At 60.3% G+C, this 69210-nt stretch overlaps 1 protein-coding gene across 14 annotated transcripts; it reads right to left on the bottom strand.

Moving 5' to 3' along the window:
• Window positions 1–19727: 19727 nt before the first annotated feature.
• On the bottom strand, window positions 19728–68829 carry KCNQ2 (potassium voltage-gated channel subfamily Q member 2). 14 transcript variants are annotated; one of them, XM_070472423.1, is made up of 18 exons: window positions 68295–68828; window positions 52481–52571; window positions 51583–51709; window positions 51118–51293; window positions 50161–50286; window positions 48357–48467; window positions 47736–47831; window positions 45019–45113; window positions 43938–43967; window positions 40877–40945; window positions 39953–39982; window positions 35842–35895; window positions 32215–32438; window positions 31745–31853; window positions 31216–31347; window positions 29200–29307; window positions 26519–26642; window positions 19728–25766 (listed from the first exon to the last, which is right to left on the bottom strand). In XM_070472423.1, the coding sequence occupies exons 1-18, from the start codon at window positions 68588–68590 to the stop codon at window positions 25035–25037; spliced, it is 2730 nt and encodes a 909-aa protein (XP_070328524.1). In that variant the 5' UTR covers window positions 68591–68828; the 3' UTR covers window positions 19728–25034. The 14 variants fall into 14 exon arrangements, with proteins under 14 accessions (XP_070328524.1, XP_070328525.1, XP_070328527.1 ...); XM_070472424.1 differs by having other exon boundaries at window positions 31745–31850; XM_070472426.1 differs by having other exon boundaries at window positions 32215–32402.
• Window positions 68830–69210: the final 381 nt, after the last annotated feature.

Here is a 69210-nt window from a genome sequence, read left to right as displayed (position 1 = left end):
CATGTCTGAGTAGGGAGCGAGGCCTGGGCCCTCTCAGAAGCCTACAGCCTCTCTCAGCCGGGTCAGCTCTGCGTCTTTTCCCTGCACCTTGGCCAGCTCACACAGTGCACAAAGAGGCTCTCCATGGCCATTCCCATGGGTGAGCACAGCCAGGGAACTCAGCTGCGGCCAGCAGGCCCATCCTTTCCCGTGCTGGAGGCCAGGCTGGGGTGCTGCCCGTTGTTGGGGCCCTGGCAGGCCCAGTGGAGCGCCCACTGTGTGCCCACACTCACACACATCTGTCCAACCTTGTTAGGCTTTCCCCGTGGATTTGCTAATGCAGAGAGATTAATCGGGCCTAACTCATTAATTTGCAGGGCCCTCCCTCCCCACCTGCGCCCAGCTGGAAAGCACTTATTGCAGGAACCTAGTCATCATCCTATCGCTAAATTAGACTCTTACTCCAGGCCTCTAGCCCCTCCCTTCTGCTTCTCCTGAAAGTGCTGTTTCAAGGGAAAGGAAAACCCCCATTCACAAGCGGTAAGACCAGCTTTGGGGAACCGTTCGAGTACTGCAACAGGAATGGTGTTCTCTGAGGTGACCTCAGGCAGGGCCTGAGGGCAGGAACAATGCAGAACAGCCACCCTGAAGACCCCTCCCCACACGCTCCCCCAGCCAGTGCTAGGCCCCTGGTTACAGTCTCTCTCTCTCCCTCCATTGCCCTCTCTGCCCTCCAACCTGTCCCAAGGACATTGCCATGGTAACCAGTTGTTGACATAAACAGAGATTGGAATTAAAGGTGGGGTCTTAGGCTGGGTCGAGGGCTGAGAGAGATAGCAGGGAGGACCTGGGAGTGGACCAGAGGGAGTCCATCAGCCCCAGGCCCCATGTGAGCCCAAGGGCAGTGCTGGGAGCCCAGCAGACCAGGAGGAGGGGTCCTGCCTGTACATCCACCCACTGGGGGATTTCCTCTTCAGCCTTTCAGCCAGGCTCACCCATAGGGGAGGGGATGGTCCACCCTGACCCCAACCCCATCTCCCTTCACCTCCCAGGTCCACCCTGCTCCCTCCCTCTCTCTGGCCTTCTTCTCTCAGCACCACCCCCACACACAACCCAGCCATGGAGGTCCTTTGAGACCCAAATACCCCTGAGAGGGGCCACTTGACAGCACAGAGCTCCCCTTGGATGGATTTCTCACCCCACCTCCACTCTGCTCCTTGACAGCGCTTCCCTCTCTTCCTAGAACCTTCATTCCCCCACATCACATCTATGGGCCCCTCCCTGCTCCCTGCTGACCCCCCCACCAATAATGGAGGCTCTAGGCTTTGCACATACACACACACAGATGGCACTTAGCAGGGCTGTTAAATATGTTGAATGCATGGATGGATGGATGAGTGGGGAGTGGGTGTCTGGCAAGAGGGCATGAGGGAGGCTGGGCCCACAGGGAGCCTCTGTGTGTCTCTTGTCAACCCCACCCTGGCTGAACCCCACATATTCAGGCCGAGAGGATCCAGGTGTTCAGGGTTGGTCCTGGCATCCAGGAAGGTGCTGCCAGGAGGGAGGGATGGTAACCATGTTGGCTGAGGCAAAAGGAAGGATGCTGGGAGTTGGAGAGGGTTCAGAGACCTCCTGTCTCCTCATCCTTTCCCCATCTTTCATCAGAAATGAATCCGGAGTGAGACTAGTGGCCTTGCCTCCCTGGTCCTGGCAAGCCACCCTGCCCTCCCTCAGGTCAGAGGTCATGCCCACTCCTCGCAGCCAGTCCTGAAGTGGGACCTCCCCCTGCCCACACGCACAGGGAACCCTGCCCCATCAGAGCCCCAGGCTGGCCCTTGCACCATCTCTCTGGGCCTGTGAGGAAGATCCTGGCCTGGCCTGGGGATTGAATCCCCCAGCAGGAGCCCTGGTCCAGCACACATGAGAGTGAGTCCCTGAGGGAGGGGTGCAGTGTCCAGCCCACAGGTCACTCTAACTGCCACAGAGAAACTCGCAGCCTCCTGGCCTTGGTGGGGTCCCTGTTGTCAGCGCCACGAAGAGCTCCACTCCTGCTCCAGCCTCCCTTGTGCCTGCTCCGTCCTGTCAGACTCTCTGTGACCCCATGAACTATAGTCCACCAGGCTAGAATACTGGTAGGTATTCCTTTCCTTCTCCAAGGGATCTTCCCAACCCAGGGATCGAACCTGTGTCTCCTGTTTTGGCAGGCAGATTCTTTACCACTGAACCACTTGGGAAGCCCAGCCTCAGTGGAGATCAAATGCCTTCCCTGAGGCTCTTGGGAGATAGCCTATCTCTGAGTCTCTGTCTTTGCCCATTTCTTTCAAAAACATTTGGAAAACCATCAAATGCAGGAGGAATGTGAGAGAATCGGGGCCATTTCTCCAAAGGGGACGTGCCCTCGTCGCTCCCCACCTGAACATATTTCTGATCTCATGGGGGCCTTGGTCTGCAGTGACTTGAAGCAGGGTTTCAGTTCCTGGCCAGAGACTGAAGTCAGGCTGCAGAAGAGAGAGCACTGAATCCTGGCCACTAGACCACCAGGGACAGTGGCCAGGGACAAGGCCCTGGCCTGTCATCTGTATAGAAATGAATTCCCACAGAGAGAGGGAAAGTAGTGAAAAAACAAAGTGTTTATTAGGAGGAAAAAGAGCATGTGTGGATAGACATGCGGGTGGACTCAGAGAGAGTCATGCCCTAGGGTAGTTTGTGGAGCACATCTTTTGGGTTTCCTCTGGCCAATCATCTTGCTGTTTCTGAGTCTGTATAGACCTCTGTTCGATTCCTGGGTTGGGAAGATCTGCTGGAGAAGAGATAGGCTACCTACTCCAGTATTCTTGGGCTTTCCTGGTGGCTCAGTTGGTAGAGAATTCTCCTGCAATGTGGGAGACCTGGGCTCGATCCCGGGTTGGGAAGATCCCCTGGAGAAGGGAACGGGTGCCCACTCCAATATTCTGGCTTGGAGAATACAGTCCATGGGGTTGCAAAAAGTCAGACACGTCTGAATGACTTCCACTTCACTTTCAGTCTCAGGGTCCTCCCACATGTGCATGCATCTCTCAGCCAAGATGGATTCTGGTGCAGAGGCCTATGGGTGGGTTGACGTCACAGACTGTGGAGTGGCACTCCTCTCTTTTTGATCTCTGAGGAGCCTTTATGCTCATGTGTATTTGGGAGGGTCTCCTTGAATTCAAGGAGTAGGGGGCTTTTATCTCTGATCTGGGCAGGGCTCAGCTCTCCTCACTCCTGGTATTTTGGAGTGTCTGCCCACAGGGGATGAACTCCAGCTGCTCAGCTTGAGGCCCATCTAGTTCCTGCCTCACTTCCAACCAGGCCCCTTAGAGAGATTCCCCTGGTGACCAGCCAGAGGCCACAGGGATCTTGGGAAGAGGGGTGGGAGAGAGGGCAGAGGGAGGCTGAAAGTCCTTGAAATCTAAGAAACATGGAATGTTTCCTGTCGGGGGAGGAATAGATGGTAGCACAGAGGAAGCAAAGACTGGCCCTCCTGAGACACTGGCAAGTCCTCCGCTGAGCTCTGGATTTAAGCCGGAACCTGCAGTGTGCAGCCAGGCCCAGTCATGCCGACAGGTGTCCTCCCTTCCAGTGCTCTGCAGGGCCCCCTTCTCCCTGAACCAACCTGGTAGGGGCTCAGCCCCGCTGCCCCACTCTCAGGAATCCCCCTGCCCCCGCCATAACCAGGGTCCCCATGAGCTGGACTTAGCCCTCCAAAACCTTGCAGCATCTTTTCAGACCATATTGATTTTCTGCCTTTAGCTAGCCTCCAGTTTCACAGTTCCACGCCTGCCTGCCTCTCCAATAAGTAGTTAATTATCTACAAACATACTCCAGAGGAGGGTGGAGCACTCTGCAGGGTGAGGAAGCGGCTGGGAAGAAATGAGATTCCTGGGCCTGCATCTGCTCCCAAGTCTTCTGTTGGCCCAATAAGCATGACGGGCAGTTCAACTTCCACTTCCCTCCACGCCCCACAGCTGGCACCTCTCTGAGTCTCCATTTCCCCAGCTGTTAGGTGGGGGTGCTAACCGTCCCCACCCATGAGGCCATCGTAAGGATGAAGGGAGCAGGCCAGCTAGGCACTTGGTACCTGGCCCAGTGTCTGGCAAGCACTGAATTGCCACTGCTGAAAATGACCATTAAACAGGAATCGCCCTGTAGTCACCGTTCTCCAGGGAAGGCCCGTGTATCGACAACTAAGAGCTGGAAGCTGGGTGCAACTTAAGTACCTTCAGAGGCCAGGCAGGGGCCCAAGAGCCAGGCCAGGTGTGGCAGACACCTGTGGGCCATGCCACCTGCCTGAGGGCATCCCAGGGGCACCATGCCTGAGGACCTCTCCCCAGGTTCTGTTCCCTGCAGCCTGACCCATCCCAGGAACAGCAGGTGTCCCTGAGCCAGTGGACACAGCAGACATTAGGAGAGGCAGTGAGTTTGGCTCTTTGTGAAGAATTACATCCTGACAGGCCGCAAGCACAGAAAAGCACTTTGGCCCGGCCAGCTGGCCGCCTGCTAATGGGTCTCAGCCTGAGGGATGGATGCGGCTTCTGCCTGGGGGCAGAGGGTCATAGACTTCCTGGGAGGAGGGGGCAGGGGAGCCCAGAGGGTCATAGCCCCCTTGGGAGGAGGGGACAGGGTGAGTGTGGGGGAGGGCCACCCTGAGTCACTCTGGCAAGGACAGAGGGCAGGTCCAGCAGGGACTTTGGGACTCTCCAAGGGGACCCTGGGTCCTCCTGGAAAGTTCCCCTCTTTCTCCTTGACTCCCAGGTCACCTTGCTCTCTCAGGCCCCAAACCTGGCCCTGCAGTTCCAGAGAGAGCTTGGCCTGGGGTATAAGACCCCCTGGGGGTATAAGGCTCCACTGGGGTCTCCTTCAGCACATGAGGCCTGGACCCCAAACTGCTGCTCCTCTTTGGGTTCCCACAGGCTGAGTGTGGCCCAACATGCGTGTCCCCAGGCCCCCTTGGGACCTCCCCTCTGTGAGGGTGCATTCTCTGAGCCTAGCCCTGACTAGGAGGGGTCCTCCCCATACAGATCTAAACCCCTTGATGCAGATGACTGCCAGCATGTCCCAGGGGAGGCCCTGGGCAGGACATGGGTGAGCCCTGTCCAGGGCAGACTTGGCCGTAGCCCAGGGACCTCCAGGGTGTGGAGGAACTCTCCTGGGGGTGGAACTCAGGACTGGATTCTCAGAAACTGGCCCCACAGCCCCAAGGGAGGGGAGAGCAGCTAAGTTCCTGCCTCCTGCTGACTACCTGGCTTGACCAGCCAGACCAGGCAAGGGGAGCTATTCCCCATGGACTTGGGACAGAGCAAATGTTCCTTCCCCTATTGCCACCTCCACCCTCAGGCATGTGCCCTGGGGCTCCCATGTTCCAGGAGGCACATGTGAGCAGGGTCCAGACCCAGGCCTGCCCTGACCACAGGCCTTGGGCCAGCCCTCAGCCTCCCCACTTGAAAAGCAGGGTGCTGCCCCTCACCTCCCAGGCTGTCCTAACCAAGGGAAGCTCTTTACTATGATGAATGCCTGATTGGGGTGTCAGCCTGTCTGCCCAGGGTGTCCACCCTGACTGAGGCGGCCCCCTACCCCCCCAACTGAGACCACCTTCCCATTGTTACCATCCTGGGCTCCTTGGAGCCCCTTGGGCTGGGCTGGACCCTCCCTGCTAGGCCCTCTGGACCAGCTTCTTGGGGGCCTGAGTTCTCACAAACACAGGCTGGTGAAGGCAGTGTGGGTTCCTCTCCCTGGCCTCCCCCACCTGCAGTGAAAACAGAACCAGCAGCAGAGATGGGCGGAGGGTCCCAGGAAGGCTGCACAGCTCCTGCAGGGCAGGGCCTCTCTGGGGCCCAAGAAGCTGGAGAGGAAGCCTGTGCATCTCCACCCAAGGCTGAGGGGCAGCTGCACATCCAGAGGCCAATCACCCCAGAGGCTGCCCGCTGCTTCCCAACGAGTTTCCACAGGGAGCCTCTGTGAGGGCCACCTGCCACCTTCCCAGACACCCTTCGGTGGCCCTGGGCCTGGCCTGTTCTGCCCACTTCCTCCCCCATCTCTGTGCCCAGTTGGCCTTCCCAGGAGGGGACTCTGAGGGAAAGGAAGATCCCCAAGATGCACAGCCTGCCCGAATCTGGGGACGCCTGTGGTGGGAACTCAAGTCCCAGGCCCAGCAGCTGATTGCAGAGTGTGGAGGCTCCCTTGGCCAGTGACTAGATTTTCAAATCAGCACATTCCCGGGGAGCGAGTGGCTGGCAGGGGGCCTCGTCCTCAGACGTCCTCTGCATCCTCCAACCAGCTTGGGCCCCTGAGATTCTGAGGCTGCTCACGTACCACAGCCCACAGCCAGGAATTGTCAGCAAGCCAGGGGTGGGGGGGTGGCACTGCTCCCCAGCCCCACCATGAGGTTGCTGACCCTACCCTCAATGGGACTCCAAACCAGGTCCTGGGGGACCCACTGGACCACCCCACAGAGCCCAGCTCCGCAGCTCTGTCCAGGTTCATGATGGGGTGGGCGGTAGTTCCAGCTGGACCCTCAGGCTCTCAACTTCAATCCTGTCCTCGGAGGGGCCACTGAACTGTCAGCCTCAGGGAGCCCTTGTAGATGCCGTGTTGGTAGCTGTCCTTGGTCCTGAAGCAGGGAAGAGGTGCGCTTATACTCCTTTGTGTTTCTCAGCCCATCATTTTAGGGAGGGGGGTGGGGAGACTCATTTGCAGGGTGGGGTGCTTTTCTATTTCTGGTGTGTTCCATCATTTGTCACACCAGATGGATGGACACCGCATCTGGGGTGGCATTATTATTCCGTCACTCACATGATGTCAAAGCTGAGGTCATCTGGCCAAGGAGAGGACCCAATCACGGGACCCCAGCATCCATGTCCCTGTTTTCCAGGCCCAACGGACATCCAGTAGGCCAAGCCTCATGTTACCCACACCTGCCATCGTCTGCAGCTTCGCACAGAGCTGTAAGCCCAAGAGGGCCCCATAAACCCAGCTCTGCTTCCTGTTGACAAAGACACATCTGGAAATAGCTCCTCAAGGCTCCCAAATGAGCTGCAAGAGCTGGCACAGCCATGCCAGCAGGGCGCCGGCTACCTGGGCAAGGCTGTGGGCTAATGAATATTCACAGCAGCTTCCCATTTATGGAAAATTAAGCCAACCAAGCTTCCCTTGCAGGCTCCAATCTCCCCAACTTCCTGCTCCCCCTCTCCAGACTTTTATCTCTTCCTTCCAGCTCAGCAGGACAGGGCAGGCAGGTGGGGGCTGCCTTGGACCCCCTCCCAAAGTCCTGGCTGGGCCAGTGTCTGTGCGGGCTGTCACGGTGCCAGCACCCACCCCATTCCAGCTCACTTTCTCTGAAGCGCTTAACACGTCCCTGGCCTGTTCTCAGGAAGGCCCTGGACCTTGTCCCAGTCCCGGGTGGAGATAATTACCCTGACATCCATTTGCAGAGTTTAAATACATCCTCTTGGTGCTGGAAGCACAGATTTGGTTGTGGTGAGTTGGGGGTGGAGGCATTGTCCCTTCCTTGGCTCAGTCTCTCTGGAAGGGCCGTTTCCTCCAATGACAGGCTGGGGTGCCCTCACCAAGCATGCTTGGGACCTTGTTCCCTGGACCTACTGTTGGGGGTTGCCACCACTGTCCCACTACCCCTCCCTGCTGCCAGGCCCACAGGCTCCCTGAGAGGCTGGGAGCTGGACACAGTGGGGGACAGGACGGAAGGGTGGGGGCTAGAGAGCCTGGCCCTGGTGCCCCATCTTTGTGGAGGAGCTGCAGAGCGTTTGCAGGTACCAGAAGCAACAGCTCCCATCTCTGTAAAAACAGTGTCATGGGCCCCTCAGACCCGGCCACTCAGCTCGGGAACAGAACCCTCCAAACAGGCTGCTAATGGACACCAGGAACCGAAGTGGAGTTCAAATGGGATTCACACTGCCCTCCAAATCCCATTCAAGCCAGCAAATACCTCCCAGAAACTGGGCAGCCCCACAGGAAATGGGGACTGGCAGGGCCATCACTCCTGCCCTTGGATAGAGCTTAAGTCCAGGAGGGTCTCCAGGACAGAGGACGGGGTGCCTGGGACAACACTGCCCTCCCTCGTGGGTACATGGGGACCCCGGGGGTCGGCCAGAGTCCTCTCTTGCTGCTATCTGTACAGTACTAGAGATCTGATCTGGACCCCACCCTGCTTGCCCTGCTCCCACGCCACCGGTCTCCCTCCTCTATTCGAGTCCCTCTCAGAAGATGGGGTCCTGTGGTTCTGCCTTGGTCTCTGCCAACCCTCCCCCAGGACAGGGCCTGGCACATGGTTGGGAGAGGACTGGGGAGCAAGGGGCTGATTGCAGTAGGACCCCAGTGTGGCTGCCATGGCTCAGGCCAGGTCGGGGTGGCCTGTGCTGCCCAGTCTTGGAGTCCCACCTCTGTGCAGGCTCTACAGCCCAGGAGGTCGGACAGCAGTTGTCCAACAGGAATCGGGTCTGCCTGCACCTCCTCTGGACCCACCCAGCAGCCCCCACTTCCTCGATGGTCACCTTCATGAAGTGAGTGGTCCAGTAGGTCAGGACTCAGGGTGAGGGGAACCCGGGAGCTCTGATCCCACCAGCCAGGCGGCCTCTCCTCCAGCCACACCAACAGCTCTCAGTTCCTCCCCCTGCTGCCTCACCACCTTCTGTTCCCATCTCTGCACAACCTGCTTGGCCTGAGTGGGATGCATCTGCCTGGAGGCCACAGTGATCACGGCCCTTGTCCCATATCCCAAGAGCTCTGCCTCCCCAGACACAGCCCCAGGTTCCCAGACCCCAGGAACAGCTCCCCCTGTCGCCCGCAGCCCCCTCTGCAACAGACTGTCTCAACTGCTCCCCTGGGGTAAGCTCTCTGTCACCCAAGTCCCACCACCATCCCCTGAGCCTGCCCTCCAAGTCCCACCACTGTCCCCCATGTCCCATCTGTTCCCTGAGTGCTACCACTGTCCCCCATGTCTTGTCTGCCCCCAGAGTCCCACCACCATCCCCTGAGTCTGACGCCTGAGTTCCGCTACCATCCCCCGAGACCTTCTGCTCTCCGCATTGACCTCCTCTGGCTTACTGAAGCCACGCTGCTGACTGCATCTAGAAGGGCCTGTCCCTGCTCCTGCTGGCACCTGAGTCCCACTTCTCCCTAAGATCCTCTGGCCGCTCCCCTCCTTGTGAGCCTGACCTGACAGGTAGACAGTTGAAAAGAGCCCAATTTCGGAATCAGGACTGAGAGCAAGCCAGGGCAACCAGAGACAGGCTGAGGCAGACACCAGCTGAGGGTTGGATAGGCTGGGCAGAGCAGGGGACAGTGCAGGGGGCTCGGCCACAGTGGACCTGGGGTCTGAAGGCCAAGGTCTTTCCTAGGCACTGGGCTCATGGAGAGCAAGGACCAGCCCACACTCCCCACCTTCAGGCCGATCCCATGAGCTTTCAGTGGAGGCATCACTGCAGGTCCATAGCTGGCCATCAGAGAATGGCCCTGGCAGAGGAGAGGCTCTCCATGTTCTAGAAAAACTTGGAACCCCAAGTATTAGGCAAATCCTGAGCCTCACTTGTTAAAGACTTTTGAAAATCTAGGTCCAGAGTGAGGGGTCCTTCAATTGTCCGTTTTCCTGTTCCCTGGAATGAGGGGTCTCCAAGGTCACAGGCTGCGCTCCTGAGGGGAGTGAAGAGCCCCAGAGCCCCTGGGAGGGGATGTTCAGGCTGGAGTGGGGTCTCTGAGCCAGGCTGCTCCCCATCTCTGCCTCTGCGCCCACAGATCATACTTCCGCTTAAGGAAATGCAAACCGGGGTGGGCAAGGCGGGTGCAAGGGGATGCTGGTGATTAGGGCTCCACGTCTCACCTTCCCGGCTAATTAGCTGTGATGCCCCTCTGCCCGCAGCGGGCTCTTCCCTGTCTCCTGGGGAGATGCTGGAGACTGAGCGGCAGTGAGTGTGTACAGGTTCTTTATCTCCAGGTCCGGATTGCAGGTGCCCCTCGCCAGCAAGCCTGATGCCTGATGCTGGGATCCGTGAGAGACTGTTGACTCAGAGAGAAGAGATTCTAACAGAATTTCTCCTCTGGGGGATGTGACTTCTTTAGAGGCAGGCAAGGCTGGGGGAGGACGTGCCCCAGGACAGGCTCAGAGCCAGTGCCTGGCCTCTTATCAGAGCTGAATCCTCACCCACATGTGACAAGGGCATAGAGTCACAGCAGTCCCTTCCCAAGCACACAGCCAGAGGCTGATCAGGGTGCACCCATCACTGGGCCCAGACACACCGGCATCTACTCCCAGCTGCCCACAGCCCGGCCTCGTCTGGCTTCGTTTCTCCCCGCCTCCACACAAGGGGTCTCCCTGTCCTGACTGCAGCCACAGCAGGATGCTGGACACTTTCCAGGGACCACACAGACCAGGACACTTTGGGACACATCCCGGAGCAGGACCCCTCCCCATTGATCATCCAAAATCTGGGACGAGCTGGTGGGGGCCTTGATGGGGGCAAATAAGCAAATTGAGGTGCTCCCAGTGGACCCTGGCTGTGACCTAGGCTGCATAGACCCTCCCCCTGTGGTGGTGGGTGAGGAGCTCGGCCCCTGGACAACCCAGTTCCTCTGTGCTTGCCTGGTTGGCCCCCAGGTGCCCACCCTCTGCAGCCCGTCTGCCTGGGATCCCACGTGCATGGCCATGACTGTCTGTATGCCCAAACCAGGGAGAAGACAGAATGGCCTGAGCCCTACAACCAGCTTTGCTGAGAGATGTTCAAATAAGCAGGTTCCTGGCACTAGGCATGGATCAGGATGAGTAATCCCACGTGTGGGGGTTTCTCCTTCATCTCAGAAGCTTCTCACTTGCCCAGAAGGACACATTTCCCCTCCCACCTCCTCTGAGCCCTGCTGGGCTTGGAAGCTCATTCATCTTCCGACACCCAGACCCTCCAGGCCCATCCCCCAGCCCATAGCTCACAGTGTTTCCATAGCAACATGCAGGTGCCTCTGTTGGTCACAGCTCATTGGACTGTGAGCTCTTTGAAGGTTGGGGACCCTGACCTGGCTTACAAGAGCAAGGAGTTGGGGGGGGCACTGTGACCCTGAATCCCCTCCTATAGGGTCCAGTGAGTGAGCACGGGTGCCAGCACTGCCTGCTGGTGAACTTGTTCATTCCAGAGCTGTCTTGATGGGCAGCTGAGGCCCAGAGAGAGGGACCCTTCCCCTTCACTACAGTAGGGGGTGGCATGCTGACCAGTGACAACCACACTCTCTTCTAGGAAGCCCCACAGGAGACAGAGGTCACCGACGGGAAGGGTCCCACCTGGGCGCATCCCTGGAGGAGGAAGGCCAGGTGCTGGCCCTGTGCATGCGGTGCTGGGTGGGCCCTGGCCTCCTCATCACCCAGAGCCCCCCCTAGACTCAAGGATAGGACATGGCCCATTATCTGCTGCTTCAAGCCAGGGGAGGCTGAGAGTAAGAGGGGGCTGGGGCTGGCCAGGAGAACTTCCAGAGCAGCTGGCTTTCCCCCTCTGATGGGTGTTCCCTGCAGAGCAAGATGCCTTTCTTCCCACCCCACTTGGAAGATGCCCAGGGCCCAGCAGAGGGGCCCAGACGTGGGGAGGCGCACACCTCAGCAGGAGGCCACCGGGTCCTGGGTGGGGCGGGCACAGTGGCAGTCCAGCTGTGGCCACCGTCCTGCTGAGCCGACCAACTTGGCAACTGATAAAACTCCCGGGGGGCCTTTCCTCGGGCTATTTGAATAACGAGGATCATCAAGGATCGAGGATCATTTCAAACACACACAGGTGCTACGTTTCAACTTTTCTTTCAACTCAGTGGGGCTGTTGGAAGGAAAGATGAATAAACCAGAGATTGGGCCCTCTTGGCCTTGTCAAGATGGGGAGGCCGAGGCAGGGCCTTCCCCCGGGACTGGGGCTCCCACCTGGCCGGAGCTCAGGCCCTGTTCACAGCGGGCGATAGACCTTGGTCCTGGATGACAGCCCTGGGTGACACAGGCAGTGGGCGCTGGGAAGGACCAGGAATCCCCCATCTGCCCCCAGGGAAGGCAACTCCCACTGTGAGGGGCTCCAGGACCCAAGAGACCCTGCATTCTGAGTCCTGGCTCCCGAATTGTGCACGGGCAAGTGGGCCCGTGCTCCCTGCCCCATGTCACTGCAGGCGCTGTCACCCGGGTAGCCCCTCCCACTGGAACAGGTGGTCTGCTCTTGTCCTGGCACCTGCCCTTCAAGTGTGGGTCTTGTGGCCCTGGATGCCACATGCCCTGCCCTGGCCCCTGGGAGCAGGTGGGTGACGGGCAGCCCTCAGAGCTGTGACACGCCTGTGGTTTCCGCATCACTGGTCCTGTCAGTGCCTGCAGGGCTGTCTGACAAACAGAGGCCTTTCTCAGCCAAATTTTTTAAAAAGACACATAAAATATTTACCTTCTTGCTGCTGAAGAAAATGATGCATTTTTGTGTTCTCGACAACCATACCCACTTTGGCCCTGGGACACAGACCCAACAAACTGTTTTCTGAGGTGCCTGCCTGACTGGGGGCCCCACCCTTGGTGCTCAGCACCCAAGTGTGGGTTTTCCCTGCAGGGTCGGCCCTGCTCTTGGCACTATGTTTCCTCCGTGGTGAAATAATTAAAGATTTGTTTGGTTTTTTAAAATTACAAATCTAGCCCATGATGCCTGTAACTGCTTCCATAAAGAGCATCACAGAGAGCTGGAATTAGGAAGGCTCTCTCACATCCACTCCACACCACCCTCCTGTTCCCCTGCCCAGCCCTCTGCATGTGTTAAAGACATTGAAAGTGAAAGTGAAAAGGTCACTCAGTCGTGTCCTACTCTTTGCGACCCCATGGACTATACAGCCCATGGAATTCTCTAAACCAGAATACTGGAGTGGGTAGCCTTTCCTTTCTCTGGAGGAATCTTCCCAACCCACGGATCAAACCCAGGTCTCCCGCATTGCAGGCAGATTCTTCACCAGTTGATCTACAAGGGAAGCCCTAAAGACATTGAACTTGAGGTTAAAGTCTTCCAACAAAGAAAACTCCAGGCCCAAGGGTTTCTCTGATAAATTCTAGTAGGTGCATAGTGTTATGCAATCACTTTCAGAAGGAGAGGACATACTCCCACCAGTTCCGCAATGACTCCAAAGCCAGGGCCCTGCAGAGTGAGGGCACCGTCTGTCATCACAGGGATCCAGCCACAGACAGAGAGGGTAATACGTCACCTCCATTCAAGCTCAACACAGGATGCAAGGCTGGCTCAACACTCCGAAAGTATTCAGTGTAATTCGACGTGTTAACAGATGAAAAAAGAAAACCCTGTGATCATCTCAATAAACTTGGAAAAAGCATATGGCAAAATTCAGCATCCACCCCTGATGAGAAGTTCCCGATCACTAAGAAGAGACCTACTGCCCACACCGAGTCCATGCCAAGTCCACGGCATCTCCATGCCATCAGCAGTGTACAAACACCGCACTCCAAGAAGGGAGGCAGCAGGCAGCTCCCTGCTCTCAACCTGTACCCACAGAGGCTACACTCTCTTTGCCACAGAACTTTGTCCTATGTGCACTGTGATCCTGTGTTTGTGTACCTGTTTCCACACAACAAACTACCTCGAAGCCCAGTGGCGTCAAACAGTGACACCCATTTATCACCTCACACAGCCTCAAAGGCCAGGAATCTGGACAGGACGCAGAGGGGTCAAAGGTCTCAGCCAGAGGCTGGTGTTGGCACAGGCTGTAGGCCGAGTACCCCCACGTGGCCCTTGGCAGCCGTAGCTGGATCCTGAAGTGAGGGTTCCTGTGAGAGGAGCACCCTCCCCACTCCAGTATTTTCTATGTGGCGAGAGCACAGGGGTTCCTAGCCTCCGAGGGGCCTGGGAGGAACGTCTGGGGTGAGGGTCCAGGCCAATCCCTGCATGGGCAGGCGGCACCTCCTCCCCTCCAACAGGGACCCCATTCCCGTGGAGGCCACAGTCAGGGGGACTGTCAGCAGCTCACATGGGTTCCCTCCAGTCTGGGGGTGGGTTTCCCCCTCACAAGAGGGGCAGCACGGGCAACCGCCCCACAGGTCCCACTCCCTGGGCTGGTTCTGCAGGACCAAGAGGGGTCCCCGGGGGCCTGAGACCCCTCCCACCCCCAGCTGGCTCCTCCAGCTCCCTCACTCTGCCATCTGCAAGTTCTGAGCCCTGAGGGGTGGCCCAGGTGGCCAAGGGGGAGGCCCGCAGCTCCCGAGGTGGGCACAGGCTGGCGGGGAACCAACTGCTCAGACCACATGGACCCACCTCCTTCTGAAACCAGCCTGTGGCTGCTTCAGGGCGGCTCTCAGAATTCATGGAAGCTGTGTTCAGTGTCAGAGCCCGGCTGCCCACTCTGCTGTCTCCCCATCTTCTTGCACAACTCCCTTCAACCTAGCACCTCTGGCCAGGCCCTTTAGCTCCTCCAAGGCATGTGGTCCTCTCCTAAATCAGGAGGGGGCTCTGAAAGCAGGCCAAGCCGCAAATGGAGGACAGACTCCCAATAGGTGGACTTGTCCTGGGAGAGGAAGGCTGGGCACTGGGCCTTCTTGGGGTGGGAGGCACTCGGCTCTCAACAGGGGCTCTGTCCAGGCCCCTCCCACCTGTAAAGCTTTCATCTAGTCCTGCTCTACCCACTCACTTAGCCTCTCTCCTGAGGAAGCCCCTCCCTCCCACCCCAACCCCCATCACCCCAACCCCCATCAGAAGCCTGGAGAAAGGCGAAGCTGGGGTCACAAGGCCCATCCCCCTGGCCCTTGTCTACAAGACCGGTGAGTGAGCCTTCCCGGCCCGGGATTGGCGGGCACCCATTCTCCGGATGTAGGCACAGCACAGCAGCACCAGGAGCGTGGAGGGATGGTGCGCCCCGTGAGGCTTGGATGCTGCAGGGAGCATGCTCCTGGGCTAGCTGGTGCCAGGGGGTGCCAACGTGTGTGGATGCTGGGATGAGAAGAAGGGAGCCACCCTGACCTGACGCAGATGACATGGGACTTGGGCACTAAAACAGTGAAGGGGCAGGTGTGCTGGGACTTCGCCAGGGAAGATGGCCCCAGGACCAGGGCCCCCGGACACCCTTGTGGGGGAGCTTCCCAGGGGCCAGGTGGGCAGCCATGTCCTGAGGTCAAGGTGGAAGCAGAGGTTGGGTGGAGGACCAGGTCGGTGTCTAGGTGGCCGGGCCCTGAGCCTCCCTGGGAGTGGGCGGGGGCGGGGGGGGGGGGTGGACCGCAGGCAGCGATGCGGCAGATGGGAGGATTCAGTCTCTGCGCCAGCCAGCCGCCAGAGGAAGTTAACAGAATCCAATTCCAATGCAAATGTCAAACCCACCCTGTGATGAAAAATTAGCAGCTCTGAATGTCAAGGAGGGAGTCCCAGCTCCAGCTGTCTGGCTCCGGCGAATGGCGCGGGTGGCGGACAGGGCTGAGCTGTTTTCTCCAGCTCCTGGGCCAGGGGCCGATGGAGGAAGTGGCTGGATTGGGGACACTGTTGGTGCAGACTGACCACTGGATAGTCAGAGCACCATTGTCCTCTCAGACCCCCTCCCAGGAGTCCAGCGGGTCCCTGAGGGCCTCAAGGGCTTAGCCACGCCTTCTCCCCTGCCTCCCCACAATGCAGAGAACAAAGGATTCATTCAGTAGGTGCTCCATAGATACTCTTGGCTGAGTGAGCACAGCTCCTGTGAGCATGAGTCCTGCCCCCAGCCCCCTCCTGGTCCACTGGCCCGTGGACACCCTGGGCAGGTCCCACCCAGGGTCACTGCAGGAAGGAAGGCAGTGTCCCAAGCCACCCCCTGTGTTCTCTGCTCCCAGCAGGCCCGGTGTCAAGGCCATGCTTGAAAACTGACAGGCATTTTCCACCTAAAAATGTCTGAGAAGCACAGGCCACGTGCCAGCATCACCAGCAAGGCCTCCTTCTGCATGTGCAGAAGTAAAACGCCAATTGCTTGAGTTAAGCTGTTTCATCTTAAACTGAAAAAGAAATGACATTCTTGCAACTCGTAAAAGCAGATGCTGGCTGCTATGGGGCAGGGTTTCCTGAGGACCAGCAGTGTCTGGATTTGGGGCCTTTTCTGGTGTCAAATCCCAGCGAGTCTGCAGGAACTCAGGCACCTAGGCTCAAGAAGCTGGCCCTGGAGAGATGGGAGGGCCTCAGAGGAGGAGACCCATGGTGGGAGGACAGAGGGGGCTGTACACCACCCATGGGACACAGGTCTACGCGAGGGAGGGTCCCTGGTGCAAGGCGGCACAGAGGCTATGAGGAGAAGGCAGGAGTGGAGGTGGCCCCAGAAGGACCACAGGATTGGGGAAGAGCCATGGAGGAAGGAAGGTGTCGGTGGTCACCCCCCGCAAAGGTCCAGATGTGGGAGGAAAGTTTGGACATTTCCTTGCTGGCACTGGGGGGCCCTAGAGGGGTTCAGAGCAGGACACTGCCAAGGACAGAGGGGCAGAGTGCAGAAGGAGAGGGCACAGCCAGCCAGGCAGAGAAGAACACAGACTTGGTGAGGTGGGCTCACGTCTGCCCTCACACGGAAGAAACTTCTGGGCCTGCCCTCCACTGGGACAAGCATAAATGTGCAGCTTCTAAGCCGGCAGCCTGGTGGGCTGGTGTGGACAGCTGTGTCCCACAAATCCCCATGCCACCATTTGAGGTGCAGTTTGGGGGCTCTCAAAACACCAGGCAGTGATGATGGCTGGGCCCCTGCTCAGTAACCCCTCTTTCCCACCTGTGAAAACCCTGAACTTCACCCAAGTCTCACCAGATCTTAGAGCCCTGCCCTGCAGCACCAGCCTCGGGGATGTAATAACGTTTGCAGACAAGCCCAGCATCCCTGCCTGCCTCCTGGGTACCCAGCGCAGGGCCTGAGCTGAGCTGTGTGAGGAGAAGGTCAGGGAGATTTGCTCCGTCAGCTTCCGGAAAGGGAGCCGGTGACAACAGAACTTGCTCTGGGCAGCAGCTCTAGTAATGGGAGATAGCTTCCAGGTCTGTGTCCAAGACTCCCTCCCAAGTCTGTGTCTGTGGCTCCCTCCCTGGGATTCAGCTGCTTGGGCGGGGTGGTGGGACAGTCCCAGCACCAGCATCCCACTTGGGACTCCTGGAGGGTCAAGGGTCAATGCTTGCCCAGGGCCTGCTGCATCTATGGTCCATTAGGACCACTGACCCAGGATTGAATTAGGCTCTGCCTTGAGACAAAGGTGCCTGACAAGCCAGCAAGGGCAGCCTGTCATCACCCATGGAGCTGTCTGACCTCTGACCTCACACACACAGTGGTATTTCTGTCCCTACAGTCTGTGCTCCAGTAGCCGTCATGAAAAGTCAGGCTTCATAAGTGGTATCCACAGTCTGGGTTTCAGAGTCCCTGAGCTCAAGGCCGTGTCTGCCTCATTCTTGTTGCTGCTCTAGGGACTGACACAGGCCTGTTCAGTGAATGAATGAATACCTGAATGAATGAATGAGTGAATGAATATGTGAATGAATGAAAGAAAGAATGAGTGCTTGAATGAATGAAGGGCACCACTCCCAGAGAAGCCTTCAGTCTTGTGTGCTAAGTCACTTCAGTCGTGTCCAACTCTTTGCCACCCCATGGACTATAGCTCATCAGGCTCCTCTGTCTGTGGGATTTTCCAGGCAAGAATACTGGAGTAGGTTGCCATTTTCTCCTCCAGGGGATCTTCCAGAGCCAGGGATTGAACTTGAAGCTCTTACATCTCTTGCTTTGGCAGGCGGGTTCTTTACCACTAACACCACCAAGCCAAGTTCAATTCCGAGAACACCACCTCATGGTCTTGGGATCCCAGGGGCTGCAGGTTTGAGGGTCCAGGTGGGACTGTGGCTGCAGCCACCCCATCTTCGAGCCCTGGATTGCAGAGCAGTAGAACAAGCACCAGGCAAGTCAGTAGACACAGGGACCCAGACCAAAGTGGTTGGATGGAGCAGTGCCTCCTACTCTCCTGAAGCCTAAGGGCCTGGCTAGCATCCTAGCCTCCCCCCCTCCAGCTTACCAGCCCCCACCACAAGGAGCAGCCCTTCCCTGAACCCTCAGGCCCTTCCCCGGGTGCCACAGAGTCCAGGGCCAGGCCTGGGAACGTCGGCACAGCGGAAGCCACCAGTCAGCCTTTTCAAGTCGAGGAATGATGGTCCCTGGGAACTGCCGGGGATGGTTCCCCAGATAGGCTCCGTGTCCCAGAGCTCCGGGCAGCTCTCCTCCAGGTGAGTGCTGCCACCTAGTGGCACCAGGATGTAGAGGCCCTGGGGCCCAGGAAGAGCGAGAGGGGGCATCCATCCTGGAGGGGCTTAAGGTTGGGCAAAGGCTGGACACACCTAGAGGCTGGCATTCCCCGCCAGCCTCCCTACAGCCCGTGCCTGCCCATGGCATCTGTCCACCACGTGTCCTATCACGACGTCACCACAGTCTCCTCTGACCCTCCCAGACCAGCACTCACACGCTGGGTCCCCTGCCCACTTCACCTTCGGGCACTCAGAGACGCCCCGCATGCCAGGAACCCTGGCGGAACATGAGTCACAGACAGGGACATGTGATCAAGGGGGCACATGAGCTCGTGGGGGGCTCGTAAGCCATCAGGACGCGCACCACAGGGCGGGGAGGGGGGGACATCATCTTCTTACGCCCAGAGGGCTTGTCCAGGTGGGTGGAAAGGGCAGGACTGCGGGGGAGCAAGATTTCAGGATGAGGGAGGGGCCAACAGACCAGTAGGTGTCCAAGTGGCCCTGTGGAGGGCAGGCAGTGGGTGAGCTGGTGGACAGCAGGTGCCCAAGGCACCCTTGGACTAGCACCCCTAGGAGGGAGAGCAGGGCCCCCAGGGGTCTGGTATGACCCCTCATCTCTGGAGCCCTCTCCTCTGGCTCTTGCAGATGTGCAGGGACACAGCAGGACCTGGGTAGGTGATCTGGGTGGACACATGTGAGAACAGCAGGGGATCCTGCGCCTGCAGGCAGGAGCCCAGCTGCACCTAGAGCACAGTTCTCCACCAAACCCAAGGCTACCCCAGCCAGAACTTTCTGGAAGTCTCACAGCACAAAGGCCTCTGGTGGATGGCCTGGGCCTGCCAGGCCCCTCCCTAAGCCCCTGCTGCAGAGCCAGGTGACCTGGGAACAGGCTACGGAGGCAGCAGTCCAGGCCTGGTTACTTCCTCTCAGGCCATTGAACTGCTGAGCTGCTCTTCCTACTCAGCTGACCCCCAGGAGGGTCCAGCGGAGTGGAAAATTCCAGAGGGCAGTGGGCAGTATAGTTGAAAACACAGGCTCAGCTCGCCCCCACATCTCAGACCCACCTGCAGCCCATTCCTCTCACAGAGAGGAGGTATGGGGTCAGCGACAGAGCAGGTGCCAACTCGGCAGGAGGGCCTGGAGGACTTCAGAGTCCAGGCAGGGAGCCAACGGCGAGTTCTGGGTCTCCACTCATGCACAGAACCCACACCTGAGAAAAGGCCCCTGCTGGCGCCCACCCAGCATTTCCTGAGGGCCCCAGGCTGGAGGGGCCATTCCCAGGACTCTTGCCACTCCCAGTGGCGGAGAGAAGGGCCAGGTGGGGAGCTCGGTGCACTCAGATCCCAGGCCCGGGGTCATGAGCATGTCTGTTGTGTGAGCCACCAGCTTGTCCTCCATCACTATACCAGTGATAGGACGCTGACAGGGCTCGGTGCCCTGACCTTGGAGGGTGCAACCCCACCTAGGCCCTGTCATAGGCCAACAGCCCTGAGCCCCGAGGAAAGAGGCCACACACTGTCCAGGTTGAATCACTGTGTTTTACTAAGTGCACAGGTCCACTGGGCATCTGACTCATCCCCGTGGCGCTACAGCTTTCCAGAACCTCCCACGTGTGTTCCTGTCACCAGATCCTGCACCCGCCGTCCCCAGGCAGCCTGCGCTGGGCCCTCGGGGTGGCACACGTGTCAGCCTGACAGTGAGTGCAGTCAGTGAGTCTCAGCTGGTCTGTAGAAAACTAGATTCTTTCCCTGGGCGTCTGTCCCTGGAAAATGGACGGCACGCAGGTCACCTGTCACAGGGGTGACAGGTCCAGGAGCAGAGGCCCGGCTGTGCTGCAGGGGCGCGGGCGCAACGGTGCTCACCAGCACTGAAGGCATCATGACATATTCTTTGGAGCATGAACATGAACAAAAGTGCAAAGACAGCCAAGACAACAGCGCAGACGGGGCTGGGGCTGGGGCCAGGGCCGCCTTCGGATGGCGTGGGATGGAGGTGGGGTCCCCAGGTGGGTGGGTAGGCAGAGCCCCACAGGAACCATGCCATGAGGTCCCCTACCCCCTGTACTTGCTGCAGACCTGGGCCCGCAGACCCTGGATGGAGGAGGTGGCGGGGTCGCAGGTTGGTGCCTGGCAGAGGCCAAGGGGGCAGGGGGTGACCACGGTGAATTTTTGTCAACGTGCATTAAGGCAACAACTTTATGAAACTCAGTCAGAGCTGGACGTGCAGCGTTCAGCAAAGTCCACACACCTGCCCAGAAACCCCAGGACCAAGGGCTGTCCCCCAGGAAGGTCCCCACCTCTCCCGGTGCCTGATCTGCCTATACTGAGTGGCTCTCCAGACAGGGCCATCCAGCCACACCTCCATCAGGCAAGGGGACCCATGCAAGTATCCAAGGCAAGAGCCACCCAACTCCTCCTCAAGACAGAGGGGTCTCTCCTCCCACAAGCATCTTTTTCAAGCTCCCTACCTCCTTCCTAGGAGGAAGGGGCATTCTCCTCCCTCCAGAATGCCCTCCACATCTGCCCCCATCCTCACAAGTCAACAGAAGCCAGCAAGCTGTGTGCCTCATTTGTGCAGCTTCAGGGGCTACAGTGTTCTGCCCTGGGCAGCCGGCTTTCTAGGCCCCTTGGACAGAGGGTAGGCGTAAGCCCCTGATCCGAGCAGATCACCTCCTCCAGGAAGCTCCCCGATCATCTCTCCCACTTAGTACTTGGTAAAGGCTCAAGTGGAACCGCCCTGGGGGCAGGACACAGGAAGCAGCTGGCCTGGGATAAGTGCACAGGTCCACTGGGCATCCAACTCAGGGAGCCTAGGGCTCCCCTGGGCACTAAAAGCAAATAGCCTGGCCCAGCGGGGCCGAACATCCATCCACACAAGCAGGCAGCCTGGAGTTCTGCTCAGGGGTCACAGAGGGCAAGACTGTCCACATCACTGCCCAGGGCAGCTGAAGACCATGCAGGGCAGTGCACGCGAGGAAGAGTGTATAATTTGGAGCCGTGTGTACTGGGGGTCATGGAGGCACCCTGTGGCTCAGAACTCCCCACCCCACTGCGGGCAGGGTGCCCTGAACCCTCCAGGTGGGGCCTCCCTGCTGGACCGGCCCTCTTCACAGCCATGTATTCTGGAGATTTGGGTGCGGAACCAATGTTGACTGCAGCAGGAAATCCAGGCCGATGCCTCCACCAGCGCCTGGTGTGGTCTTGACGTCGGGGGAGCATGGGAATTAACACCAGCACTCTTATGAAGGCCTGTCTGCAGCCCCCACCCTCTGGGGCTTCAGAAGCATCAACAATGTCCCAGGGCCATGTTCTGTCCACAAACGGCAGGTACATGGCATAGCAGAGAAGAGGACACCTCCCCCCGTCCCGTGTTGACATCTTAGGCCCATGACCACCAGGGTGCCCCAGCCTAGGGAAGGGAGAAGTTAAAACCACGTGTGAAAGCTGTGCAGAGCTGCTGTCTGGTGACCGCTCCGGCTGACAATGTTAATTAGAGGGCAGTGACTGGCTCTCCTCATGGGGCGGACTCCCTGGCAAATCCCCCCAAAGGAGGGGTGCCATGGTCTCCCAGAGGGAGGGGCCCGGCAGGGAGGCACCGGAGGGAGTCCCTTGCCCCCTGGCTGGGTTCCTTCATCCTCCACGGTGGCCATGGCTCATGCTGTCACAGAACAGGGGGGTGTAGGGCAGAAAACGGAGAGGGTCCTGAGGCTGGGCCACATGGCTCAGGAGGGCGGAGGGAGCCACCAGAGCCCCCACATTGCAGCTGGATGCCCACAGACACCAAGATCTCCCTGGCCCAGCCTAGGCCATCTTGGCATCTGGACAGCCTCCGGGGCAGTTGAGGAGAAGGAAGAGGGTAGGTGGGAACCTGCCTGGGCTCTGGGGATCCCCCTGAGGTGCTGCCCAGGGGCCAGAAGAGCGGGAACCCCACCCAGGGTCAATGTCCCAGGACTGTCTGCAACTCCCGAACTTGCTGATTCCTACGGATTGAAGCAGACAAGGCGTCTGTGCATGCGTGGGTAAGCGTGTGTGCACATGGATGTGTGAGTATGTGAGCATGGGTGTGTGTACATGGTGTGTATGATTGTGCATTACATGGGTAAGTGTGTGCACTCTGGTGTGTCTGGGTGAGAATGCATGTGACTCCGTGTGCAGGTGCTGTGCGTGTACCTGTGGGTGTGTATGCATGAGTGTGTATGTGCTGTATGTCTGCAGGCAGGAGTGTGAGCACAGGCATGTGCAGGGCTGGGGGAGCCACGTGATCGGGTAACTGAGATGCTTCTCTTGGGAAGCGCCTACCACATGTGCGGTGGGGCAGGGTGGGCCCGCAGCCACGGGTCACCCAGGAAGTGCGCCGACGTCCCCGGAGTGCCAAGCACTCTCCTGCCATAGCTCCTGAAGGTGGGGGCCCTGGGGCAGCAGATGGACACAAAGGAACACATGTTGCTCGGACCCCTAAGAAGAGCCTCTACCCCATCATCTCCTAAAACCTCACCGCGAAACGGTCCCCCAAGCAGAGACCGGGGGAGGGGGCAGGATTTCATGGAGGAGGCGTCACAGACTCCTTGCTGAGCACAGCACGTGGAGAGTTGGGCCTCAACCCCTCCTTCTGCAACCTTGGAGGCCCTCCCAGCAGTGGCCTTGGTGCCAGCATCTGGCTCAGCAGCTCTGTGGACCAAGCCAGCCCCTCTTGTCACCAGGGACCCACAACCGGGCATGCAAGTGACAGGACACACACCTCTCTCCAGGGGCCAAAGGCCTCTCCTAGCAGGCCAGGGGCCCATGCAGGCCAAGATCTGACAGGGGTGGGTCCCTGCTGCTGGCAACCTGAATCGAACCTTCCCAGAGCCAGACAGCAACAACTGGGGCTGGAGCAGCTGTGGATACACTTGGTCCAGGGGCTGGCCTGCTCGTGCCTTGTTGGGGGCCTCCATCTGGGGCCTCTCTCTCCCAAGATGGGGGGCAAAGGAGGGCTCTGCCCTCACCCAGAGGAGCTGCCACTTGCCAGGGCCTCTTCACACAGCCAACACTAAGGAGGAGCTTTGCTCACCACTGAAGGTCTGAAAGGGAGAACACCAAGGGTGTACAGAGCAGACACGCTGGGTGGAGGGAGCCAAAGAGGCACACCCCCCCCCCCCCCCCCGCCCCAGGCCACATGGAAGATTCCATAGCCAACCCCTCCCTGGAGACTGGGGGCGGGGGGCATCCTTGTGCCTTGGCCCTGAACACAGACCATGGTTCTGACTCCGAGCTCGGGTCCTCCTGCACTGGGCTAGCAGACAGGTACACATGGTGGGGACCTGGGGGTCCTGGTGAAGGGGGGGAATGCACAGAGGCTGTAGTAGACACTGCTCCCCAGGGATCTCAGAGGGCCAGGACCCCAACAGCCAGGGGCATTCGACCCTCGGACGCTGCTTTCAAAGTCCTTCCCAGAGAGCAAGCAGAGTCTCTCACTGACCAGGATGGATGGAAGCGTCCTGAGGAGACAGCTCAGGCTCTCCCTGGACCTGGTATTTCAGGGGAAGTCGCTACGTGGTAGGCTTCGTGGACCCAGCCCTGATGCACAGGAAGGTCACTGCCTCAGAGGACACTAGGTGCCCAGGCTTGCTGTCCTGTCACCCCAAACGCCAGATGCCCCTGCACACTGACAGCTGGGGGCCCAGGATGGGGTCCACTCCGCCTCCTGGGGGTGGACTCCTGGCTCAAAGCGACTGCTCCTCAGGCCCAAGAAGAGAAGGATGGGCACCACTGTTTCCCAGGGCCCAGGGTGGGAACAGGCATCTCTGATCCCAAAACACCCAGCGGTCACAGTCAAGGGCTGGTCAGTGAGGAGAGGGCGGGGGATGGTCAGCCTAGGAGGGACAGGAGAGACCACCTACAAGGCAGCTCCTTCATCTCTGGACATTGCAGGGCAGGACTCTACTGAAGGGTTTTCCCGTCAGCTGCAGCATCGTCCAGCAGGGGTCCTGTTGGGGGGCTGATGCGGGACAGGTGAAGCAGGGTCCCTGGAGGACAGCGAGTAAATCAACTCACCACAACTGGCCCGGTCAGGACCCCAGAGCACGAGCCCAGCCGGGGGGCCCCCTAGCCACTCAGCACACATTCCCACAGGCAGGTCCATGTCACAGTGCTGGCCACAGCGTGGTGACCAGCGCCCAGCCAAGGGAGAGGGAAGAGGACACAGGGGACACCCCTCCAGCTTCCAAGTCTGGAAGGGAGCCCCCAAGGATCTCTTCCAGGAGCCTATGGAGCCGGTCCCTCCCCACAGGAATCAATTTCCGGAGGTCAGAGGCCATTCTGTTCTGGAGGGGGTCCAAAGCCTCGCCCCCACGCCCCCTTCAGGCCAGAGTCCTGAACGTGGGGCTGGCTCCTGTCACAGGATGCTCGGAACCAGGGGGAAGGTGGTGACACTGACCAGCAGCTGCGGGTGGTACCCAGGATGATGGGGCAGGACAGGAATGGGGGCAGAGACAAGCCACACGCCCTGGGCCTCAAAGCTGCTGATCCTCACGAGGCAGATCTGCCCCTCGCTGCCACCCTGCCCCCAACCAAGCCTCCACCTGGCCACGGGGTGCCTGTCCTCAGCCTTGACCCCGGCCTCTGTCATGCCCAGGCCAATGGTCTGCAGAGTCTGCCGAGTGGGCACGGCCAGCCGGGCTGCCCCTTGCTGGAAAAGAATTTCTGCCAGCCTTCAGTGTGAGAGACTGAGGGCCACGCCTGCCTGCTGCCCTGCACGGGCACCCCTGCCTTGCTCTAAGAAAAGGGCCCCAGAGCATCTGCCTCAAGACCAGGAGGCCAGGAGTCAGGGGGAGGCTAGCGGGTGGCCTCACTTCCGGGGCCCGGCCCAGCCCATATCACCGAAAGGGCCCTCGCCCGTCGCGGAGCGTGGTGGGGGCCCGCACGGGGTGCAGAGGTCCGAGTCCGTGTCCGACTCGCCCTCTGCGATGTAGGGCCTGACTTTGGCACACGGAGCGACCGCCGCGTAGCAGCTGTTGAGGGCGTCCAGGTTCTCCTTGGACTGGGAGATGCTGAAGCCACTGAAAGAGCGCTCCAGCTCCTCATGGTCCACGGATGGAATGGAGATGGATGTGTCACTGTCCCTCAGCGCGCCCTCGTGGGGCCTACAGGCCGGGGCATCCTCCGGCCTCAGGAACTCCGTGCTGGCCCGGTGGCCCCCGCTGTAAGCAGATAGGGACCGCTCGTGGGCGGGTGGCGGCGGGATGCGCACGAGCGAGCTGTGGTCCCCCACGGGTGAGGTGCCGTGGCCTGGGCGGGGGTGGCACTGCTGCTGCCATGAGGTGGAGGGTGGGCACTGGGCAGGGGGTGCAGGCGGGGGCGCTGCGAAGTTCTTCTGGCCCATGGAGCTGGTGGAGCGGACAAGCTTGATGATGCAGCCACTCCGGCCACCGTGGTCCCGGCTGTCCTCTGGGCTGTGGTACGGTGGCGCTGGCTCTGGCTCCTTGGCCCCAAAGTAGGCCTCAGTTTCCGTCGGGGGGACACCCATGCGCTGCATGTAGATGTTCACCAGGAAATCCAGCTTCTTCTCCATGGACAGCACCTGCGGGAGGGGCTAGTGGGCCACGCTGGAGGCTTCCCATGCTGGGGAGGGGGGCAGGGGTGGGAAGGATGGTCCCTGGAGGTGGGAAGGGCTGGATGCTTCTCATGGGGGGGGGGGGGTCGGGATGCTCCTTGGAGTTGGGGAGGGCAGCAATGCTCCCTGGACGTGTGGGGACCCTAGACACTCCCCAGAGGTGGGGGGGCCCAGAACGTCACCTACAGAATTGCAGAGGCAATAGAAGGCAGGACACACACACACACACACCCCCACCCCCAGCAGCTCAGCCTCTGACCACCCCCATCAGGGTATGTGGCCTCAGGGCTTCAGAGCATGGACACTCTTACTTGTATGGGCCACTCTGTGGGTTCACCCATAGAGCAAACTCAAGACGGAAGGAACCATCCGTTCCTCTCCTGGGCTCCCAGAATCAGACTCTCAGCAGAGGGTCTTGTGTGTGGTTCCAGAGGACTTGCTCCCAAGAGAGTAGAGGAAAGTCAGACAAGGTCAGCCAAGTGGGGTGGAGAATGACCACGCAGGCCCTGCAGCAGCGCCCCCCAGGCGAGAAGAGAGTGAGCAAGCCAGTGCTTGGCCTGGAGTCTGTAGGCGCTGGCCAGCAGAAGGAAAGTGCCCCAGGCCTGGGAGTGCTCACGGGGTACCCGGGATCCAGACACCACAGCCCTCAGCTCCCCACAAAGCTGGCGCACCCTCCCGCAGCAGCCGCGAGGACACCACAGACCCCCAGCCTCTCCCACCTGCTTCTCCACCTTCCCCAGCCTCCCCATCATGCTGGGGTCCTCGGGCAGCTCCGCCTCCGCCGGGCCCTTGCCTCGGTCTTTGTCCGCCATCGCTGGGCCACGACCCACGATCTGGTCCACTCTGCCGGAAGAGACCCACCCCGGGCGTGAGGTCGGGTGAGAGTGCCGGGGGCCCAAGGCGTCTCCTCCTGGGCCAAGCCGCAACCCCCAGTTTCAGGCTCCAACTGAGCCAGAGCCGACTGAGGGCAGCGAGGAACCAGGACAGACGGACGCCAGGCGCCAGGTCCCCGTCCTGCTCTCTGCCACCCTCGGGGCCTGTCCCTTGACCGTCCCATCCCAGCGGGGTTGGCACATCAGCGAGGAGCAGAGAAGGAAGTCAAGGCCATGCACTCCCAGCTCCCCGCATCTTCCCCACCCTGAGCCCAGCCCCCACTCCGGCTCTGCTCCTGGATAACGTGCCACTGAGGCCCCGCCCACCCGGGGGTCTGGAGGGGGCGGAGCTAAAGGTCTGCAGAGGGAACCACAGAAGCGCGGGTAGGGGGCAGGGGGGCGTGAGGGATACGCTCCATGCTCCAGACGCGGGAGGGGACGCAGACTAACACTGAAAACCGCCAACGCACAACCAGAAGGGACAGACAGAGCCACTGCCAACCAGAAGGGGTCCGTGTGCGCTCGTGCATGTACACGTGTGTGCTTACTGTGCATGCGTGTGCGTGCTTCCATGTATGTGCGCGCACGTGTGTGAACGTGAGTGTGCCCTTGTGTGCACACGAGTGGGGGATGCAGAACACAGCTGAGCCGGCCTCAAACAAGGGCAGCAGTCAGGAAAGCCAACAAGACGGGAGGGAGGCCTCCTTCCTGGAGGGGCTTCTGCTTGACCACCGTGTGAGCAGGAATGGCCCCAGAGGAGCTCAGAAGGGGCCTTGAGAGCAGCAGCGTGGGCGCCTGAGCTGGAGGGGTGCAGCCACATGGACACTTGGCAAACACACTGGGGCCAGGGTGCGGCTGGCAGGACAGTGACCTGGGCACAGGCCACGCGAGCCTCATGGGCGGAGCCTCTTTCCAGGCTCCAGAGTGGGGAGGGCTGCCAGCCCCCCTAGCAGTGCCACTTGAAGCCACTGCCCCTTCCCTGGCTGCCTTCCTCATCCACAGCTGCCCTGATTGCCTGTTGGGACTCAGGGATCTGTCCTGTCTGTCGCAGGAAGCAGGAGGGGTCAGGCTTGCATCAGCCATGGGGCAGCCTCCTCATGCTCCAGTGGGCATCATGCTTGATCATGCGGGGGGGCTGGGGCAGGGGGGACGAAGGGCCCTCAGACTCCAAGCAGACGCCGTGGGGACAGAGCGGGAGGAGGGCTGTCTGGTGTTCAAGTGTCCACACAGTCCAGGCACGGGCGCTCAGCGCCTTCACCCCTGCCACATGACGGGCCATCCACCTGGCTGCTGCCCTGGGAGCCTCAGCCCAGGGTCGGCCTGGAGCTGCTGCTGGTGGGTGCTCCCTGACTCTGCACTACCCCCTCCCCTGGGCCTCAGGTGAGGAGCTGGGCTTAACCCCTCGTGCCCAGTCGGCCCTTCAGCCCCTTCTCTGTGGGAGTCTGCGTGTCCTCTGGCTGCAGTGGTCCGGGAGGCCTGGGGGCTCTGAGGGCTGGCAGGGCCTCCTCAGCCCCTGGGCCCTACAGCGATGCCAGAAGGGCAGGCTGCTGTCTCGAGGCACAGCTTCCTGGGGGCTGTCCTCCTTGTGGGGCACAGGAAGGACAGGGTATGCGAAAAACACTGTCTGGGCTGCCCTGGGTCAGGCCTGCTCCCCCGGAAACTCCTTTCTTATAGGAGAGCTGCCAGGCTGAGGTGCCAAGTACACTGATCCCCAGCCTCACACACAGAAACCCCAGCACATAGGAGTCAGACACCCAACTCGCTCCATTGGTCCAGTGGTCAGCATCCCTGCTGGCCTTCAGGACACCCCTGGTCCCCTCTGCCAGCACAGACAGGGTGCCTCTGCCCTCAGCCCACATCCCTGCCCTGGGTGCTGCTCTCGCAGACCTGCTGGGGGCGTCACAACCATCATTTCACCATCCAGGGGAACAGGAAGGCTCCGATGTCTAAATTCACTACCAATGACCCTGGTTCTGCTGCCTAACACCTAACTGCCCTCAATACCCCACTCCCCTTTGGCCAGGACCACCTCCTGCAGGAACCCTGACTGCGGTGACAACTAGACACAAATTCCAGGGCTCTGGGGAACCCCTGGATGCCCCACTCAGGTTGGAGCCTTTCCTAGTCACTCTTCATCAGGGTCTATAGGCCAGAGGACCTGCTTGGTCCATAAGCAGCCCAGGGTGACCCACCGGCAGTGGTGCTAGGAGCCTACATTGGTGCTCAAGCAGAGACCCCGCAAGGCAGACTCTCACGTCTGAACGCATCTGGTCCCTGGGGGGCTGCCATCTACTTGTGCCCAGGGAGCACCCCCACAGCAGTCACACAGGTGTCACACAGCCTCCCCAGGAACCTGCCAAGAGGAGCAGCTCAAGGGCCCCAGGCCCAGCCTCCCGGGGCTTCAGAGGACGTCACTTTGTCAAGGACAGAAACAGCCCCACGTCCTGTCGAGCAGAGAGGGTGCTGCCGTCATGTGGCTGGAGCGAAGGGGACTGGCATTCCACACAGACGGGGGGGCGTGTCCTGACCTAGGTGAGTACTGGGGTGACTCTCTCGGAGGGGCCGTGGGTCCTTTGCTGGGGTACTTCTTGTGCCGGGGAGTTGAAGGGGGTGGGGGGCCCACAATCATATCTATCCTGGCGAGTAAACAAGAAAAGAGACACCGGGAAAATGCATCGTGAAGCAACATGGGAGGAGGGGGGCAGCAGGAACTTGCATAGACAAAAGGAACGACCTGCTGAAGGCCGCCCCAACCCTGTACAGACGGGCGCAAGGACTCTGAGCTCCAGGACCTCGGCACCCGGCAGGGCCGCAAGCTCGCGGTGCCCGTCTGCCCGGGCCAGTGTCCACATGCGCAGGACACTGGCAGCAGAGTGCCAAGGGTCCCAGGAAGGACTCAAAGGCCCTGCCAGTGAGCGACAGGCATCCAGCTCCTGCGGGGTGGGTCTGTCTCATCTGTTTTCCAGACGGAAAGGGAGGGAGAGGAGACCATCTAGGACAGAAGAGTCTGGTGAACAAAAACAGCTGCTGTGACCGGTGGAGGTGGGCCAGCTGTTGGGACCCGGGGCATCCTCTCACGCACACTTGCACCCATGTGGACACACATACATGCTCACACACTGCACACACCTGCATGTTTGCATGCACTGGCACACGTTCACACACCTGTGTACACATGCACTCTCACACATTTGCACGTGCACAACTGCATGTGCACACACGTTCGCACAAACACACAGGTCTACTCAATGCTCGAGGAGGATACTGAGCAGCTGACCTCCTGGCCCAAGCCTGTGGACAGGAAGGGGTCACCCCCCGGCCCCACCCAAAGGGAGAGCTAGAGGCCTAGATGGACCACTCCCCTGGGATCTCAAGAGGAACCGGGTGGACGCCACCTGCTGTGGGGCCAGAGGCTGGGCTGACCCCCGGTACTGCCACGACCATCCAGACACCCCCACAGCCAGAGTCCAGGCTTCAGGGCCAGAGAACTGGCAGCAGCTTCAGTGGAAGGGCCTGGCCAGCAGAGGGTGAGGCCCACACCAGGACAGACCCACGACAGCCATGGCATCACAGGCACCACAGACACGTGTGCTCGTTTGTGTGGACAGTGCGTGCTTCTGAGCACATGTGTACTCAGTGTGCATGTGTGTGTGCTGGCCTATGGGACATATATGTGGACATGAGACTTAGGAAACAGTTACTTGTGTACATGTGTGCCAACACACACGTGCATGTGGGAGTAGACATAGTTCTGTGTGCATGTGTGTCCCGAGTCCTTACTGTGTCTGTGTACATGCATGTACGACTGACTCCTAGAGTGAACAAGCCAGAGATGGCAGTGCCCGCGTGTGCCCTGCCCCGGCCATGCCAGGCACCTGTCCAGCCCCACCGCCTACTCTGGCCATGGGAATCCCTCTGTGTGAGGTAAGGGAGAACCTGCCCTTCCATTCTGGAGGAAGAGGTGCCACATGGCCTAACTGCTGCCCAACAGGCCCAGGGAAAACTGGCCCTTTACCTCTCAACAGAACTACTCTCCCCAGCTCACGTGGGCACACATACATGCAAGGACACACAACACACACAGATACATGCGTACACCCACACACTTCTGCAAAACATGTGTTGCACTCGTGTGCACACATGCACATGCATGCACTTTACACATACAAGTGTGTGCACATGTGTACCTATGGTCTGCACGTGCGTGAGTACACGTGTGCATTCACATACGTGCATGTGCACACATACACACATACACACTTGCCCATCATAAGCAAGGGCAGAGAGAAGAGAGAAACAACAGAAAGATTCAAAAACAGACCACACGAGAACATGGCAGAAACCCCTCATGGGGCCGGTGTGGGGCCGGAGAGGAAGGGCCCAGATGTGGCAGCAAGCAGGGCCAGCCACTGTGTCTGCAGCTGCATCCGCTGCCATATCTCTGCCAGGAACAGGCAGCCTGCACTGCACCGGACCCCGAACAGCACCCAGGTTTGGCCCAGAGGACCCTGCTCCACACCCCAGGGCAGGGTGGGCGCTCTTGCCTGGACTGCAGGTTTTTGATGCGGGACAGCATGTCTAGGTGGCCGGCTGAGTACTGCTCGATCACATCCATCACGTCGTAGGGCCGCAGGCTCTCCTTGAACTTCCGCTTGGACACCAGGAACCGCATAACACTAGTGGGGGGTCAGACGAGGGGCTGTGAGCCCTGGGCAGAGACCACTGAAGGCAGCCCCACAACAACCACCTAGCTATGGCCCTCCCAGCATCTCTAGCACTATTACCTAGGACACCCACCCCCCATAACCCCTCCACCTTTGGGCCTAGCTGTGCTGAGGACCCTTGTCCACTCAGGAACCCCCGTGCAGCACAGCTCCTGGCCATCCACGGACAGCCCCAGGCACCTGGCACCCGGGCGCAGGTGACAGCCATGACAGCAGGTGTCTTGTGAGCCTCAGGGCCCAGGCTGAAGTGGTGTTGGCCACAAGGCATTACCCTGGAGCCGTGTCCTCACACCCACTCCCCAGGCCCCGCGTGCACAGATGGCTTTGCGAGAGGCAGCCAGGTCCTCACCACACAGCCCGAATGCTGACTTTGAGGCCTGGGGTCAGATCCTCTGTCACAAACTCGCAGTTGCAGCTCTTATTGTCGTCCACGATGTCCTCCCCTGGGAGACTTGCTTCTGGGTGGAAGGACACAGCCCGTGAGAGGCTGGGCAGCCCCTGGCACTGAGGGGCCTGGTGCTCTGGTCCCACAGCGCTCCAGCCCCCCACTCTTGCCTTCTCAGCCTGCTCCCCTCAACTGTGCTCCTTGGGGGGCAGCCACCATGAGAGTATAAGAGGGCATCAATGTGCATGGACAGATGGACAAAACGTGATATGTCCACACACGGGACCTGGGGAATGTCTGTCGTAAGAGCAGGGGCACACCGTCACCAGTGCAGTGGATGAGCACAGAGCTCGTGGTGCAGGACAAGCCCATGTGGCCCCGCCTCCCAGAGCTCCAGGACAGCAGGCCCCTACCCCCAGGGCTGCCCAACCCACCTTCCGAGTTCTGCCGCGAAGCAGCACCCCTGGCCCGGAATGCCTGCCGGGCACGGCCACGTTCCCCGAAGCTCCAGCTCTTGGGCACCTTGCTTGGACTGTCCTCTAGGCTCTGGTCGGCGCTGGGTGACCGGCGGACGGTCTGGGCCTGAGGGGACCCCTTGCCCTTGGCAGCCACGCCGCGGGGGCTGGAGAAGACACGGTCTTTCAAACTGACCTTCTGACTGCTCCCGCGAGAACCGATAGACGGACAGACACACAGAAAGACAGCAAGAGAGGTCACCCTGCAAAGAACACTCCAGCCCACTGGCTGCTGGCGGGTAGATGGGGCGCCAAGGCCATGGGGATGGGGAAGGAGGGTTGCCTGGGTGAGTGGAGACGAGTCAGCCCTACCACAGACTCCCGGGGCCCACTGGGTGCTTGGCCTGGCCAAGGATCGGTCAGTGGACTCTGAAATCACTCTCAGTTGCCACCCAAAGGTGCCTGAGCTCTTGCCACACTGTCCGGCCAGGCCTCCTACTCCAAACGTCCTGGGCACCGCCTGAGAGCACCCAGCCACTTCAGTGGTTACCACACCTGCCCCTCCACCCTCGTAACTGCACCAGGTCAGGAGGGTGAGGTCTGCAGCTGACCCCTGGGCCCATCTGCCCAACCCTGGGGAGCTGCCTGGAGGAAGAGTTACAGGGGAGGGGGAGGGGAAGCAGCACGGAGGGCAAGGGTCTGCCCACCCCTTCTACCCAGGGCAGCACAGGTTCCCCCAAACAGGACCCATCCAGAAATAGAACATTCACGCTCTGGAGAACACTTGGGGTGCCAGCTGAGCCCTGGCCAGAGGCCACAGGGAGGGGGCAACCGTGGCCATCCAGCCACAGCCCCATAATGGGCTCCCTGCCCTCATCTATTGGTAACCACAGAGATGGATCTGACACCCCGAGTTTGTTGGTTCTAACATCCTCCAGGCCTCAGGCAGGAGACAGAAGCAGTCGTGGTAGTCACAGGTCAGGCCCAGGGCCAGGCGGCCACTCACTTCCTCCCACAGACCGCCATCTGCCTGGAGGAGAGCGAAGTCCCTGTGAACTGTGAACCCATTCATGCCACCACACTGAGGGGCCACAGGACCTCCTGGAGTGGCCTCTGCACTGCCCTGGGGCCCAGGGCCTGGCGCCAGCCCTCATGGGCACCTGGCAGGGCCTCTGCTGCCCCTGGGAAGCAACCACCACAGCTGATCCCTCAGACAGTGCCAGTCCCATCACTGATGCCCCGGGTCAGCCACCTCCATTGACCCAAGGGGGACCCACAGCTGACACAGCGTCAGACGGCGCAGAGATGACAGGCCATGGACAAGAGACGGTCCATGGCCTGGTCCACCCAGCCCAGACACTGCAATCCAAGCTGGTGCCCCCACCTTGCCCCCAGCCAGCTGAGACCCTCTGTGCTAGTTCTCAGGCCTGAGGCAGGGAGCCCACTCGGAAGGGAGGTTCCCCCAGAGACTCTGGGTGCCCAGGGTCCCCTTGAGCACAGGAGCCAGGGCATTTGCTTGCTCAGGACACTAACCCCAAGCCTGTAACTGCTGTGCCTGGCATGAGGCCAAGACAGGGGTGGGAGGCTGAGGGACCCCCGGAGCCAGGGCACGGGGGCCAGTGTGCAGATAACCCTTGTCATTCCCAAAGGAGACCACCAGCTGGTCCAGGAGAACCAAGAAGCAAGGGCCCCACCTAGAATTTGATGGGGACCCCCAGCTGGATTTGCTGTCCTGTGCACACCAGGGGTCCCTGGAACTTGGCCCCAAGCAGCTGCCTACGAGGACAGAGCCACAGGAAGGAGTCTTCCCTGGCCTTGCCCTTGCCCTGGCCCCGCCATCCCATCCCTGACTCTCAGACTGCTCAGACCGGAAAGGAGCGCCCTGTTGGGGGACCATGAGTGGTAGTCTGGACTTTCTCAGTTATCACAACTCAGAGTCACAGGCACACAGCCCCCCAGCCACCCTGATCCTTCGTTAACTCCAGGTGCTCGAGTGCTGACAGTCCTGCAGGAGTCAAGAAAGGCCCTCCCTCACCTCACAAGCCAAGGATGAAAGCAAATGCAGGGTGGGGCTCTGGCCGCCTGCCCCCAGGGAAGGAGCAGGAAGCTAGCCCACCCTCCAAGTGAAGGGCATTTACACGGGGCCAGGGAGCAAGCTCAGGAAGGTCTGGGGGAGAAAGCAAGGCCCAGCCTCTTCTCTCCTGCCTGCCACCACCCCCATCCCCCATCCAGGGCAAAATCACCAAAAAGAGAAGCCAGCCATCAACAGGGATAAGCGAGGGGGCGCCCCGGCTGAGCGCCCCTATACCCTAGTCTGCGCGGCCAGGGCCCAGCGTGTGGGGGGGAGAGCCAGCATCCACCGAGAGAACCATCTGGCCCACAGCTGGACCTTGGATGCCCAGGGAAGGTGAGGAAGATGAGGGGAGAGTTGTGAAACACACATATCAGGGCCAAGCATGGCCTGGGCCCCTGGACCGGCTGTGGGCACCTTTGGCCCTTCCGGTTCCCAGGCAGCCTGACCACAGCCCCCGACCTGATAGGCCAGCCTGTGGCCAGAAGCACCCTGGACACAAGCTCTGGGCAAGCAGGACAGCTTCTGCTGGGACCCCAAATCTCCCCTCCGAGGGCTGCAAGAGCCCCCCACCCCCGCAGGCCTACTTCAGAACACACAGGCAGCACGGCAGGTGCGGGGTGGGGGGAGGTCTCCCCTCCGAGCCCCTCTCTGGGGGAGCAGGATTCGGAGCATGCACGGATGCAGGTGTGCAGGCATGCCGCCCTGGAGCCCCGACCTGCTGCCCAGCCCCTCCCCACGCCCACCGCTCAACACCCCTGCTTCCAGGGCCAGCTCGGACCACATGCACACGATGACTGGTGAGTGCAGCTGCCAGCACCTGCGGGCCGCACGGGGCAGGGTGGGGCGGGCAGCAGGGGGCCCAGAGCAAGCAGGAGGACAGACACTTCCACATCCCCGAGAGCAGACAGGGCACAGAGAGAGGAAACGTGCCGGCAGTCAGGGAGCCCACAGGGCAAAGGTCGGCCCTTCCACCGTCCCGTTTCCAGTCTGCCCTAAACCAGGCCTGTACGTGGGAGGGGGGAGCCGCGGACCTCGGGCTTTCCGGTGCGTCTGGTGTGCCAGGACCACAGGGAGCCCGGCACACACAGGACAGAGCCGCCTCCCGCGGGCGGGCAGCAGGTGGAGGGCAGTGCCCTCCCTTGCGTAGTAGAGGTGCTAGATGGCCCAGCCATGCGGAAGTCTCGCAGGAGAGCAATCAGACCCCGGAAGGCGCGCTTTGCGGGTTCAGATCCCCTGGCCGGCCCCTCTCCTACTTGGAGTACAGCATCGTTGGGGCATAGTTTGGCTTGAGGCGAAGGAAGGGTGTTAGCGCCGTGCCCCTGTGGCCCAGGAGGGCGCCTGGGGTCAGAGGCGGGCAGGGGCTCCACGAAGGGGCTGGGAGGTGAGCTTCCAATCAGAATCGGGGCCTGGGGGGCCGGGCGGGCGCCAGCCTTTCCCTGGCGCATCTAGAACCTCTAATAAGCAGAGTGTTTGGAGCGGGAGGGGACAAGAGCCGTGCAGCAATGGTCGTCCGAGAGGCGTGTCCGCGGTACCTAGCGTGTCCTGGGCAGCATCCACACAGGGACTCTGCGCACCGTCTGCCTTTACTGGAAATGAGGAGAGGACAGTTAGTCCTGGGGGCGCTGGCGACCGGAGGGACCCCGGCCAGGCGTGTGGGCGTGGGGTGCACCCGCCACAGAGTTCGCATGGGAGAGAGAAGTGCGAGCGCGGAGGTCGCGCACGAAGTCCTCCGTCAGCCTGGAAAAGAAAATAGTCCCTATTTTTGGAGAGAAAAAGAAATCCTTTTTTTTTTCTCTCCAAAAATACCTTTTCCTTCCAGCATCTATTTGGGGCCATCTCTTTCAAAAGATGTATTATTTTTTGCTATATTCATGCCAACAAAAAAATAATACATGGGCTAAGGCTTTGCTGGTTCTACAGGGACAGGATTTCAGAAAGCTCACGTTTTCAGAGGAAAAACGTGCGAGTTTGGCTTCACAAACCAACCCAGCCAGCGGCCTGATCAGAAGTGGCCCCCATTTACCCAGAAGGCAGTGGCCACCTCTGCCCAGAGGGGAGCCAAGGAGGAGGAGGCTTGGGGCACCTGCACATCAAAGGGCCGGCCAAGGCCGGACCCTGGGTGAAGGCTATCCTGACGTGCAGCTAGCTGTTCAGGAAAGGCAGCTGGTGGTCAGCCTGCCCAAGACCCTCGGCAAAGGCCAGAGCGAGCCTCAGCTGTGCACAATAACCTGCAAGTGTGTTAGTTGATCAGTCATGTCCAACTCTCTGTGACCCCATGGACCACAGCCCGCCAGGCTTCTCTGTTCATGGGATTCTCCAGGCAAAAATACTGGAGTGGATTGCTATTCCCTTCTCCAGGGGATCTTCCCGACCCAGAGACTGAACCCGGGTCTCCTGCTTTGCAGACGAATTCTTTACTGTCTGAGCCACAAAACTTTTAAGCGGAAATGAAAAGAACCAGCGAGAACATCAAGAAACCCTTCGCTTCCCTGGGGTCTTACTCTCTGCCTCCACCTTCGAAGCTGTTGCTTCTGAGACAGTGACTGTCAAACTGCTACGCCTAGAAACCCGGACACAGCCAACAGTGTCGACTCACATTCACTTAAACACCGGTGGCACCTGCCACTGTCCCAGCAAGGATTTCCCCACATTAACACCAGCAAGCTAGGGTCAAGGCTCCTCAAAGAGCTCTCCCTCGGCTTCATCGGCCTCGTCCTCCGTGGAGGACACTATGAGAGTGTGCGTTTCCCTGGTGGGACCTTCCCCAGTTACTTCAGGTTGTAGAAAAAAACTAATTAGAGGGCCACCCCGGGCGGAGTGGCACACCTTCCCAGGACTTGGACCCCCCCCCAGAAGCTCACAGAACTCAAATTTAGGGCAAACGTGCTCTCCCCCGGCACACCCCCGAGGCAGCCACAGTTCTACCAGGGCCTGCTGGACAGATGAAGACCCTAAAGACCAAGATCTACATGGCCAGCTCCTTGCAGGGGTCCCCAGGCCTGCACACAGAGCCCTGCCTTGCCCCGCCTGGGGGCTCCTCCCCCAGGAAATAGCATGAGGTGGGGTGGGGTGTCTGCCTCCGGCTCTTTGGAAGGACCCCAGCCTTGAACAGATGAGCAGCCCCACACTGCCCACCCACCATTTCCTACGTGACACCTCAAGCCTGGCTCCCACGCACGGGAGCTTGGGGAGCAGCTCTCCAACTGCAGCGGTTTCTTTAGTTTTAATGAAAATTTAAACAGCCTCACGTGGCCAGAGGCTCCTGCATGAAACAAGGAAGTCTGAGAGCAGGACAAGAGCAGAGGGAGGGGGACTGGTGGTGGCCCAGCCAACCCCCCTGAACAGTGCTCCTCTGCTTGGGGTGGGCAGTGAGGAGCCCTGACTCCAGCCCATCGCCTCTGGGCTCTAGACTGGCCCTGGGGTTTCCTGCCCACATGCAGCCCGGGGGGGCCTGGGCTCAAGAGGGTGGAAGAGGTGCCCACAAACAGTCACCAACACCAGACTGGACAGACACGCACCCAAACACGGCACACGGCCCCCCACCACGAAGAGGGGGCCACACGGACGGGAGCAAAGCAGCTGGGGCACAGGGGTTTCCCCAGGCACAGGAGAAGGCAGTCAGAAATGGGGTAGATCAAAGGGCAGGTCAGAGCCACACCCGGAGCAGCACAGCCGGAGACCCCCACCTGCCCCCGCCCTCTGCCAGCCCCACGCCTTGGTCTGACGCCCACACAGCCAACAGTGCATGTCCCCACCATGAGCCAGGACCAAAGGGTCTCCCGGCAGTGGAGGAGCCCCGCACCCACCCCATCCACCTGCTTAGGGTCCCCTCGCCGGGCAGCCCAGGAACAGCCCACCCACAGGTGTCCAGGGCGGGACCATTTCCTGCAGACCTACTGTGCACCAGGTGCTGCACAGGGGCTCCTGGCTGCTCCAGTCGGGGCACAGAAATGCCCTGGCTGAAAGGTGTGCTCCCAGGATAGGCAGCCCTCTGTCCCAGGGCCTCAGCCTGGGGCCCCCAGGGGAAGCCGCTGGTCACAGGCAGGGACACACGGACACACGGGAAGGGAGGGAGGAGCAAAAAGCGGGTTCGAGGAAGGGGAGCCACAGAACGTGCCGGAGAGCCAGGGGGCTCCCGTGAATCCTCACCTGGAGTCCTGCTTTCAGGGTCAGCCACCTCATCCCCAAAGACAGAGCGGACGTGAAAGGGGCCCAAGAAGGGCAGTGACATGATTAAAGGCACTTGGGGGGGCAGGCAAGATTTTCCAGATTGGGGGAGGGGAGGGCAGGAGAGGAGAGAGAGAGAGAGAGAGGCTGAGACGAAAATTGTCTGGAGGGGAGAGGCACGCAGGCGGTGAGCACAGGGAGCCGCGATAGGCCGGAGGGGCCGTGCCGAGGGCCAGAGAGCGCCCACTGGGCAGAGCTGAGGGCAGCCGCGCCCACCTGCTCGGCCTCCGGGTCCTGGGGGCTCACAGGAGGGGCTGATGGCAGCACCAACGAGAACCAATAAAGCGGAGCAGCCTTGGGGCGCCCCAGACGTCAGGCTTGCTGCTCCCCCTCCCTGCCCACCTGACCACAGCCCAGTGCCGGGCCCCTTGGTTTGTGCCCATGAGAACAGAGGTCACTGCCCAGGATAAAGCCACTCTGGTCTGGGATCTAAAGGGTCATCTCTGCTGCTCTTTGGGCTGGTTGGAGGCAAAGCACTGCTGATGTTTTCAGGTCAGCTCCAGTGGCCAACCCGCTTTAGAGACTCAGGGGTGGGGTACATGCCCACCTCCGATGGATGCTGAAGCAGGGCTCAGCCCAGTGCCTTCCCAGCTGAGCAGCCTTCAGTCCAGGAGGGCATGAACAAGCCGGCAGCGTCTTTGGCCCATGGCCTGGGGGACGGGACTCCCCATGCAGGTGTACAGGGCACCAAGGAACCCCTGAGCTCAGGGATACACAGCAGTACATGGGCAGGTTGCAGGTCACCAGCCTCAAAAGTAGTGAATTGATCTGGCTTTCTTTTCAAAACTAGGAAAACAGCAGGGTGCTATCACCCTAACCCCAGCTGAGATCACCCCCGGGAGTCCCCATTTGGGGTCCCGGTCTCAAATTCACATAAACCAAATAGAACTGCAGGGGCCTAGACAGACACGAGTAGTGGGGTACGGGTGCCCACCCAGGGGGTGTGAGGCGGGGCAGGAGACCCTGCCCAAAGGGAACCCTCTCCCACTCCTCCATCCTCCAGAAACCTCCACAAACCAAGACCTTCTGGGGTGGTGTGAAGACCTCCCCTCAGAACAGCACCCCCCTCCCCACTGCCTGACCCTGATCTGCAGTGTCTGGGACACCCCGTGGGAGTGTCCACCTGGGTCACCCTCGACTCAGAGAAGCCCAGACCCTGTGCCTGGAGCCAGTGAGACTGCTCCCCTGGAAGCCCCCCAACTCCTGCCCAAAGGGCTGCAGTCACAGGCGGGCAGACAGGAGCTGCCCCTCAGCTTGGGAGCCTGGAAGGGGGCATAGACCCAGGTGCCCACATCACCACCGGGCAGGGGTCCTCGCGCAGTGGCATCAGGGAGCATGCACAGGCCCCGCAGCAGCGCGAGCTCCACGGGACACTCAGAGCACAGCGGAGGCAGCAGAAGGCAGGCGGGCACTGACCTGGGAGATGGCTCCGGCTGAGGCTCCTTCCTGCAAACAGAAGCACAGGATGTCAGAAGCCAGCCCAGCGGCTGGACCCCACACAGGGCAGCTGATGCACAATGCTCCCATGGGCCAGGGCTGCGTGTGAGGGGTGCAGAAACAGCCCACACATCCCTGAGAGTTCCCTGGGGGCTCAAGGAGGCAGCGGAGGGACAGCAAATCTGGAAGTGGTCACGAGAAGTTTTGAGACTGAGGGTGCTATGGCCCCATGTTTATGGACACTTGTTTTAATCAGCATCACCAATATTAACAAACTTTCAAAGAGAACGTGTGAAGAAAGCTCTGGAGCTGCCGATGCTCAGGACAGCTAAGGTCCTTCACTTAACCATACCCACAAGGACTCTTCCAGATAAGGTCATGTTCACAGGTCCCAGGACACAGATGAATCTTTGCAGGGGGGCACTATCCAACCCTCTCCAGATGCCCCACTGCTGAGAGCTCTTCAAATAGCCCTGGGCGCTGGGTCTAGCAGGCATCCTCCCCTCCTCGCCCACTGGCCAGTTCGTGTCCTTGGCAAGCCTGTCTGTGTCAAGTGCTCCAGGAGTCGCAGGCTTTGTGGTCGTGAAGGAAGCAGCAGGTGCTACTCACGTGTCTCCACCCGATGCTCCAGGGTTGGACTCTTCCTCTGACCTGTGGCCAGAGCACCAGCCTCCCAGCCCCATATGGAGTACCACCTCCCCCGTGCCCACCCCCAAACCAGCAGCCCTCAGGATGGGAGCCAAGACTGGTCAGCAACAGGGGAAAACCACCAGCAGCACCAGGGCCTACAGCAATAGAATGTGAACATTCTGAGCCATCGGGGGCCTTAGCTCAGCCTGGGCACCCCTACTGGCTCTCATGGAGCCACAGGGGATCAGAGCCAGCATGGACGCCCCCGCCCACCTGAAGGTAAGTCCAGACTTGCTCTTGAGGTTCCGCAGCAGCTCCAGCTGGTTGAGCGGCGGGATCAGTCTGCAGCAAGAGGACAGGTGAGTGAGCCCACAACCCACCAGAGCCCCAGGGACCCCCATGCCAGCTCTCACCGGTGTCCACATCTCACATGGGGACACAGGCCGTGATGATCTGTCACAGGCAGAAACAGGAGGAATCCATGGCGGCAGCAGACCCCCGGGGAGCCCGTGCCTCCACCTCTGCAGCCCAGGCACTTTCTGCATTCCTCTGGGCTCACTTTCCCTGGGCACCTCGGCCTGGGAGCGGGTGGTGTCCAGGCCATCCCTAGAAGGGACGCCCACATGGAGCAGGTCCCGCAGGGCACCAGAAAATGGGGGGTTGCCCCTCCCCCTTCCCAACTCCTGAACACCCCCTGGATTTGCAGCACAGTTGAAAACGCAGCCCCCAACATCCTAGGACTCCCAGACCCCTCTCTCTCTGAGCCACTCTCTCTGCCAAAGCTGAGCAGGGCGGAGGTCCCAGAAAAGGACTGTGCTGGGCAGAGCCCACTGGGCGGCTCCTGGGTGACTGGTCTGGCCCTACTCTGAGCCCCATTTCCCAGATGGAGTCCCACCCACCAGGACAGCCGCATGCCTGGCCTGCCTGCCAATCCAGCATTCAGGCTGTGGCCACCAGCAAGAAAGCCAGAGGTGAATCAAGTACCTCTGGGATGTCAGGCAGTGGTCTGTACACCTGGGTGGCTCCTGGGGAAGCCCACGCCCCCACCTCCAGCTGCAGGAGCCTCACCTAGAGACTTGGGTCCCCATGCTGTCTGGGGACACTTTTGTCCCTCCTCCCACCCCACTCCCCAGGTCCCTCCCCACCCCATTCCCCACTTCCCACCTGATTCCTGGACACTTTCAACCCTCAGCTTCCATCTCGTCCATCAGTCACCCTGTCAGCTTCCAGGCACCGGTCTCTCCTTCCTGACTCAGCCTCCACCTGCTCTGACACTCCCACCTGTTCTGACACCCCACCTGCTCTGTGACCCCCCACTGTCTGTGAACTCCCACCTGCTCTGTGACACTCCCACTGTCTGTGAACCCCCACCTGCTCTGACACCCCCATCTGCTCTGACACCCCCACTGTCTGTGACATCCCCACTGAGCCCCAGGTCCCCAAACCCTGTCCTGAGCTTCAGGCCTTCTTGACCCTGGGGACCCCTGACTCTCCCAGGCAACTGTGTCCAAGACTCTCCTGGGTGTCCTCACTCTGTCCCGCAGTACCACCATTCCGCACACACCCTGGTTCCAGCCCCTACCCCCTCCTGTCCCTCCCATGTACCCCATGTCCCTGGTCCCCGGATGCCCATCCTCCTCTGACTCGCTCTAGTCCTTCTGCTCGGACTCCCCACTGTCTCCAAAACAGGAAGATCCCTGACCCCCTGTACCCGCAGCCCTGACCTGCCCCTGCCAGTCAGCCTCCAACTTTGCTCTGGTCTCTCCCAACTCCTCCGCTGCCCAGCCATGCCCCTAGCACCCAGAGGAGCATCCCTCCCCCGGCCCTGCCCTGGTCATTGCCATCCCAGGGCCAGCAGGTGTGGCCCCATCCCTCTGTTCCCTCTGCAGTCCCAGCCCCGCCAGGCCTGGATCCTGGGAACGCTCGCCCTCCTTCTCCCCCTCCCCACTCCTCTCCAAGGCTCTCCCCTGTCCTCTTAGGTTCAGACCAAGCAGGAGGCCTGGGCAGTTCAGTCGGCTCAAGCCATGGGCACAGTAGAGCCCCAGGAGTGACACTGGGGCAGAGCTGGTCTCCCCACCACCTTGAGCACCCACCATGGCCTGGAGCAGAGACCCCGGGCAGCTGGACCCACTCAGCCCCCACACACGTGGGTCAAGGGCAGGGACACGCAGTTAGGGCGCCATGCCTTGGACACAGAGCGGCAGGGGGACAGAACACAGACGGGCAAAGGACGTGCAGGCGCCACACACTCGAGGGCCACGCACACACAGTCCAGTCATGGGGGACGAGGGTGCAGCGGGTGATGGGGGTGGGACACACAGGAGCGAGCAGTGTTAGTCTAGGGGTCAGCCGGCTGCGGAGGACACCACCAGTCCCCAGGCCCGGGGCTGGGCAGGGGTGTCTCCCCAGACATCGGGGGATGTGGTGTTGCTGGAGTAGATGAACCAAAGGGCTGCTGGTCTGGGAGGAGCCTGTCAGGGTCTGAAGCAGGGTCCCCCCCACCTGGAGCCCCAGGAGTCCAGGGTCAGCGGCCGGGAAGGACCCTGCTCCCTCTCCACGCCGCCTCTGGGGGCGGGGGGTCAGGCCCTCCTGCCTTCGGAGCCTGGCCCTGCCCGGCCCCCTCTTCCCTTCTGGGAGCAGAGGATTAACTGACAGGTTCCCACACAGGGCACCGAGGGAGGATGAGAGAGCCCTGCTCTGCAGAGCGGAGCACAGTGCCACCACTCTGAGGGGAAAGACAGGGCCTACGAAGGGCACAGGTGACCCCTCCTGGAGCAGCTCGGCACCCGGTCTAGACAGGGGACCCCAGGAAGCGAGCTGTCCGGTGCAGACACGGTCAGTGGGGCCACACGGATGAGCCACAGGACCCTCTGTCCACAGCCTCGAGTCTCACTCTCACTGCAGTGCAAAGACTTGGGGTTGGGGGAGTGGATGCAGAGAGAGAGAGAGACCCCAAGCCCAGAGCAGTTTGCCAGGACTGGGGGCTGCTAACTGGGGGTGCCCCAAACTGGGACGGCCAATACCCTGTCTCCACTACCTCTGCACTGGGCATAAGTGGGGCCCCGGGGGCAGGGTGGAGGCACAGGGGCAGGACCCCAGCCACTGAGACAGGCAGGAAGCAGAACAAGGGACAGAAAACACCTGGACAGACAGATCCAGCACAAGAAAGCAGCTGGGGGTGGGGGCAGTCAGGAAGAGGGGACCAGGGGAGCAAGGAGGGGGCGTGTGGCTCCAGGTAGGGGCCACAGGCCGGGCGGGGCTGGCTCAGGGGGCCCCGGGACAGTCCCCAACAGAACAGAATCACACCACACGCTTTCCGCCCATGCAATCCTACCTGGAGGCCCCGTAGGTTTGAGTTTGCGAGCTTTCAAGTGTTTTTCACACACACACAGAGGGAAAGGAACAGAAGATTGTAAAAGAACGGGAGAAGAAAAAGGAAATGAAAAAAAAAATAGTTGAGGAAAGTGGGGGAAACAACAGAACAAAGAAAATTAGCACGAGGGTCGGTCCTACCTCGAGGGCTGGGAGCACAGGGCCTGGGGTGACAGCGAGTGCCCTTGGGCCCCTGGCACCCCGAGACTGAGTGTCCCCGGAAGTGCTGGTGGGTCAAATGCTGGAGAGGGGAAAGGGCAGCACCGTTTCCCAGGTGACAGATCCTGGGAGAGGCAGGTGGGGACCTGCAGGAGGACTCTGCCCCAGTGAGGGCTCCGTGGGTGGACACCCAGGGGCAGGTAAGGGGACTCTTCTGGCTGAGAGGACCCAGAGTTCAGCACTCACCGGAGGGCACCTGACCTTCATGGACTCCAGCCAGGCCCCCACCCTTCTCACCTCGGACCTCATCCTGAGCCCAGGCCTGGCACCAACACACCCCAGGGGCAGAGCCTGAAAGGGTGCCCACTGTCCATGCGACCCCCAGGGGGGCTCCCCAGGACACTCTCTCCCCTGCAGGGATCCTGGGGGTGTCTGCACCTTGTCCTGTTGGGGCCTCGCTGTGGTCCAGGGTGTCTCTCCTTCCTCGACAGAGACCCTGGCCCTTGTTGGGGGTCAGAGGGTCAAGGTTATCCTTTTGTTTCTAAACACAGGGCCCCCCACCAGTAGGGCTGCACCGGGCTGTGGTCCGTGGAAGCAGCCGCATTTACCTCCGTGAGCTCAGGGGGCCGTGTCCACCAGACTCACACACTACACCCCTGACAGCAAGGACACTAAGCAGGGGGCGGAATGAAGGTGAAAAATAAAAGCCGCAAACTATAAAACAGAGAACAAAGTTAATAAAATAAATCACACACAATTCATTTTTGAAAAGTACATGTTTAAAGAAAAAGAACAAAAAGCAAACAAAATGATGAACAACTGAAAATGGGGATTAAGGACAAATGGGGGGCACACACAGGCAGCGTGGTGGGGGGCAGAGGTACCTGTACATGGGGACGGTCACCGTGCGCTCGTAGTACTGCCACGTGGAGTGCAGGTCTGTGCGAGACAAGTTGGTGGCATAGAACCTCCAGGCGGACTGTGGAGAGGACAGGGGTCAGGCAGGCGCTAGGGGCCCTCCCGCCTCTCCCAGGGCTTCGCCCTCACACATCCCTCTGCACTGGCCTCTGGACAGCAGCCCAGTGTCACTCCCACCCCATGGGCCACAGTCACCTCTGCAGAGTGGAGTTGGGAGGGGGGCCCCGGCAGTGAGTCTGCATGGAATTCCAGTTCTTTCCCTTCCATCTGTCCCACCTAATGCCTGGCAGCCATCACCCGGCATCATGGTCACCTTCCTGCCCTCCCCAGGGGACAGGAGGTGAGGGCCAGAGCCAAGGACATGGGCTGCATCCTCCACTGTAAGGCTGAACCCCTGCAGGGCACAGGCCTGACCTTTACACCAGCCTTGGCCGGGCCTGGCTTCTGTTCCCAACAGCTCTTGTTAATCAGAGTAAAATACACATAATGTAAAATTCACCCTTTTAAAGGGCATAGTTGATTGGTGCTAAGCTCATTCCTGATGCTGTGCAAATGTCCCCTTGACAAACAACACACTTTCACCATTTCAAGACTAAAGGCCCCCAACCCACCAGCATGACTCCCCACTCCCTCTACCCCTGGTCTGCCATCCTTGATCTGCGTCAGTCTCTGTGGTTCCCCAATCTGGACACTTCCTAGCAACAGAATTTCAGTGCCAGGCCTCCTGGGTCTGGCTTCCTCCATTTAGCACGTTCCCAAGGCCTGTCCCTGGTGGAGCCTGTGTCCGAGCCTTGTTCTTTTTAAGGCCAGACATATTCAAGCATGGGGCTTCCCAGGTGGCTCAGTGGTAAAGAATCTGCTGCAATGTAGGAGATGCAGGTGCAATCCCTAGGAAGATCCCCTGGAGAAGATGGCAACCCACTCCAGTATTGTTGCCTGGGAAACCCCAGAACAGAGGAGCCTGATGGGCTACAGTCCATAGGGTTACAAAGAGTCAGACATGACTGAGTGACTAAAAACAACAACAAGATTCAAGCATGTGGACGGACCACATCTTCTGCACCCTTTCACTGGCTGAGGTGGTGTTTCAACCTTTGATTCCTGTGAACAGTGCCACTGCGAACACCTTCGTGAAAGTTTTTGGCTAAACACCTGTTTCCAGTTCTGTTGGGTGTTCACCTAAGAACGGGATTTCTGGGTTGTGTGACAGGTTTAACCTTTAGAGGAGCCACCAAACTGTCTTCTACAGCAGCCACACCATTTCACACCCACTCCCCCAGCAACGTATGAGGTTTCTGACTTCATCTCCTCATCAACTTAATTTTTTTAAATTGTAGCCATCCTGGTGGACATGAAGGACTTTTGATTTGCATTTCCTCCATGAAGAAAGATGTTGAACATCTTTTCACGTTCTTATAGGCCATCTGGTATATCTTCTTTGGAGCGATGTCTACTTAAATCCTTTGCCCATTTTTTAGTTGGGTTGTTTGTCTGTTTGTAGTTGAGCTACGAGTCCTTCATGTATTCTGGATACCAGATCTCTATCAGATATCTGATGTGCAAATATTTTCTCTTATCCTGTGGGTTATCTTTTTACTCTCTAAGGAGACAGTTCGAATAGTGTCCTTGGATGCACAAAAGTTTTTCTTTCATTGCTTGTGCTTTGCTGTCATATTAAGAAACCAAAGTCTCAGAGGCTGACTTCCTACCACATGAAGTCAGGTAAGGTAAGAACTTAGGGTCTTCTCCAGTCACTTCTGAGCCTGCGTTCAGCGCTGGGCATGTGTGGCCTCATGGAGTCCCCAGTGTGTGGGGGTCCTTCCCTAATGCCTCCCCATCTCCCACCCTCCCCCAAAACTTGGAGCTTCTCAGAGAGGAGGGGGCTGCGGGGAAGTGCTATCTGTTCAGGCTGAGTTCCTTCCCTATGCTGCTCAGACCTCGAAACCACTGGGAGTACTATGACTTTGGTGTCAATAGTGGGTGGGACTACTGTCAATAGGGGGGTGGGCATTTTTGTTCTTCTTTACACTCTTTCGCATTTAAAAGAAGCAGTCGTTTGAAGTTCTTAATGGTGAAAGACACAGGTGTACATATACACACAAATGTAGGCAGCAGCGTGGGCAAGACCACATCTTTAAAAAAGAAAGCCAGGTAAGTGGCCGCAAGCCAGTGTCCAGCCAGCAGTAAAGGTCAGTCAATGCCAAAGGTCCACTGGGTCCCCCGGTCCTTGGGAAGGGCTGTGGGAACCTCAGCCCCTTGGGCAGCCTGTGCCTGGCCCACACTTTCAGGATGGTTTAGGAAGCACTGCTGGACGCTGCATGGCCACTGTGACCCCAGTAATGGGGTAGGTGGTGCAAGCTGGGCAGCACAGACATGGCTCCGCCACCTACCTGCATGGGGGTCTCTGAACCCCCATCCCACAAGTACAAGGCAGTGTTGGTGCTATGAGGGGACAGCTCGGGGGCACCGGTGACAGCCTGGCCCAGGGCCCACAGACCACTGGCCTTGATGTTACCTGTGCCACAGGTGCCGGGCCACTGCAAGCATCTAAGTGGCTCTCAGCACAGACTTGAATTCCCCGACAGGAGACAAACACCAGAGGGGCTTCGCTCTAACACCTCGGGCCCAGGCCAGGGGTCCCATGGGTCCGTGTGGGGCTCACATGGGGGCTATCTGGACGCACCTGGATCAGACCCGCTGCAGGGTTCCGCCTCTTCTCAAAGTGCTTCTGACGGTGCTGCTCTTGAACTTTCAATGCAAAGCCAGACCCCAAAATGCCCTGCAAGTCACTGGAGTCAGACAGCGCCCGGGGACCAGAGCCCCCCCACCTTGCCTGCACACTCCTGGCCCCACCTTCTTGCCCCTACCCCCAGTCCCTAGTCACCAGGAGATAGACTGGGGGCTTCAGAGTGGCAGGGCCCACTCTGAACACATCTGGGCACAAAGGTTACAGTCCTTCCCAGTCTGTCTACACTGCAACGAGCGGGGGGTGAGGCCCAGGGTCTGAGAAGAACACTTGGACAGCAGTACCACCAGCTCCCCCATGCCCTGCACAGCTGCAGGGGGAGGGCTGACAGGGCCCCCTCGCCTTCTGCAGGAAACCTGCCAGAGCCATATCAGCCACAGCTCCACTCCTGGCCACAGGGACCCAACTGGTCAATCCCAGGGCTAGGGGCTGCTGATGGGGACCCAGAGATGCAGTAAGAGGGGAGCCCTGCCCTGTCCCACGTGACCCCAAGGAAAGCAGTGGTCACCGAGGAGGCCAGACTCCATCCCCCGCAAAGGCAGGAAAGGCGGGACTCACGGCAGGAAGAGCAAAGAAGGAGACACCGATGAGGGTGAAGGTCGCCGCCAGGAGCCTCCCGTTCCAGGTCTGGGGGTACTTGTCGCCGTAGCCGATGGTTGTCAGGGTGATCTGTGAACAGAGGGCCCATCCTCAGCCAGGCCTGGCAGGAGCCAGGGCCCCCTCCGAGGCCTCAGGGCAGCTGGACAGACACCCGCCCCATGCTGCCCACGCAGGGCCCGTGAGGCCGGGGTCACCACCAGCCACCCTTCCCCACTCAAGAACCAAAATGAACAAGGGGCGGGGGGTGGGGTGTTCGGCCTCCACTCTCAATTACACCTGAGGTGGGCAGGGCAGGTTCACCCAGGAGGGTTGACCTCCAGCCAGACGGGCAGCCAGGAGGCTCCGAAAAAGCCGGAGCCTCAGAGGCAACAGGGCCAAGGGACCCTCTGAGGATGCTCAGGGGTCATGTAGGGGCCTTTGGAGGGGGGCCTTGTAAGCTGAGGCCAGAGAGGGAAGGGTCCAGCTGCCAGGAGGGGCATGGGATTGGGGGCACCTCCACACACAGGATCTCACAAACTTCTCCCTCAGAAGGTCATGTACTCCCAAAACAAGGACAGACTTGGGGGCATGGGGGATTGCTGCGGCCTCGGTCCTTGGGGCCATCATTTGAGGCCAGTGTTCACAGCCAGCATTCGGGAGGCCAGCTTGAGAGCGAGGCAGTGGGAGGACTCCCCCAGTGCCCATGAGGCCCCTCCAAGGACCACCAGCCCCCAGAGCAGAACAAGGGGATCTCAGGTGGAACGGTTCCCAAGAATGATAGGATGGGGAAGGGCCAATCTCATCCCATCAGAGAGCAGAGGGAACCTTTAAAGTCTGCAGTTCACAGAGAAGGGACTTCCCTGGAGGTCTCTTGGTCAGGACTCGGCAATTTCATTGCCAAGGGCCCAGGTTCAGTCTCTGGTCTGGAAACTAAGACCCCCACACATCAAGAAACACGGCCAAAAATGAAACACTAAAATAAAAATAAAGTCCACAGAGGAAACCCCCGGTGTAGGTGGGGAATATGCAGAAGGGGTTCCCCGTCTGAGGAGGAGGCACAACAAAGGAGGAGCACTCGGCCCCCACCTGGGGGCGTCCATGGAAACAGACAAGGAGGAGCTAGACGGAGGTCCTGGCTCGAGCTATTGGGGTCGAGGTCTGCGGGGCCCTTCGGAGGGTGGCCCAGGAAGCCTCTTCTCAGAAGAGGCCGTTGCACCTGGTCACAGGAGAGGGGCCCACAAGGGGCCCAGGAGGTAGATGGCTGTGAGCTTGGGTCAAAAATTCACCAGCTCTGGATGGAGTCTTCCTCGTCAGGAGCAGCCTGGGAGGTTGAGTCAGGGGGTCCAGTTCCCCTTTTTCAAACTCCCCTCCATCAACATGACAGGCAGCACCGCCCCTCCCCCTCCATCACAGAGATCACACAGGTTGGTCAGCGGAGAAGGAAGGTGACCGGCCATGGCTGGGCACAGGCTCCCTGAGGGCCAGGCTTCCTGCCACCCCATATAGACCAGTGCATCCCCCACCACAGCCCACCTGGGATGCCACCTCCACGTGGCATCCTGGTCAGAAGCAGCCAGCAGGTGGCCCCAGAGATATGTCTCCAGCCAGGTCAGGCGGGAGAACTGAAGGTCTGCTGTCCAGGCCTGGGCAGTCAGGGGCATACCGTGGGGAGGGATGGGGGGAGCTCAGACCATGGGCAGGAGGGACCCCAAGGCAGGCCACGTCCGGCGAGCACATCCTTGGTGAAGGCCCTTCTCCTTGGCCCCAGAGGACAGACACTCACCAGGCCCCACCAGAGTGCATCCGCGTAGGTATCAAAGTGATCGTTCTCCCCCTTCTCCGCCAAGTACACCAGAAATGAGGCCAGGATGAGGCAGAGGAAGCCGATGTACCAGGCAGTGACCAATTCCTGCAAGAGATGGCCGCATCACAGCTGCCAGGCTGGCACCCAGCCCAACCCGCCCAGGAGCACAAGGTCCCATCTGGCTGGAGGTTCGCTGAGCTCTGGGTCCCCTGGGCTTCCGGGGCAGGTACCTCTTCCAAGAGCTGGCCACAGAGTCCCTGGGAGCCCCAAGCCTGGGCAGACAGGAGAGGCAGCTGGTTTTCCAGCCCCAGCCCCAGCCGTGGGTGGTCCCACACCTGCGCATCTCACCCCTAGAGGATGGCAGGCAGGGATGGCCCAGAGCCACATCCACCCAGGAAGAGAGTGGTCCTGAATGGCTGTCAGGCGGGCAGGTTGGGGAATGTCTGGCCTGCTGGGGCCCCACCCAAACTTCCCTGAGGCTGAGGGAGACTCCCACTTTGTCTTGTCAACCAAAGCCCAGCCTCGGGTCTTCAGACAGGAAGGACAGTGGGGAGAAGGCTGGGGACCAATATAGTCACCCACCAGCAGGAGGGCCTCTCCGCACAGCCTGGCAGGGTGGGGTCTGGGCTTGTGGAGCTCCTGGGAACACAGGGTGGGGATCGGGAAGGACCTGGGACTGCAGCCATCTCGCGGGTCCCACAGCCAGTGGCCACCACGAGCCTCAGCCTAATTGGCAGGTGACTGGGGGATGGGCACTAATGCAGCACACCCCCCTCACCATGGAGCCAGCTGGTTCTGGGTGGGACCTAAATGGACCGGGCCTGGCAGAAAAGCTGGAGAGACGAGGCCAAGGGTCAAGTCGCGGGAAGATGCCCAGAGGAAATGATGCTGCATCATGCCCGGCCAGCCCTCCGCACCCTGGCCTGGCACTGTCACCTTGCTGTGTGCGTAGACCACGGAGCCCAGCAGCTTCCAGGTGCCGCCCCGCCGGTCCATTCGGATCATGCGCAGGATCTGCAGGAAGCGCAGACTCCGGAGCGCTGATGTGGCGAACACATTGCCCTGGGAACCAGCAGCCAGCACAGCGATGGACGCGATGAGCACCATGATGTCTGTGGGAGATGGCGGAGCTGGGGGGTGGGCCCTCTGCTGCAGAAGGGCGGCCCCCACCAGGGCTCTGGGAGGATGGACAGATGGACACACACAAAGGGCCAGCAGGGCCTGGTTCCACAGCCCCCCCAGCCCAACCCTTCCCTGGGCACGGCTGCCCAGCACCTCACTGCCCTGCACTCAGGCTGCATCAACCACAGGCTCTGATGCCAAGAGGGCAGGTAGAAAGAAACTTCCAGAAAGAGCCAGTCCTGCATTTGTGCCTGCCCACCTACCCCCACCAGGCCTCACCAATCACACAGAAGGGCTTCCGGGCAAACTTGAGCCGCCCTCTCCAGCCGCGGTACCGACAGCAGCAACCCGCCGCCCAGATCCGCACGAAGTACTCCACACCGAACACCACGATGGTCACGATTTCCTGCGGGCGACGCTGCAGCTGAGCCACTACAGTGGGGGGGGCTGTCCTGTGTAGCTGGTGTGGGGCCCCCGTCCTGTGTAGCTGGTGTGGGGCCCCGTTCTGTGTAGCTGGCATGCATGCAAGGCACAGAGGGCAGAGCTGATGGAAGGTCTCAGGTAATTGCCAAGTGGGGGGTGCTCCCAGGCCTGGGGCAGCTCCAGGACACAGGGCAGGGGGGAGGAGGACTCCCCAGAGGTACATCTGGATGCAGGATCAGGCTCCCTGCAGCCCTGCCTCCCATCACCAACAGCAACACAGAAATCACCCTGCAGTTGCCATGGCGCCCACCCCTACCCATCACAGGACTGCTGTGAGCTTCACAACCCCCACCCCACGCCCACATCTGCCGGGAAACACCCCACACTCCAAGGTGGAGGGGGCCACCAGAGCCCTCAGGCTCCAGTGAGAACGGAAGGTGGAAAAGGGCACAGGGACAGTGGGGGCGGGGGCTGTCAGGTGCTGTGATGACACAGAGAGGGGGGCAGGCCGGGAAGAGGGTGCTGGGGTGTTGTGGGGAGGGGCCGGTGGAGGCTGAGGAAGTTGCAATGTCACCAACGTCAGGAGGGGAGACTGGGAGGAACCAAAGGGCTACCAAGAAGAACAGTGGGTGCCAGAGGGTGGGGGTCCCTGCCAGTGGGGGACCTGGAGGGTCAGATCAACGGGATCACGGGCAGGCTGCCACCTGCGGCCTCGAGTGCCATCAGTCTCTCCACGCCATCCTGCGAGACCCACCAGGATGTAGAGTGCGCCCTCAGAGCTCTTCTCGTACTCCTTGATGGTGGAGAACACGGACAGCACGAGACAGGAGAAGACCAGCAGGAACCTGGGGACCGAGCAGAGGGCAGTCAGCCAGGCCGGATGCCCAGTGGCACAGAGAGGGACAGGGCAGAGCAGGGGACACCCGCCCCCCAGGGCTCCATGGCAATGACCAGCCTCATCTGCTCTCTAGGACACCCACCACATGTCCCTTGTCTGTCTGCTCCCAAAGCTCCTAAAACAAACAAGGGGCACAGCCTCCTGGGTCACTGGGCAAATGAGAACTGAGCAAATGCCACTGCCCACCCCCAAACAAGGCACCCCAGGCATGGTCCCCCATCCCTGTCCACAGCTGTCCTTGCCAGGCTCACAGGCAAACACTTCCTGTCCCCTAGTTCACACCAGCTTCACCCATGCCGTCCAGCATCCTTGACCACCAGAACACGCCTGCAGGCAGTGTTGGGAGGAGGCACAGAGAACTGGTCAATTTCCAGAACCAGAAACCACTGGGCAGCAAGCGTCCAGCCAAAGGGGACAGGGTGGGGCTGGGATCCCAGGGAGCAGAGCCCCTGAGGGCTGCTGACAGGGGTCCAGGGCTCCTGAGGTGCCCTCCCACTTTATCACCACCTGGGAAACCCCAGGCACCTAGCTCCACCTTCCCTGGGCGCCGAGACCACTGGCTTCCTTGGTGGCAGAGGTGGACTGGAAATGAGACCCTCAGAGCCAACGCCACATGGTCCAAACTCAGCCTGGCCATGGCGACAGACTGGGCCCGACCTGCCCAGTCTGGCCAGAATCACTGAGGGGGTGCTCAGCGCCAAGGCCTACTGAGCCTCAGCCAGATGCAGGGGCACCTCCAGTGGTCCTGCCCATGTGCCTGGAAGAGGCCTGGCAACAAGGTCCAGGGAGGCACAGGCCACCCCTCTCACAGGGCTGACCCAGCCCCTCCTTGGAGCATGGCCCCCTGAAGATAGCGCCATCATCTTCCCTGGCTCCACCCATGTCCCTGGCTCCATCATCACCTCCGGCTCTATCTGAAGGCTGCTGCCACAGACAAAAGGCACGCGGGGAAACGGTCACATTTCAAAACCGCAATTAATTTCCTTTGCTCATTAGCCAATGTATTCAATTAGCTGAGCCCAGGGACAAAAATGTCCAGATGTCTCACATGCCTTATATTCATAAATCTTTGCCGGCAGTATCCTCCCCTCAACTCTGTTGGTGAGAAGGAGCCCACATGACCAGAGAGGGTCTGCCAGGGTTGGAGGAGATCCCAGGGCAGTGGGTTAGGATGCCCAGGCCTGGGTGGTGAGAGAGACTGAGAGGGTTGCCCACCTCAGAAGGGGTACCGGGACCCAGCTCAGCTCAGTACCGGGACTCGGGAGCTGGGGGGGACATACAACCCGGTGGGCTTCCCTGAGGAGGTGTCCACCACACTGCAGGGTGAAGAGCCGGTGGGGCCAACAGAGAAGGGAAGCTGTTCCTGACAGCGGGAAGAGTAAGTGGGGTGGCCCTGGAGAGGGTAAGGGGTAGACAGTGAGTCCGGGACCCGGCAGAGGGCGAGTCTGACCAGACTGGATATCAGGGTCCCCGGGGTGCCTGATGCCATCCTCATCTGTCGGGCAGGCAGGGCCCAGGGCCGCAACCACGAATGCCAGCTCCTTGTACTGCATAAGAACACTCCTCTAGAGAACAAAGGAAAGGCCAGGACTCTGGGTGACCAGGCCCTCTCAGCCTGGCTTCCTCAAGGTGGCTCTGCCAGCATCTCAGAACATTCCAGAATGTCCCACTCTTCCCAGCAGACAGAGGCCAAGCTGTCAGGAGCTCCATCAGCAGCTCAGGAGGCAAACCTGCAACCCAAGGTGGGGACCTCACAGCCTTCCTCCCCCCGCCCCCAGTAAGTGCCAGCCACACTCCCAGTTTTGTTTCTGATGTTTTGGGACAGATGGCCACAGATGGCACCGCCAGGGGATGCAGGGGAGTCAGTGGGACGAACACTTGGAAAAAGGCTGGCACGCCCACTCAACGAGGAGGAAGCAGAGGAGGGCGGCAGACGCCCCCAGGGAGCGAGCACCCCTTACACCGTGCTGCCAGGTCCAGGTGGGGCCCCCACAGATCTAGATGAACACCTCCAAAGTGCAATGATGCCCCCCGCAGCCCTTGGCCACTCGCAGGCAGTTGGCTGATGGAAGTCACTTACTCCAGAGCAATCCCGTCTGTGGGAACCTCAGTGACTGATGGCCATCCCCACCCAGCATCCAGCCGCAGCCTGGCCCCCAAGACTTCCAACGCCCATGCCCATCTAGAGACAGGGAGGCAGAAGCCCCACAAGCCCAGGAGGGGGCTCTGCCTCTGGCCTCCTGGTTTGAGACACTGCATCCTTGGTGATAAGCGGCACTTCAATGGGGCCTGGCCCTCCACTGGAGCTGGTAGGGGTGGGGGGCTAGCTCAGACATGGGTGCCGCTCTCCCAAGGACAACACGGTGACCACCCCTAGCCCTGTGGCCATCGCAAGGTACCCACTGCAGTTATGCTGGGGCCCTGGGCACTGGGGCATCCTGGAGATGCTGGGGAATCTGAGCCAGGCAGGGTCTCTCTTGCCTTAGTGACCTGGGTTCTGGCCTCCAGCAGACTCCTCAGAGCTGGCAGCTATGTCTCAGAAGAACTCCCTCTGCCCTGCTCCTCCTCAGAAGAGGAGTTGCAGAGGTGCAGGGCAGATACCGCCAACAACGCTGGGGCCCTGGGAGGCCAGCTGTGTGCTGGGTACTGACCCCCCAGGCCCCAGAGGCTGCTTCCTCCCAGACAGACCGGTGAGCAGGTCCACCCCACCCCTCGCACGCTGGGAGACCAGCCTCTCTGCTGCAAGGTTCATCTTAACACCCAGCATCATCCTGCACCTCTCCCTGCCACCTGACCAAGGCCCCAGGCCCTGAGGGAGGGTAGTCCTCATGCCCTCCAGCCCAGGAACTGTCCAGGCTGCAGGGAAAGAAAGGAGCGGTGGCAGGAGGTGTCCACAAAGGCAGTACGTGGTGGCTAATTATGATAATGAATTCAATGTCAGGATGCTTCCCTGGCAGCAGTTGCCATGGAGACAAGCATCTCGAGCACTTGGTCCCCAGCCTCAGACTTCAGGGGCTGTGATGGGGGTCAGGCAGGGGGGCGGGGCAGGCAAGCACAGCGGACCTTGCTCACCTAGGCAGGGGGGAGGTGGGCCACCTGGAGAGTGAGCATCAGCCAGAACCACCACAGCCTAGGTGCGCTGCCGGGCCTGCACCACCCAGAGCACCCAGTTTACCAGCAGCCGCGGCAGGGGGTGGGGGGTGGGGGGTGGGTTGGCCCCAGCCCTGCAGAATCCGAAGCAGCAGGAGAGACCTCAGCCAGATGGCAGGAGGGACTTCCATGGCCTGAGCTCTGGACAGAGATGGACCCCTCTTTCGAAATAGGTCCTGAGTGCAGGGTTCTGATGATGGAGAGGAGGGGCAGGAAGGAGATGACAGGAGGGACTGAGGATGCTGGAGGTTTGGGCATCCATCAGCCATAGGAGCCCCCCAGCCAAGGCTGACAACACCCATTGAGGCAGGAAGCCCACAGCTGTGCCCGCAGGTCCTGGGTGCACGTGTGTGTGTGGTCTGCCTGCCCCTGCGCTCTGGGGAGAGACAGCCCCCACTTCCGGAGGGAGAACCCACTGCCTCCGGCTCTTCCCTCCCGCCTCCTCCCCCCATCTGACTTAAAGGAATATTTCTCTTCTGGAAAAACATGACTAAGCCTCTGCCACCTCATCCCATGTCACTGTTGGGAGGGCACCAGGGTGGGGGCCGCGGTGCAGGCAGGGATGGCCCCCCAAGGTTGTCCCCGCAACCCAGACTCCCCCCTCTCCAAAGACTGAGTCAAAAGGTAGCTGGGATTACTTGCCTCATTCTACATATTTAATGAGATATGCGTACGTGCTCAGTCATGTCTGACCCTGTGTGACCCCATAGACTACAGCTCGCCAGGCTCCTCTGTCCATGGGATCCTCCAGGCAAGAATACCGGAGTGGGTTGCCATGCCCTCCTCCAGGGGATCTGCCTGACCCAGGGATCGAACCCACGTCTCTTATGTCTCCTGCACTGGCAGGCAGATTCTTTACCACAAGAGCCACCTGGGAAGCCCTTAATGAGATAAACCTCTCATAAGCAGGTGGCAGAGCTGGGAGGAAAAATAGTCATGTTGCTATCACCCATTTGCTCGCCCCCAGGTCCCCAGAGCTGGGAGAGGAGAGTGGGCAGGGGTCACTGACATCGAGCCCCACCCCCAGGCTGGAATCCACACCATGTCTGCTACACGCCAGGCATTCAACAACCAACAGACAGGGAAGGTGTGCATCCATTTCACAGATGAGAGCACAGAGGGAGCACAGAGGCTGTGAAGCTGTTCATTGCGGCTGTGGGGGGCAAGCCTGAGCTCCCCTTCCACTGGCGGGGTCCCCAGAATAACGTCCATTCTGATAAGACTGTGCCTCCCTGGGGGCTGGGTGACCCAGGAGCCAAGAGAGGCCGGGGGAGGGGGAGCCAGCGTGTGAGGTCCCCAGGGAACCTCCCGCTGCCTCGTCCTTCAGGACTGCAGCCGGTGCCGCAGCCTGGAATCTAATTTCACTGCCTAATAAACTGCTCTGCCTCCAGGATCCGCTGCCACGTCCAATCTCTGGGAGCGACAGGAAGCCTGGATTCCTGACGGCTGTTCAAGGTGCAAAGTGGATGCAGGGAACCACTCGTCATCCTGCCAGGGTTGGAGGGAGCTGGACGTTTCATGCAGACCTCTTCCCTGGAGCCCGGGCCACCAATGGGGCAGCGTCCGGCCCACTGCAGCCCAGCCAGGCCAACCAAGCCTGCTGCCAGGAGAACAGAAGGTACTCGGAGGCACCACCTGAGCCTAAGGCCATGGGGGTGAAGGAGGTGGGCACTGGGAACCTCGCAAACAGCATGAGATCAATCAGTGCCTTGGATCTGACAGGCCCCGACCCAGGAATCTCAGACCCTGGGAAGGTCCAGCTTCAGACTCAGCATTCAAGGGCTCTACAAATGACCTTGGCTTCCCTTGTCCTAGCCCCCAACCCCTTCCCCTGCTCCCTGCTGGACCAGAGGTCACTCCATATCCACAGCAACCCCCCATCCAGCCCTCTCTCTCCCAACACCCAGGGCAGGAAGGCATGCTCGGGGGACCCCTTATGCTCCCACTGGCCAGTACCCCAGATGGCCCTTGTCCTCCAAAGCCTCAGCCACAGGGTGAATCTGGTGAATGTCTGATCCTACCTTTCCCAAGCATTGTCCCCTGACCACTCACCAGTCAGAAGTCCCAGGTTCCAAGGGACACCCCAGTACCCCCAGAAGAGTAGACATCTGTGGTGAAGCCCCAAGGGCTCCAGGAGCCACATGAAGGGCTGTCCCCTGGGGCCAGGCCAGACAGGAGGACCCCCGGGGCCCTGGAAGGAAACCCACTGGCTCAGCACCCACTGAGGCCACTTCCCAGCCCCTCCCATCTCATCCCCAAGATGGCCACTCCACACGGGACCACTCTCCACTAGTCACCTGTCCGCACCCAGAACCCAGCATTGAACAAAGGCTCACCTGAGTGCACTCCTCCATCCCACATCAAACAGGTTTTGGGGTATTTTTTGTTTGTGTGTTTATTTTAGCCACATGGCATGCAGAATCTTAGTTCCCTGCCCAGGGATTGAACCCATGCCCCTTGCAGTGGAAGCTTGCAATCCTAACCACTGGATGGCCTTGGAATTTCCCCCCCATCCCCCATCAGAGTCCACCCGCCGCCAGCCTGCACACATGGATGGATCCCCTCGTCATCCCCACCTTCCTCAGACACAACAGTCCCCACCAGGCTCACAGCCCCCATCAGGGGTCCTCCCTGCCAAGACCCCATCTCATGCCTGCTCCCCCAGACTCTTCCTCTAATGTGTCCTGACTGCAATCCACCTCTCTGTTCCCCATTCCCGCCACCTGCCACCTCACCAAGACACCTGGAGGAGCACCCATCTCCTCCTGCCAGCTCACCTGCCCCAGGGCCTTTGCACACTCTCCTCCACTACCTGGCACTCTCTGCTGCATGACCAGTGCAAGGCTATCCCCTCCTCATGCCCAGGTGCCGTGCTCAGCGTCACCTTCTGCAAGAGGCCCCCACCTCCCTCCATTTTCTCTCCTGGGGCCCCTGATCATCCTCGTGCTGGCTCCCCTCACCTGCTCTGCTCATCCATCCCCGCAGTGTGCATCCAGAACCTGCACATGGGGTGGGCCCACATCCTGACGAAGGGCAAGGTCAGCTCCAGCCCACAGCCTCCATCACACAAGGCTCCATAGTGCAGACCCACCAGACAGTTTGGGAGCAAGGAGGTAAGAAGCGGCCACAGACAGAGGCCCAAGGGACCCAGAGGCTTCTGAAGGCAGAAGGTGGGGGTCCTGAGACCAGGAGAGTATGGCATACCCCAGGGAGCCTGGCCACATGTGAGTTCACAGGCGGCAAACGCACTCATTAAAAACACAGGAAATATTTGTGTGTGTCCACACAGAGCCATGAACTCAAGTGTTCACAGCAGCTCCAGACACCCCAAACTGAGGGGGACACCCCACAGGTCATCAGCAGATGCACAGTGGGCAACTGGCCCCTCTGCGGTGGAACATACTCGGCCTTTAAGGGGAGCAAAGCACTGACTCAGGTCACAACCTGGATGAACCTTAACACATGATGCTCAGTGAAGGAAGCCAGATGTGAAAGTCACACAGTATGTGATCCGCTCCCATGAAATGTCCAGAACAGGAGCCACGGCCCCAGGGGATGGAGGTGGGGAGACAGACTGGATGGGCTCGGGTGTCTTGGGGGGGACAAACATGTCCCAAGACCAGAGACAGCTGGTGGCTGTCCCTCACTGTGAACCCAAAAAACGCCCCCAATTGGCCACTTTGGAATGACAAATTGTACATTCTGTGAGTTTCACCTCAATTACAGAAGAAAGACGGGCAGGTTGTCAGGCTCTGAAGAAGCAGGTGAAGCCCCATCCACGTGCTTGCGCCCAGGCTAGCCTTCCCACCTGAGCCTCAGCTTCCCTCTGAGAAAGTCTCAGACAGCCCACCCCTCCCCACACACTGCTTCCCGCACCCCTGCCAGCAGGGAACCTGACCCAACCTTAGAGGAAAGACACTGCTCTGAGGCCTCTGGGGGCAAGAAGGGCTCAAGCCTCCCCTAGAGAAGCCTCAGCACCCACTCGCAGGGAGCAGGCAGCCACTAGCTCGTTGATTTCCTCAGTCATGGGAGAGGGTCCCCTCCAGGTGTGTTTTCTTCCATGGTCTTCACTGAGCTCTGTCCTCATAAGGCCCGGACTCCCCCAGCCCTGGCTCACTCTGGGGGCCCCATCTGGAGGTGTGTCCCCCAGGCCTGCCACACACTCTCCCAACACAGGCACCTTTGGGAACTGCCCTGATCAGGCGGTCAGCACAGCTGATTCTGGCCCCATACAGGTCCCATAGCCCTGCCACGTGGAAGCCTGGGCAGGAGTGGGGTGGGGAGGGTTCCCCCAAGGGCACACTGCAGTGGACAGGCTACGGGGCTCAGAATACAGGACAGACACCAGCTTTCGGGAGAGAGGGGCTCCCCCAATGAGGAGGTCAGTTTGGACTACACCCCTGGTATCCAACACCCCCTTTGTGAGCACAGGAGCCACTCGGGGCTCAGGGCATCCCAACCACTGCTCTCCTGACTCAGGATCTCTCACAGAGTCATCCCCCACCCACCGCCCCCAGGTTGACAGGACAGCCAGGCTTGCTCCCCCAGATTCTTTCTGAAGACCCTCCAAGCAGCTCTTGGGCTGGTCCCCCGCCACACTCCCATGGCTCCCAGCTCACTGGTCCTTTACAGATACCCCCGGTGTCCTCTCAGCCTTCACTTCATGCCTCCAGCAATGGAGGGCTCACCCTCACGCAGGACCTCATTTTAACAAGCCCCCTCCTGGGCCAGCCCTGGTTCTGACCCCAGGGCCCCTCCCCAGGCCAGCACCCAGAGCCACCAAGGGCACAGGGTAAGGGATCGGGGACAGGGCCACCTTTTCCCCCACTCTGGAGAGACAGGGAGCCTTGATGACAGAGACAAAGTCCAACATTTGCCCAACCGAGGCTTGTCTGACTCCATGGGTAAATCCCCACTGCGCACGGTCAGCGTGGAGGAGGGTGACAGAGTCTGAATCTGATCTCCTTTGAGAAACACAGATGCTCAGAAACAGATCAGGAATGACAAACGCGCCTCCTTGGGTTTTCTGCATCTTCTCCGTCTCCTACAGCGGACGTGTGCAGTGTTCAGAATCAGAAAGGATAATGCACCATAACCAAGTGTTTCTCTAAAAGGCCGCCAGCCCCCTCTCTCAGACCACGCGGTGCTGTCTGCCCACTGCATGGCCTGAAACACTGGGTTTCCATCCAGACGATATTAATTCAGCTCTCAGCTAATTAAACTGCAGATTGGAGAGAACCATCTTGGAGAATGTTAACCAAGGAGGAAAGAGCCCTCTAAGCACAAACAGCTGAATCTGAAGACAGAAGCAAGTGGTCCAGACAAAGGGCGGCCATGCGTCTGCCCCAGGAGCCCCTTTCCTGCACCAGCCAGTCGTGGACAAAGCTCCCGCTCTCCACAGTCCTGCACGGAGTTCACAGGGAGAACTGGCCAAGGGCTCCTGATCAGGACCACGGCCAGTGCCCTGCCCCGCCCTCCAGTCACACAAGACCCAGGCTCCCATCCTGACCCCAACCACCCAACCCCCACCAGAGGCTGAGCTCTAAACGATCCCACTTCTTGTTCATCTGGTGAAAATCAGAACCCTGCATCAGACCCTGCCCTCCTGCTGGAGGGCCGTCCCAGTACTGCCACTACATCCTACATCTCCCCCGTGGATATGGCCCAGCAGGACTGGCAGCCCCTCAGGGCCCTGCTTGCAGGAACAGAAACAGATCAGCAGGTGCTTGCCCAGACTTCCCCAACTTCCGCACCCCCCATGACCCCACTTCCTCCCCCAAAGCCTGGGATCCCAGGAGAAAATGGCCTTTTTTTTTTTAAACTGGCCTTTTCCTCAGACAAACCCTTCAAGTATTTTTCCAAGCGTTAAATGGAAAAGCAAACTCAAGAGTTCTAAGCTTTCTAGTTGGGTCAAGACTGAGGCTCCAAGGAGGGAAGGGGGGCCAGACAGGACCTAGAGAAGAAGGGGCCTGGGTAGGGGCCACACGCAGCAGACTGCCAGGAACAGCCTGGGAGCTGAGACCTGCCACCACCGCGGATGGCCAAGGGATCGCTGAGGACAGTTTCCAACAACTCCTCATAGGACTTTCTGGAACAAACATGTTCTGCACAGTTACAAAATTATTCCAGATAATCCAAAAAAAATTAAAAACTAATTGTATTCAAGACAGATAGCAGGCAAAGCCAAAGAACACTCAGATCTCAGCACATCCTGAGGGTGAAGGTCAGACTCAGGGATGGAAGCTGGAACACACCCAGCCTCCCGTTTCAACTAAGTGAGGCCACCATGGCCTCTACAAGGAGCTGCCGGGAAAGGCCTGCCTGTCTGGTGTCCCCTTCCTTTGGCCAATCCCAGATGCTGGGCAGTGAGACCAAAACTCTAGGCAGCTGGTGGCCAAGGAGAAGTGAGAGTCCCCTCGCAGGCAGACCTTCCCCAGACCAGGGGTCTCACCACATCCTTGGGGCTGCTAGAGAAGCCAAGGGCCTTGCCCATCACCTGCCTGGCTGATTGCTGGTGGCCCTGCTCACCAGTACGTAACCTTGGATCTGTTCATGAGCCGGGCTCATCTGGGCTCGCACGCCAGTGTCATGACACCTGACAAAAGCCCTGTTCTCCCTCCAGTGGGCACCATCCTGCCTATCCCCAGGGGAACCACTTTCCATGGCAGAATGCACACTTCCCACAGCCAGGCCTTCACAACCGGGAACTCTGGGGCCTGCCTCCCCCACAGGCTCTGACTGGGCTGCGGAAGAAGCCACCCAAACTCAGAGCAAATCAGGGGATGTGGGCTGCGGCTCTGCAACAACCCCTCGGGGGGACCAAGGGTCCCACAGCTGACCCATCCAGGGCCCTGGAGACCCACACATCTCCAGCCCAACTTCCTCCTGGATGAATGGAAAGCTTGGTGCCGCCCAGCTTCAAACAACAGACTTCAGCCTCTAACTCCAGACCATTTGTGTGCAAAACAGCCCCCGGACCACCTGCCTCCAACCCTGGCCAAGCCTGCCCTGATTCACACGAGGAATAGACAACCTTTAGAAATAGTCATCTCTCTGCCCCAGACCCCTCCCGCAGACACCCACGTCACCAAGAGAGGTCTCGGGGTTCACCACCACCCCACCAGCTCTCAGGGAAGTGAGAACAGTCACGGGGCAATGGCTGCCCGCAAAAGTGGAGGGAGGGGGGCAGCTTTGTCAAACCCTCCCCCATGTGGAAGGCAGAGTCCCCCGGGGGACAATGTGGGACTGCAGGCCCCTCTTCTTTCCACCTTAGCTCTCACCAAAGTGGTGCAGCCTTGCTGTCCGGGGGGCCTGCAGCCAGGAGGGCACAGGTGAGGCCTGCTTCCCGGGGCTGCAGAGCTGTCAGAAAGCGCAGCCGGGCACCTGGGGCAGTGCCATCTGGAGGTGGGCTCCTCCTGGTGGCCTGCATGGCGCTAAGTCATCACACAGCAGCTCGTTGGCACATAGCCCACAGGGAAACCTGAAGTCCCCTTTATGGTCTGAGGTCCATGGCTACAACTTGCCTGCCATGGTGCTTTCCAAGCCAAAATCGTGTGGCTTCCTCGCTTGGAGGTACCAGGTGCTAGGACCACTTAGCAATGGAAGGAAGACCTCCCCCAGCACCTGGGCAGCAGCAGAACAATCGAGGTCCTTTAGGGATTGGCCAGTCCCCCTGGACAAACACGCAGCGTCAAACAGGCCCCTGGGTCTAGTCGTGCAGCCACTACTTCACAGCAGCCCTGAACACCTGTCCAGGCCAGCCCCTGGCCAATGGGACCGAGGACATGCCGACTGGGCTAAAGGCTGGGCTGAGGGCGGATGGCCCAGGGTGCTGTCCCAGGCGCGCCCACCTCCATCTGCCTGGAATTCCTCCTGCGGAGCAACTCATGATGCAGACAGGACCCCGTGACCGTCACACATGCCAGGCGTTGTGTTGAGTGATTCACAGGAGACAAGCCCAGAACGGTATCCCCACGTCACAAACATAGACATGCAGGGCCCTGCTGCAGGAGCGGTTTAGGGGGCAGGATCCCCACCAGGCTCGCCTGGAGGCCCCATCCCCACCGCCCTCCCGCCTTCACCCACACATGTCCTCTGAACCACCACTGGTTATAACCTCAAGCTGCGCCTAAGAGGGTATGGGGACGACGAGGTTACATCTGGTACTAATGCATGTGCCCACCCAGGAAAGAGCCTGCGTTTATACTCAAGAATATTTTCAGTGACCCGCCTACCAGCTAACCCAGCAGCACGGTTTGTAGCAACGAGATACCATACATGGACCAATGTCCCTCACATGCTTCACCCCTGAAAGGGCAGCAGCTTCCAGTACCCCCCGGCCGCCCCCTGCCGCCCCCTCCCCATCCTCCTCATGCATCTCAGCACGGAGGCTCAGCCCTCCCCATGATCTCCTGCACCTCCCCAGCCCTCAGCACCTCCCACGAAAGGCCCAGAGTACCCTCAGTCCCCTGGACCCTGTTCCTTCTCCAGTGGGTTCAGGGTAAGGGTAGCTCCCAAGGGTAGGGGCAGCCTGGTGTGGCTCACTAGGCCGGGACTCAGAAGGTCTTGTGAGCAATGGCCAGGAGCAGAGGCGGCCTCTGCTTAGCCGGAGCGCTGGGATTAACAGAGTCTGAGCATTCATTGACTAACTCAAACAAACGGGGGAAGACACCCCCTTAGACACTTCCTCCACCGCTGGACTCAGTCTATGCTCTCAGAAATGACCCGGTCCCTCTACAGACACTCCAGGGTGAAGCGTTTTCAGGTTTGGTGCCCATTCAAGGACCTCCCCCACCGCAAGAATCTCCGCAAAGACAAGTTGTGAAGTTTGACTTGTACTGATTTCTAACAAAACAGAGGTCTTTCTTTGTTCTGATCTGTGAAACTGTCAAAAACAGAGCTTTCAACTGACTGTTACCTTGAAGACACAGACGGTCTGTGGGGCCTCACGGCCCAGTGTAATTAGACACCACGATTAAAACACATTTCATGGTTGTCGGAGGGAAATCCTACAAGGAGGCCTGAGGTCTCCAGACTGGCGGCCAGAGACAATCAGCCAAGCCCTGGTCTCCCTGGAAACCACAATCCTCCTACCTTCTCACCTTTGGGGAAATTTCCATAAGATTCTCCAACTCTCCAATCAATAGTCACTTCCTCCCCAAGACGGTGGGGGGGGGGGGGGGTCTGGGAGCTGGAAGGAGCTGAGGACATGGCCATTCAGGCTCCAGCCTCCTCTCGAAGCAGAGTCTTGGTCACTTGCCCTGGGCCCACACTCACCCCTAAAGGCAGTCAGGGCGAGGACAAGAGTGACCGGCCCATGGGTCCAGCCTTGCCTACGGAGGATGGATGGGTGAGAAAAAGCAGCAGGCAGCCTGCACGTGACCAGATGTGGGGCCAACTGGGTTATCCAAGGCCATGCAGGGGACAAGTACATGCCCCGAGGCTCCAGACCCCCATCCCACTGCCCCCAGCCACAGGCCCAAACCGTCGCAGGCCACCGGAGGTCTAGCTGACGCCATCTGAGGATAGAGGGGGCTCGGTGGACCAGCCCTAGAGAAGGCAACTCACAGCAGTGAGCTGGTCAGACGAGCCCCGGCCTCTAGGGTCAGTTCCTGCCCTGCATCGCCAGCATTTTTCATCTGCCTATTTTAAACACCATTTCATTGGCAACTCCTACTGGCTTTCGGAGGTTCGGAGTTAGCCAATCTGCACCCCAGCTCTGGGCAGAGACCCCTTCTGGTGTGAGTGGGGCAACTCAGGAATTCTACCCCTTGCCTCACCAGTGAAAATGGGGCCACAAATGAGGAAAACCTGAGACTGGCAGACTGCAGGCCCAGAAGATGTGTGGTTCCCCTCTCTCCTAACTCAGGCCTCAAGCAGATCCCCCAAGACACCAGCCTGCCCGCCCAGGGGAAGGAGTCATGTGGGGAGGGCTCTGCCGGCCCAGGGACCGCTCTCCCTCCAGCTCAAGAAGAGGAAGGGACCTCGGGGCTGGGAGGAGCAGCCTGGTCTGAGATCCCTCCATACTCAGGGAAGCCTCCTGCCTTCAGAAGTGTTTCTGGGGCCGCTCCCAAGCAGAGGCAGTGATGGCCATAGCTCCAGGCCCAGAGGCACATTCAGAGACGGCCCCTTCTGCAAAGGGTGGGAGAGAGGGGGACGGGACCTGCCTGATGCCCACCAAGCCGGAGGGGGGGGGGGGCGGGCCACAAGGCGACCACCTCCTTCCCCTCCTTTGATGCCCAGAGGGTCCAGCACACCCCTGCTTTCCAGAAGCCAGGCTTCGGTGGCAAAAGGCAGAGGAAGGTGGCCTAAGAAGGCAGCGCTGCCCACCCCACCACAATGCTCCCTGGCCCCATGGCTCCCCCAGGCCCAGCTCTGGAGGAGCTTGAACTGGCTTAATTAACGAATCAACAAACCAAACTGAGGAGTGTCGGTCCATGCTGGGGGGGTGGGGGGTGAGGCGGGCAGCGTGCACAGGGGAGGCCACACCCTCGGGGAACAGAATGAGGGCAGAAAAGGCCTCCTGAGACTGATGGCCTGGGCCCCAAGGATGGGCGGGGCCTAGGGACAGTGACGAATCCCATGCTCGGCACCGGTTGATGGTTGATGAACAAGAGAGGACAGAGATGTCTGTTCAAGGAGTACCCCCGGGCCAGGTGAGGGGAGGCCCCACACAGTTCGCCTCCACAGCACCTTGGGGGCAGGGGCAGGGGCAGCTGGGCCCCTTTACTGCCCTGGAGCCCCCACGCACTGCAGGCCCACTTGTCCTAACTTAGGGACACTCAAGAAGGAGGTAACAGAGACCCCACCCTGGGAGTGGCTGCCTGGACCCCGGCCCCACACACTATCCCTTCAGCTCTGGACGCTGGAAGCACAGATGGCTGACCGCTTCAGGCTGGGCATGGAGGGGCCAATAGAGGGGCCCTGGGAAGCCCGGCCAGCTGGGACCTTAGTGCCAAAGCACAGAAAACTCTCCAGTAGCCCCACTGTAGGTCAAACAGGAGTGGGGGCACCGTGGGCTGTGACCACGGATCAGAGGTCACCTCAGGCCAGGACCTGCTGGCCAGAGCCAGCCCCCAGGACCCCCTTGAGCCCCAGCCCGGAAGGAGAGAAGACGGGGCTCTTCCAAGGGTGAGGAACACACCTGGGCACGTCCGCCCAGGAGGATTACCAGGGTGGAGCCACCTCCCCAGGGCCGGCGGGGCTGATGCGGTGCCCAGGGAGCCTCTGGGGACAGTGCCCAGGAGGCCTCCAGGGCCGTGGTGACCCTCAGGACCCATTCCTCAGCAGCTGGGCACTTCCCTCCCAGGGTCTTCTCCCCCCTCCCACGGAGGGTCCATACACAGCACACTCACAGGGCACAGCACGCTCTCAGGACACACAGAGCCAGTTCTAGGTGGGCCCTCAGTTGTTCCGAGATGTTTTCCCAGAATCCACCCCTCACTCCCATCCCAAAATGCCTCTCCTCACAAAATGGCCGAGTCCCAGGCTGGCTGGGATGGGAGAGAGCGCCTGCATGCTCAGAAGCTGTGCGCACCACCGGCATGGGTGCACACACACACACACACAGGCACAAACGCCACACACATGCGAACACCCATGTGCACATGCCGGCCTCTGGCCACCAGCCCTGCCTCAGGAGCCAGGAGTTCCCCGAACACCGGGCCTGGGGACACAGGCAGCCCTTCCACAGCCAGGGCGGATGGCCCCAGGATGGTGGCACCCCTTCTCCGGGGTGTCTGCTCTGCCAAGGAGGGGGTCCAGAGCCCAGAATGTGCACAGGGGCCTCAGGCATACACCTGCCCCTCCTGCTGCTGAGAGGAGTCAGGGCAGCGCTGCGCGGAGGGAGAGTGGGGGTGCAGGACAGCTCAGGGATGGGTGCAGGCGCCACAGGACAGGACAGCCAGCTAACTGCCCTGGGCCTAGGGCTGGGCAGGAGAGTAAGATTTGCACCCCTCCCCATTTCAGCAACCCAGGCGCTCAGCCTGGACGAAGAGCAAGCGGCTTGGGGGGATGGGGAAAGGTAAGCCGGCCCCTCCCCGACTTCCCTTTCTTTGGGGGAACCCATCTAGAGGGGGCCCCCCAGGAGTCCAGATCCACTGGCAGGACAGGTAGCGCTGCGCTTCCTCCCAGGCCAGCCCTTTGTTCCGTACAGAGACCGCGGGGAGGGGCTTCTGGGGCAGAGGAGGGGAGGCTGGGGCGTTGCAGGGCGCCCCATCCTGCGGGGGAGGGGCTGATGCAACCCAACCAGGCCGCGGGCGGGCGGGGGAGGGGGACAGACGCCCCCGCCCGGACCTGAACGCCGGATCCCAGAGCTCCTTTCAACCGTTTGTCTCCAAAATCGCTCTCCGACCTCCGCCCCCCGCATGAACCAAGGGACCCCAGGCACACGGTGTGACCGACGAGGGCGCCCGGACAAATACGGAGGCCCTCGTCCCCTGCAGCTGCGCGCCCGCGGGCCACCAACGGCCTATTGGCCCGGTGCCCCGCGACCCGCGCCCCCGCCCGGGTGGGCACTCACACGTAGGCGTGGTAGATGAACGCCCAGCCGCGCGGCCGCTCCAGCACGTTGTAGAGGAAATTTTGCAGCTTGCGGTAGAAGGCGTTGCGCTTGGGGGGCTTCCCGGCGCCCGCGCCACCCGCACGCGGCTTGCTCAGGATGCTGCCGCGCTTGGGGGCCTCGGAGCCGGCGATGAGCAGCGCGCCGTCCCGGGTGGAGTCGGGGGCGCCGGGGTCCAGCCCCACGAAGCCCACCTTGAGCTTCTTCTCACCGCTCGGGCCAGGGTACACGCCGCCGTTACGCGACTTCTGCACCATGGTGCCGGGCGGCGCCCGGGCGGGCGCGGGCTCAGCGAGGGTGGCGCGCGGGGGGCGGCGCGGGCCCGAGCCCAGGTCCCCGGCCCGGGAGCCGCATGGCCGAGGCGGCGGCGGCGGCGGTGGCGGCGGTTCCGCGCTCCTGCCGGGCCCGGGCCGCGCGCGGGGATGTTGCGGCCACCTAGATCCGCGCGCGCCTGGGCGCCTGGCCCGAGGCCGCGCCGGCTCCGCCCGCCGCCTCGCCCCGCCCCCCGTTAACTCCTGCGCCGCCGGGAAGGGAGGGGGGGTGGGAGACGAGGGAGGACCAGGCTGGGCCGCCGAACCCAGCCCTTTCCGCTCCTACGGCCACGTGTGCCCTGACGAGGGAATCCGGGCCCCTGGTCCTCTCTGGATGGGCGGAACCAGGCAATCACATCGCCCGACCAGAGCCCCCAGCTCTCCCTGGCCCCAGCTGAATTCTAACCAGCTGACCTGGACTGGACACCTTGGAGCCGGGGAGACAGGAGCTCTTGCCAGGCTCTCTGGTATAAAGCCCAGTCCCCAAGGACCTTGTGCTCCTGGCCTCTAGATGGACTAGGCTTTCGGACGGACGCTCTAGACCCCAGGCCCTTGGGTGAGCAGGG

The sequence above is a fragment of the Odocoileus virginianus genome, chromosome 9, assembly GCF_023699985.2.
Source record: "Odocoileus virginianus isolate 20LAN1187 ecotype Illinois chromosome 9, Ovbor_1.2, whole genome shotgun sequence".
Classification (NCBI taxonomy): Eukaryota; Metazoa; Chordata; class Mammalia; order Artiodactyla; family Cervidae; genus Odocoileus; species Odocoileus virginianus.
Note: the sequence above shows the minus strand (reverse complement) of the source record. Positions and strands in the feature narration are given on the sequence as shown.

Excerpts from the sequence above, each read along its gene's own strand:
- KCNQ2 (XM_070472423.1), bottom strand. The coding sequence starts at position 68,590 with ATGGTGCAGAAGTCGCGTAACGGCGGCGTGTACCCTGGCCCGAGCGGT. Across the intron at positions 47,832-48,356 it reads CCTTCTTTGCTCTTCCTGCC|GGCATTTTGGGGTCTGGCTT; the intron begins GTGAGTCCCGCC and ends AGTGACTTGCAG. Across the intron at positions 29,308-31,215 it reads ATCAAAAACCTGCAGTCCAG|GATAGATATGATTGTGGGCC; the intron begins GCAAGAGCGCCC and ends TTTACTCGCCAG.